This window comes from Anser cygnoides, chromosome 2 (assembly GCF_040182565.1).
Source record: "Anser cygnoides isolate HZ-2024a breed goose chromosome 2, Taihu_goose_T2T_genome, whole genome shotgun sequence".
Taxonomy (NCBI): Eukaryota; Metazoa; Chordata; class Aves; order Anseriformes; family Anatidae; genus Anser; species Anser cygnoides.
The window spans coordinates 27,726,278-27,784,211 of NC_089874.1; the positions used below are offsets into that span (position 1 = coordinate 27,726,278).

A 57,934-nucleotide genomic window follows, 5' to 3' on the forward strand; every position below is an offset into this window, starting at 1 on the left:
TAGATGCATTTTCCTAGAATACAGTTTCGCACTGGGGCTGTCGACTGGTGCCTGGGCTACCAGAGGATAAGGATAGGTACGGACAGCTTTGGAAGTAGAGAGTAGGCGTAGTAACCTTTAGTGCAGTAAAGACAATGATGAGTGTGTATCATATAATTGAAAAGAGTACATGGGATATCATTAATTCTGTGGCACTATTGCTTAATTAATGATTGACTCTAAAGCTGTATCAAATAGAGTAGAATATAACTTTTTAATCGTCACCCATTCTATTTCTACCTCTATTCTATGCCCTTTTTGTTCTCTTAAAGCCCTCATTTTAGATCTGAGAGGCCATCGCACTAGGCTGGCTTCTTCCAAGAAGCAAGATTCACTGCGTTTCCCTTCCATTAACATCCTATTCACATCAAATTCAACATAAATGCTGCTCTCTTGATGGACTCTACTCATCTTTCTGATCTTATAGCCATTTATTTTTTCCTAGCTATTAAGTTAATCATCTTAATCTTTATTTTCTTTCTGTCCCCTTGTTCTGTGTTACCAATTCATCTAGTGGGGGCTCTTTCTCCTGGAACAAAAGCTCTTTCCTGAATGCTGCCGTGGAACTTATTTTCCCCTTAATTCCCTGAAAAGTGCTTTTTGGTGTATGTTAGGGAAAAAAAAAAAAAAAAGATTTCATGTAAACATACATGGAATGAGACTACATTTAATTAGAACCTGAAGAACGTTTTCCAGCAGAAGCTGGCTGTGAGGGCTTGGCAGCCACACAGGCTCGATGTGAGCAAACTTTTTTGCAGGTAATTTAGGATTTGCTCCTGCAAGTGTGGGGAGCGGCGGAGCCCCCCGAGACGAAGGCTGCTCAGCGGCTCGGCTCGGCTCGGTTCCGCTCTCCACAGCTCGAATCAGGCCGGCTCCCCCAGGGCCCTGCCGAGCAGCCCACCGAGTGCTTCCCTCAGACGCCGCGGGGGCTGCCATCTTTGCCCCCCCACGGGTACGGCGGTGAAGGCGGCCCCCTCCCCTCCAGCCCCCGCCCCCCCCACCGCCCACTGCCGGCCTCCCCTCAGCGCCGCCACATCCCACTTCCCGCCGACCGCCTCCCCTCCACAGGCCCCGCCCCCCGCCCCGCTATTGGCTGAGAGGGAAGAGCGACGGCTCCGCCGGGCAATGGAGCCGGCGCTGTGGCGGCGGCGCCGGCCAATGGGCGCGCGAGCTGTCCGCCCCTGCCCGTGGCGGCCGTGCGGCGGGGCGGCGCGGTGCCATTGGGCGGCGGGGCGGCGCGGGGAGCGGATGGTGGTGGCTGTTGCTCCCGGGCGCCGGCGGGGGCAGGAGCTGGCCGCGGACGCGTCCCCACCCCCTCCCGCCCGGAGCCGTACGATGTGAGCGGCCGCGGGGCTCGGCAGCGCCCCCGGTGCCCACGACGCTGGGGCGGGCAGCGATGGCCGGAGCCCGGCGCGGGAGCAGCCGCCGTCGCCGATAGGAAGCGCCGGGGGCAGCCTGCGCGGAGCCTCCCTCGGGCCGCGGAGCGCTCGTCCCGTCCCGTGCAGCCCCGTCCCGTTCCCCCCCCCCCCCCCCTTCCCTCCTCCCCCACCCCGCGGCCGGTGCATGCGGGGCTCGGGGGGGCCCCCTCGGTCCCCCCCCGCCGCCGCCCCGCCATGTCCTCGTCGTCCAGCTCCTCGCAGACGCCCCCGTCCCACCACCAGCCCCCGGCGCAGAGGATGAGGCGCGGCGCCGCCGGCTCCCCCACCGCCGGCAGCGGCACGGCCGGGGGCGGCCCCGGTAACGGCGGCGGGGGGTGCGCGGCGGGGCCCGGCCGGCTGCTGCAGCCCATCCGAGCCACCGTGCCCTACCAGCTGCTGCGGGGCGGGCAGCGCAGCCCGACCCGCTCCCCCTCCGCCTCGGCGGGCAGCGGCACCGGGCCGGGGGGGCGCGGTGGAGGCGGTGGCGGCGGCAGCAGCAGCAGCAGCAGCCCCCCCCCGGCTCCCAGCGCCACGCCGCCGCTGGAGCCGGGCAGGGCGAAGGGCCGGCAGCGGCGCTCGCCCGACAGCGGCGGCAGCAGCAGCAGGAGGAGCAGCTCCCCGGAGAGGCGCAGCCCCAGCTCCCCGGTGTACCGAGGTAACGCGGGGGGGAGACAGGGAAAGAGCCTCGTCCCGCTGCCCCCCCCCACCCCCCTTCCCGTTGGAGGGGGGTGCGAGAGCCCAGATGTCACCCCACAACCCTAGGAGGGGGGGGACAGCCCCTGTCCCCACTGTCCCCCCCCCACCCAAGCGGGGCCGTGGGTGTGGGGGCACGGGCAGACCCCAGGTGTCGCGACCAGGGGCTCAGATGGGTGCCAAAGCAAACCCCGGGCGCTCTGTGCTGCTGCGGGGTTCGCTTTCTTAAGGACTTGCTTCCTCCTCCCCCCCTTTTTTTTTAAAAGTCTTAGGGTTAAAATTATGTAATGTTTTCAAACACAGCCTCCAAAACAAAAAAATCCCATCTTGAAGTGCTTAAAAGCAAATAACGCCGCCTGCCTCCGTGCGATATTTAATACCGAGCCCTTAGATGGAAAACCAAACAAACAACCCCCGTGGCCAAAAGGGGCCTACGGAGTTTAAAACATAAAATTGATCGCCGGTGGGTCTGACTTAACCTGTGTCAGGTTGTCTGCTAAATTATTGAACGTGTTGAAGTGGCAGTGGCCATCTTACCTCCCCCCTTCCCCCACCGCTTGGGCAGCTGAATGAATCGGGCTCAGTGCACTTTTTATGTTGCCCAGCTGTAGCTATCAGGTATCACGCATCAGCTCTTCCTGGGAGCGCTTTGCGTGCCCCAGGACCCCTCACTCCCTCTGTCCTCTCCCCAGGTCTGTCTCCTTCATTTCTGTGGCAGGTCGTGGTCTGTGTCCGTTGCCAGCCTGTTTGGTAGCGGTGGAATCTGTTACCTTCTCCCCAGCCCTCCCCCTTTCCAGTCTTAAACGTGTAGTAAATCCTTACACGCCGTAGTAGTTGTAACTTCAGCAAATCTGCGTAACCAGAATGGTCCTAGGACATGGGCAGCGTCTCACCAGTGAGCAAAATGTCACTGCCACCTATGCGTGGAGTTAATTTACGCTACACAGCGTAATGCAGATGACCGAATATGTTATGTTATAACCAGAACAGGGATACTTCATAACTTCTGTCTCAAAAAGATCACATGCTGAAGTTTTTGCATGCTTTAAAATGGAGCTGGTCTTCAGTGGGTTTGGTTCATTCAAGCTCTACTTAAAATTGTAAAGATATATTTTCCCCCCGCTGTGTGAAATATTAGATGTAGATTTCCTTTTTTCCTCCTTCTTCAACTTTTGGAAAATGCTAATGGAAAACTAGGCAAAATGTGTGTATACGTACATATATAAAATTCAGCGCATGTGGATAGCGCTACCGCTGAAGCTGCTGATGAATACTGTAAATGATTTCGTTATGGGAACCTGGCGCAAAACATTGTAGTGATGCGGTATATGAGGGTCTACGCTTAAAGGTGTATTGAGAGGGAGGAATGTGGGCAGTTACCTGCAAGCAAGGAAAAATACTGCAAAGCTGTGAAGCGTTTCATTAGTACACGTAAATATTTTTTTTGTTGTTTGAGGGGAAACTTTAATTTTAGAAAGTGGTTTTAGTCTTCTTCATCTGTGGGCTATTTTAGCCTTAATAAATCAGACTGTAAATTAGTACTGAATGTCTTTTCCGTCATTAAACTTGTTTGAGCTTGCCTCTTGGTGAACCACGTTAGCAGCATATACAGCCTGGTTTAGTTTAATGAGTGCAACGTATAAAATCATAAATGGTCCATCAACAAACCCACCCTGTAATCTGTATGCACTGAGAGGAATTTGGTTCCCCCCCCCTCCCAGGTCAAGCCAGCTGCTGCTGCAGAAGCTGACATCCTCCAGCAAATCCTGAATGAATGAATGAATGAAAACAACGTGATCGCCCTAATAATGACCACAATTGCACACATCAACAGCTTTATTTTACAGAAATACAGGCACCATTTTCTAGCAGGTTAGGGCGATAAGGTACCCTATTTCTTCAGCCGTGCAAATTAAAAAGAGGTTACAGACGCCCCCCCCTTGCCCCCCCATCTAGAGTAGTTTTACACAATTTGGAATATGGTTGCATGCCACGGGGCAGGATTTTGTCTTTGTTTCCCAGCTTGTTCCCATCATTTTAACACATGACGTGGAGGTGCTGAAAATGATGTTTGTAGCATATACGGTGGTAGTAGTATGTAGAAAACTGGTTGGGGAGCTGAAGGACTGCTGCAGTAATAATGGAGGACTTGAAAAAAAAAAAACTGTTTTCAAACACAGACGGTCTTGCTGCAGCTTGCTAAACAATGTGCTACTCCAGCTATTTATAGTTGTTATCAGCACGCGAGTCTTGGGGAAGCTACTTGATTAAGTTTTTTTGGTCAGTTTTTAAAAACAGTTCTCACTGCTGCAAAATGTAAGCCTATGCTCTAGGTATAATCCTGTTGTTTTTCTCACCAGTGCAAGAGATCTGTTTGTCTTTGGCTCTGCAGTCTGACTTAGATTGTTTCACGAATGTGCTTGTGCTGGAGGCTGCTTATGATTCTGATGGATAGATGTTTTTCTCGTCTCGAGACACCTGCCCCTTCCCCACCTCCTTTCAGCCTTTTCCACTGTAGATTCTTCAAATTGGATGTCCCACCAAGCTATTTTGTTGTGGATATTTTAGTGATTTGCCAGAGGTCCTTTTTCGAAATGAGATTCTGTGAAAACACTTGAGCTTTGAGCCTCTACAGGTCAGCGCAGCTACCATTGCAGACACTGACATCACTACTACATGAATGAAAGCAGCAGGCTGTTTCTTCTCCTATCAGCATCTTTTCTATTCCTACTTTCTAGGATGCTGTAGATGTTTCTGTTCTGCAGCAAAATACTGTATTTAGAACTGAAACCTGAATTTGATAATTTCTTTAAGAAAACTTGAGGATTTGTAATTCTTAAGAAACCATTGATGCCAGTGTTTGGTTAGTACTGATACTAGATGAGAAATCATGAATTTCAAGATGCTAATTTCAGGATGCTAAAGAAGTAGGAAAAGGAGGGTGGGGGGAGCGGATGGGGGACAACTTCTGCTCCCATAGGATAAACCTGCAATGTGCGAGTCTACTACTCCTTTCTTTTTTTAAATGTGTTATTCCTTACTCATAGATATGTTTTTATAGCCTGTATTCATATTTTAGGGAGCTGGCAACTTAAAAAGTGGTTGGATGTAACAACATATGGTTTCCTTTGAAGGAATAATATATGTACCTCTGATAGCATAAATGTCATGCCAACAGCACGTGAAGCAGCATGGTTTATGACAAAGGACAATTCAATAATAACAACGCAGAAAACCTACCACTTTGAAATTGTCAGATGAAAGGTATTACTTGTAAACGCTTGTGTTTTGCAAGTTGTTTTCTTCCTTGCGTTACCTGGATAAAATCAGTAGGTTCTGTTATGTAAAGCAGCTTGTATAAATATAAGAGTGGGTTTCCTGTTTAGTTTTTGTTTCACATTGTATGTGATGTTTTGTGTACAAGGAATGTGCAAATGTCGTCTGTATGATTCATGCTCAATGTAGCTTTCATCAAATGCTTTGATTTGTTTAGTGTTAACTGTGGTGGTACTTCAGTATTATGCTTCAGTATTTTCTTCACTATTTTGCTAACTTTCAATTACATAGCTTATATAAACTCTTTTCCACAGAAGGTTTAGAATGCAAAGGTTAGTTTTAAAGATGCGAAAAATATTGTAATCAACTTGGCTGTTAAGAGTTCCCAATATCTATTACTTATCAAAATAACTCCTGAAGTGTTGCCAACGCTAGTAAAAAAGAGGAGTTAAAGAAGATGCAAAACAACTGCATAACCCAGGTCTGAGTAATAAGTATGTATATCTGTTGTTATGCTAGTAGATTAAAGCCTGGTGGAGTGAGGAATAGGGGAGTACAAACAGTATTGCTTATCTGTAGACTTGTAAGGGATATCGGTATTTAAAAAATAAAAAAAACAGACTTCAAAAGGCAGAACTATTTTAACATCCTGGATTAAAGCCATCTAATATTTTGGCATTATAAGCATTTATACCAGAGATCAAGAAGATCTTTCCTTTATTTCTAACAAATGTAGGTAAGGAAGTAATTTTTGTGACGCTTCCTATTTCCTGATGCCTGAATAATAACAGTATTCCCATAATTGTATGGCCAAAACAGTTTTGCTCCAGCTTTGTCCCTCTCTCTTCCCAAAATAGCTTTAGCTGGAGTATAATATGGTGATATAAAAGACACTGGCTAAATTTGAACCAGTTGTTTTAAAGTCAGAGGCCTTTTAGTTAGATTTCTAACATCATCGCTTCAGATAAGAAGTTTATGAGATGTCCTTAAAAGTGCTTTACAAGACAAACGAACTATGCTCCTTTCAGGTGTTAACACAACTGTGGGAAAGAAAAATGGAAAGCACTGAACTTGCATGATACTGTAGCAAGGCATTAGTCATTAAGAAAGTAGTCCCTTGCCTTGCTGTATGCAAAAATGAACTTACAAAGTATATGTATATATCTATTTTAAATCACTACATGACCTTCAATTCTTATTCTTTGGGAGTATGTGAATACCACTATGCTACATAGGGTGAAACTGAAGATACTTGCCAACATCCTTGCATAGTAAAAGAGTACCTAATAATGACATTTGGTTTCTGCAATTCACGATTCCCATTTTTTGCCCTGTTCTCAGAGTAGCGGTGGGGTGAATGGAGGCCATGTCTTTAAATTCAGGTAGTGTAGATCAAGAGAATTCGTGGTAGAATCTTACGAAAAGTCAGTGTTTGCCAAATACAGGTTGACACATCATGAGTCGTTGAGCTTTGCTATATTGCTAAAATTGACAGTGGAAAGCTAGTTATTTTTAAAATGGGGCTTATGCTCCTACTCTAGATATGATCATGGAAAAAAAAAGATACAACTGATGCAGTAATTCTGAAATTTTGGTTCAAAGAAATAGCTGTAACGATGTGAGACCTATTGGAAATATATGCCCCTTAATATTTCAGTCTCTGAATATTTGAAAACCTTTTTTTATGGTTCTTCCTCTAAAGAAGGTAATGGCTTTTCTTCACGGTGGAAAATGAAAGTTCCTGTTTAAACCAGTTGGCACTGTCTTCTGTAGAGAAAAGTGTTGCCAACACTTGACACAATAGTAAGTGCACCATGGATTTAGCATATGTTCAACAAAAGTTGTTAATATAGTAGGGTTTAACACACTGAGTAGTACTTTTTTTAAAAATTTTTTATTGATTGAAAAAAGGTAGTAATAGATTGAAAAAAGCTTGTAGTAAAGATATGTAATGGAAAAATTTTCCTCTGGACTTAAGATGGTTAACTGTGTTAATGATGATTGTCTTGCTTTAATGTTAATATTTAAATACGTTGAGTTCTTTTGCTTTCAGCTCTGTCTCCTGTGTAAACCTGTAGTGCCTAAACAACGGCCTAAGGCATTTTTAGGCAAGTAAACTAATATTTGTATCTCATCATTAGAAGGGATATATCCCCAGCAACTTGTCAGCCGAAGATTATCCCCTTTTCCTTTGTGTCACCATTTTCAAGGTGTGGATGATTGCAAAACGAAGAGAATGAGACTGCAGTGGAGGAACATGAGTGTTTTTACTTAACAATCTCTTATACGTTTCAAGATCCATTCTTCCAAAAAATTCTTCCTCAGCTGTGCTTTATTTTTTTCCTTCCTGATTTAACTCTGAAGCTCACAACCAATGATTTGTGTTATGACTATTTTTGAATCAGAAATTAAATCCCGAAGCTTGAAAATGACTGACAGGTACTGAAAGGGATCACAGTGTGAGACTTCTGCAGTACAGGCATCACATGAAGTGTCATGATAGTGTGTAATATTAATCCTTTTGAGTAGCGAGTTAGTTTCTCCAGCTCTGTAGGTGGGATGCCATCCATGGAAGTACTCTCACCCATGGTCGAAATGGAAATACGTGTTCTCTTGGGAACTCTTTCCATCTCTCCCAGCTGTGTGAATACGGCCTTGGAACCAGAGCTGTTCCTTCATGCGTTCCCAATGACAAGTGGTGACTCTGCTCAGACTGCTGCCCTGGGTAAGACAGAAGAGGGCATCTGGCTACTGGAAGCCTGTCTCAGGGAAGGAAACCCTGCGGGGCCGTGCTGGGCAGTGCCCTTAGCACACTCTCTGGCCTTGCAGTACAGCCTCGGTCCAGTTCTGTGCGTTTCTCTCCTTCACCTTCACGTCTGCTTTGGTATCAGCACTGCTTCTTATTAGCCATTAGTCCTACCAAAATACTAACTATCATGTCACTAAAACCAGATTAGCTTTCTCTGGTCGGAAAAAAAAGTAGGTGTGGGTGTCTTGTCTCAAGCAATAGCTGTTTTCTGCGCAGATGATTTGTAAATAGGGATTAACTGAACCTGCTTGTCTTGGGTCAATGTAGGACAGTTGTGATGGAAAGTTTTCATTTTTTGTGGTAGTAGATCTCTTAAGTAGCTTTCTGTATGAGATATTGCTACTTTGGAGACAATAGACGCTTCCCAGTAGGTCATAAAATGTTACGACTTTGAGTTTTGAAACTTTAATGCCAGATTTTTATCTAAATGCTGTATTGGTTAGATCTTATTTAGTGTTGCATATGCCCTAACAATAAACGATGACACAGTTGTTTATAAGGGTTTAACTGTCACTGCTATTATTGTTAAATTGAGGAGTTGCTATTTAAAATGGATTTTATTCTCTGAATCAAGCACAAATGAGTGATTAACAGCACAGGTTTTTATGTGCAATTTGTTTTGCACAACCTGAAACTAGTTTTACCCAAACTACACGCTTTATTTCCCCTCTAGGAAGAACGTCTTGTATTTTGCTCAGAAAAGTGGTAACTAAGAACGGTATGATAGCAATTGTCGCAGCTTTCTAATTATCTAAAACCTACTGTAAACTATCCTCTTCTCACTCTGTCTTGCATCATGATTTCACTTTAGACTGTACTTCAGCTGTTCTGTTCCTTGAACTGTGTAAGTAACGTGTCTGAACAATGTTAGCTTCATCTTCTTTCCACATTCTCACACCAGGCATTAAGCAAGGAGATTATAATCGTAGACACATTTCTGAAATTTAAGAATTAATACTCAAGTCTGACTGGCTTGACTGATCATTGCAAGTTCATTGGTGTTCACACTATGAACTTGAAACTCATTTCTCCAACTATAGAAACTTACAAATTTCTCTTTTTTGTAAGTATAAATCTGTCTTCTGGATATGTTTTCAGTCATAGTAACCACTTGGTTCTGAAATAATTATTTCTGCCTTAGCATGTGAACAATGTACTAAGGCGTTTTCAGGTAATAACGACCAGGATGGTTTGATTCTACCAAGCTGTGTGCAGCCGCACAGTTCCTCTGCAGGTGAACACAAAGCCTTCCTGATAACGTGGTTATAGCACTTGGTGGTATTCCAAGTGGTAAGAAAGTCCAGTGTGGGCTTTGTTATGTGATGTTTGGGATGCCTGGAGTACACCATGCTCCTGCTGAGGACAGATAGCTCACGTGCAGTTGCATAGGACAAGTGGAGTGCTTGTATGACAAAATGGGTATCGTTATATCATGTGCTTTTTAATCTCTGGTGTTTTGGTGTATAGAGCCTGTTCTGGTATAAATAACTTGTGAAGTTTGGCTAGCTGCATACACAAGTTTTTTTAAAGGCTTTTTGATTAGACAAGCCTAAACATTTTAATGTAGGTGTTTAGGCTGCGGTACCAAAAATTCAGAACTCTGATTTCTGTTAACCTCTGTCAGCATTCGGAATCCAAACTGATTTGGAAATAACGTGTTCTTACTAGAAAACAAATTCTGGTTGTTAAATACTTGGCCACTAGCTGTTAACGCCAGTCTGCAGAAATTCACCCGTAAATCCAAACCCCCGTTTTCTCCAAGCGTGACATGTAGTCAGACATCGTATGTTTGGGAGTAGCTTGTGTCAATGTAGATATAAATGTCCAAGTCTGTGAACGCACAGCTTCCAGGGATAGTGGTACAGTTGCTTTCACTAGATGAAATGCTGTACTTCATAACCCATGCCAGATCAGAAATGTGGCTGGATAAACCTTTAAAATTTTGCTGTATTGCCAGAACTCAGGCCACCGAGATGTACAGCGTAGAGGAGCCCGTGAGGAGCTCTGCAAGATCTGTAGGTATTTAATGTAGCGTCACGCCTTCCATGCATGGTGGCAGAGCTCATTAGGCCGGTAGGACTGGAAGGCACTAATGAGCATAGCAGGTACCTGTGCGGTCTGTGCTCTGAAAGAGTTTGGTGTTCTCACACAGAGTCAGCTGAAGCTGAGTGCTGCCGATCAGTCTTGCTGGAGTGCCCAAGTGGCCGTGCAGCGTTGGCTCGATGCAGTTACGTGTATACCTCCATATCCAGCATGTCATATGTTATTCAAAGTCTGTTTGTTATGTAGGATATCTTAACTTTCTGTTTTTCAAAGTGATGGAGAGTTTGACTTGTTCACTAAAAATTAAACCCATATTTATGCCGAGTGTCCCGGAACAGACTTTGAACAGTGTGACTAAAAATATCAACTAACTGCTGAAGAATGCAGAAAAAAAGTTAGGTTTACACAGAAGTTGGGCAGCTGCCAGGTGAAGGGAGAAGTTGTTTTCACTGAAGTAAATTTCAGTTCAAGGACTTAAAATTTTTATTCTTAACTGATAGCGCTCCTTGCTTAATTGTGGTAGTTGGTAGTAAAATAGTCTTACACATCCTTTCTCTAACACTCTGATTCCTCTAGTATTTCACCCTCAGTGGCTCTTTGTTTAAAAAAAAAAGTCAACGTGCATGTTTGAAAGTATGTGTATTTGAGAAATATCAGTACAAAGAAGCTTCAGTAATCTTCATAGGTGAAGTGACAGGAGATAAATACCCATCTTAGGAGCTTGTCCACCCAGAAGATCCAGGTAATTTTGGGGCATTACTGTAGAAACAGAACAACTCATACTTTCAAACCAAGTAGTGTATTCAAGTATGCAGTCCACGTGGTGTTTAAAATAACTCATTGTAAAATTGTTTTATACATCAGGCTAATTCCTTCTTTAGAAGTAATTATGGTAATTACGGTTGTTTTATGGAATCTCATGATTTTATTTAGTTGTATGTTACCTTTAATATCGAGTTGGAGGATGTGGAACGATCTTCTGATCACAAGAATTAAAGCGGAAACCTAGTTTGACCAAATGGAAGGTAGAAATTACGGAGTCTGACAACTCAAAATGTGGGTGAACAGAAGAAATGAATGTACTGACACTGCGTGTATAGTAGATGGCTTGAGATGTTAGTTTTCTACAGCTAGGCCTGCTTCAGTTGTCCAAATTTATATGCATGTCCAGCAAAATAAAAAATCCTACAAAGAGGTAAATGACACATAAGGCTAGAGTAAAGTTTCAGATTTCAGAAGAAAATAGTATGATAAATTTGGTTAAACAAGATTGCTCTGACGAATGTGGAAAGAATCTGATTTAATGAAAAATAGACTATCGGAATCTTTCAAACATCAGTGAAACCTGATGATCTGATTACATGCACATTTATCTCAAAAAGGCTGCTAGGAATTAGAGGAGAGTCTGACGGAAACAGCATGAACTAAAAAGAGCAAGTCACATTATCAATCGAAAAAGTCTTAGCTGAGAATTGTTAAATCCCAAGCAGACTTTTGTCTTTGCATATTTCTGGTTTTGGTCTTAAAGTGTGCAAATAAAAGCATGGGGAAAAAGTAGTTGGGGCCATTCTGTAGCAAGAAAAAGAAAAATGTTAAGGATGATCCAGGGCTGACTTATTGGAACTTACTGTTTCAAAATTGACTCCAAAGAATAGTAGCAACAATCTCAGAGGAAATACCATGGATATTTATTCACTGCTTTGTCCTCACCAACGTGGAGTATAGGCAGTCAGTTTTAACTGACGGCGGTGACTTTTAATCCAAGAAGACACAAGGTAGAAGCCTGAGGGAGAGGATTGTCTGGACTTAGAAATTACCACAGCTGGGATAGATGCAGATTACAGATTTTAATCAAGTCAATTAAGTGCTTTCTTTTACAGGATTCCAGAAAAGCCTACTCAGAAATTCACTTGCTCTCAATTTTCTAAAGCAGTCTTCTGGATAGGAGGTGTTACTGTTTGAGTATAGATAGGAGAAGAGCAGTTATGGTCGTATTCTTAAAATTTGGAAATAGCTAAGACCAGTTCTGAAATGTAGAGATCTATCGGTCTAACTTCTGCTTTATGTAAAAGCTCGGAGCAAATTCTAAGGGACAGTGGAAAGTGGTGAGTGAGAAACATTGAATGCAGGATGAGAATTCCAAATTGTGTCATGCTAACCTGGTAGTTTTTGTAGGAGAAATAATTTCCTGTGCAGGAAGTAGATCTTATCTGCGTAGGCAAATTTCAAAATTAAGGTGATGAAACTTGATGAATTTTGGGAGGTTTAATTAGTATGCAGGAAGATTATGCAGCAAGAGTTGAAGGAGCTTGGGAATTTGAAATAACAGAAAATGTGAGATTTGAAAGTATAAAATGGATGCTCATGGATGTGAGGTTGCACTTGAGCAGAGTATCTTTTCCTCTAAGTGGGAGCTTGTCATTTGGAAATATTGAAGGGTGGACTTGAGTGATGTTGGGACTCCTGACTGTCAGCATGAAATGACTGCAAAAAACGCTGGGTGCAGGTCAGGTCTTGTGCGAATGGGCGACCTGCTGAGACATTGTCTGAGGTACTGCAGAGTTTTGGTCCTCCGTGTTCTAAGTAAGCAATTCTAATCTAGTTTAACATTTCTATTTTTCAGTATTTTCAGAAGAAAATACTATTTTTGTTTAGTATAATTAGTTCTAGCTAGGAGGATGCTTTTTATCCTTGCTCGCCCATGATCAGAATGGTGGCATCGTGTATATGGCCTGCCATGCGCTGATTGCAGTTTTTTCTGAATTTTGACTGTGAAAATGGTGAATTGTGCCTTCTAACTTTTTGAAGTCTTTTTTTGTTAATTCAGGATTGTCTGGCTCCATTTTGAAGGAAAGTGGAATTAAATTAAAGGTGTGCGAAAGCCTCGCTTTTCTAAAACATTTTATGAAATTATTATCATTAGAACAACAAAAAAATCCCTTCAGTCACCCAGTTTATTTGACAAAGGTAATATCTTTAGTAACTGAATTAATTGCATATGTTTACAATTTTGTTGAAGGTTTTAATTTGTAGTATGCTGGAAGTAGAAAAAACAGCTTTAGTGCACTTCTTGGTTTCTAGTTTATTTCTCAAGATCAGATGAATTTATCATTTGACTGATCTAAATTAACGAACTAAAATGAAGAAAATCTTCTCTTTACTTGCAGAAGTGTACAGCAGTTAATGGGTTGGTTTTATGTTTCCCAAGTGCTTAGCTACAGAGCTCCAGTCAGTTTTTTTAAAAGTAGGAATATATTTGAAATAGCATAATTTAATAAAATCATGTAAGTTTAGGTCTTTGCGTAGTGTTTACGTTTGAAGTGATAACCTGACAAAGAAAGATATGTTCTGAAAATCTGAAATACATAAAAATCTGAAAGGTTTTAAATTAGCGTTTTATCTACCTTCTAGCGTCCTGTTGAATTGTGAACACGTAGGTTACATCTGTTGAACAAAGCAGGCTTTTGTGATCTTAAATGCTTAGTCATTTTATACAGGTCCTATATGTGCCAGCTGTAATCTTTGTTAGAAGAATAACTTAGCTTTAAAGGGCAGAAACTTTCTTCCTTATAGTTTGTTTGCTTTTCTTACTCAGATTAGAGCTTTCTTTCTATGCTTGATCTCTAAAGATAATGTTGATTTTAAACGGGAGTTTTGCTTTGAACAAAATCTGACTTCCAAAAGGTGCAAGTAAGCCATGTTTCACTTGACCTGTCGCTAGGTAGAATGGGGACATGAGGCAGAGACCACGTTTCAACATGTGTAGACAACCAAGTTTTTAAGTCAGCTGTAGGTCCGAAGAAATTCATGTGCCTGCAGGTTCATTCATATCCGCCTCTTCCTCTAGTCTCTGAGCATGGTGCCTTGCTGTGCAGGTGTATGGAAGGACTTGTGCGTCCTTGCAGAGTCATGCATAAAGCCTCGGTGAAAGGAAATGCCTCGATCTGCCTGTTGGATTCAGTGACTGGTCAGAATCTATGTGGCTATAAAAGATAACTCAGTATAGTTGATTCTGAAGATCCTTACAGTGGGTGTCTACAGTTTTTTGTGTGCAGCCTCCTTTATCACCTGGGCACTCTAGCTTGTAGATTGTCTTGGATGACAAGTGTGGGGTTGGAGACCTCTGGACCACTTTATGGTTGTCCAATTTGGTTGTTGGAGCCTTGGTTCGATCACGATGCTGTTCTATGCCTGCTTTTTTTGGTCAATTCAATGTGAATTGTATCAGTCTATTTTGAGCAGTTACTTCAGGCCGTCATCCCCCTTCATTTTTAGTCATCTTCTGTGTCAGTTTCTGAAAATAGAAACTTCAGAATAGTTTCCGAAGTTGATAAAACTGAATCAAAAAACAATGTGCACATAATACAGAGAGACATTTTACGGAGCTGCAATTGCAGTATTTTTACTGATGCATCAGAAAGTAACTTGAAATGACTGCCTCTTACATCCTCATAGAAGCAAAATGCTAGTGTATTTTCAATGTTTGAACATACTGTTTTGCTTTGTTTTAAGCTATTGATGAGATTAAGCTGTTCTATTACAGGAGGAAGACTGCAGTAGCTTAAAATTCATATTTTTACGCATTTAGGGTGTTTTTTTGAGTTGCTGTTTGAAATCCTATTTTTGGTTATTTTTTACCAACAGCACGTGGCAAACAGTATGCCCATTGTTCTGGACTGTTAATACGGTAGTTCAGCAAGTTTGCAGGTTGGGTCAGAAACCAGTCTGTCAGTCAGTGGCAACTGGGAAATGTCTTTTGAGTTAATAGGTCTGTCCTGTGGAGTAAAACTTCTAGGGACCCCAAATCTCTCACTAATCATCTCCTTGAGAGATTTTTAGCTCTAGTTAGAGGAGAAAAGCCTTCTTGAGAATGAAGATTAATTTTTTTTTTCTGAGCAGCCTCTAAATCCTCATTATTCAGTCTTTTCTTTCACAGCGTCTTAGAGACAAGTTCTGAAAATAAACGTGTGTTGGTTTCTCCACCTACCTACATAATCAGAGTGGGAAATACCCATCAAATATAAATTCAGGAATCAGTATAGTATCAATATATGCTTAAAAAAAAAAACCAACCTTGAACAGATTCTTGCAAGACTGTTCCTCCTCTTCTATCTGAAAGTCTGTTAGTAGTACTCAAGGAATTGTGGTCTGAAATAAGTAAGAGCAGATGTATCCCTTTTCATGCTTCTAGAAGGTGTAACAGAAGAGGGGAATTTTGTCTAAAAATTTTTTAGGTAGTCATGAACAGCTGCTGCTGTGGTAACAGGGCCCCAGGCATTGGGCCATCATTCTCAGTGGTTGCTGTGGGTCACCATTCCTTAATATTCAGCTTTCTATCTTTACATTACAGCTTCTGTTCCTGTGCTGTGTTCCCACATGCTTCGTTATCCAAAAAGGATTTGCACGGGCACTTCTGAATCATTGGTATTTCAGATTGCTGTAAATTTATTGCAGTCTCTAGTAGAAATGTCCCAGACATACCTGATTCTTCTTTGTACTTATTTCTAGTCCTCTGCATCTCCTAGCCAGACTAATTGACCTATGCCTTTGGGACCTTTGAGAGGAGTCTTAAGCAGATGGATGTCCATCAAGTCACACCAGGCGAGTCCTGTCAAGAGTCTTGCAGGCCTCATGTTTTGAGTATTTTTGGACAAAATTCTTCAGAAGTGTTGACTTCCTAGGTAAAATCTGAAATTCTTGCCAGTGGGACACAAGCTTGGGTCTCAGTTCAGTAGTAGCTCTGAAGGTGAACCAGAAGGTTCTGCAGAGTACCAAGTAATTGAACCGAAGAGAAGCAACACCTCATGAAACTGTCTCACCTGTATTGTGGAAATCTGTACCGATATTTCATAGTGTCGTGACTTGGCTGTCTTAAGTAAAGTCATCTGTTACAGATGAGCTTTCAAGAAGAGATTGAGATATTAGTGTGAGAGTGTTACCTAGCCTTTGGGTAGAAGAGCGTTGCAGTTAGCTGATGTTGGTAAAGAGATGGCGATATTAATACTGCTAGTTTCAGGGAAGAATGAGCTTTATTTTTATTTCATGTTTTTGCTCTCAACTTGAGAGGAATCTGTCATCTGAGAAGTTCTTAGGATAATTTTAGTCTTTTGGAGCTGGATATATCTATGCAAAGATGTGAGTGGAAGAGCCTTGGCCAAATTTGAGCTGTGTCTGCTAGCTGTTGAAGGAGATGAGGGAAGAAAAGATGCTGATAAATGATCTCTGGTGGATTTAGCTGAAGCAGTTTTTTATCCTGGTACCAATGCTAGCTGTCAGTTTTGCTCCTCTTCTGCAGGTAACTTGCCTCATTGCGTGCATGGCAGAACACATTATTTAAGCTAAAATGGACTGTGATCATGGCTGTGAGATTAGGTGCAGGTTAGCTGCCTCTCTGCTGGGTGGGGAGGCAATCTCTTCGTTTCAGAGCTGTAGCAGATGGCTTTATTTGAGCCCTATGTCCTTTTCAAAAGAACTGTCATGTGTTAGTCGTACTGAATTACATTTTGCTGGCAGAGAAATGGAAACCTTTTTTTTCAGTCAGTCTAGGTGGTATAGCTAGAATTCTTTTGGCTGTCGATGCAGCATGCAGAACCATGATTTCATGCGGTTTATTTTAGCTGATTCCTGCTGGGAGGTAGGATCACTCTGAATTTTACCAGCTGTAGTATTCAGGTGGACCCTTGTGTCATTTTCTGTAAAAACATAACTAGAAAGGTCTAGCAATAGTCCTTATATACATACCATTAAAACTTGTGGTGTATTTTAAATAATGCGTGAAGTATTTTGTTTTCCTATGAGCATGTGTCTTGCTTCTGTAACTTACAGCTAACTTTTCCAAGTAACGTTATGCTTCTTAAGTACTGTGTTCCCAAGGTTACTTGTTCTGGAGGTAGAGCTGAGCTCCTTGTGAGATGGAGCATCTCATCACTGAAAAAGAAAAGAGTTGTTCTGACTTCTTACCGCTGCAGTAGAATCCATTCATGTTCTTTGAGTGTTGTCAGATGTGGTACAGTCCAAAACTTGAGTAATTTAAGAAACTTTTTTATATTGCTCGTGCTTTTCTCAGTGCTAAGGCCTGCTGGCTAACTTCAGGAATTGTTGAAGTGCTTCAGATTTTGGAAGGTACTTGCTGCACTTTTTTTTTCCTGTGCAGGAGAACCAGAGCATGAGGTTTCCATCAGGAGAAAGTGGTTGGGACTGGAGAAAAATATTGGTGATAGTAGCATTAAAATCCAGTTGGTAATGAAAGCTTGGGAAAAGTGAAAGTTCTGTAGTAGCTCCAGAGTAGCAAGAACTCAGACTTAAAATGAACCTGTAGTTGCTTGTGGCTCCACAACAGTTCAAAGCTGATCTGAACCAGCAGTGTTGTGGTCCAGTTCAAGCCTGCTCTCCACTACATCCAGTTACCTTTAAATTATTCCTGTACAAGACAGTTTGTCAAATACTAATTTGTAGAAGTTCCTTCAAACTTCATACTTGCAGATCCCTTGTCCTTTATTTTTTATGGTCTAAGGATGTATATAAATCATAAAAGGGTAAGGGATGAAGCATTTATTGACTAGAACACAACGCTGCTGCAGTCCTGGCTCTCCTGTGGTTGTTTCTGCACCATATGTGCTGCCAACTCTGCATCTAATGGTGAAAACTGCATATTTATGGCTTTTTTGGCATAGATTTTAGTTTTCTTTATATCTAACTCAGTGCATCACTGCACTCTGAGTTCACACTTCTGCTCATGCTGTCTCAAGGTAGATGGAAGGAACAGACAGCATTAACATTGGCATTACATTAGCGGTCTCTTTGATTTATTGGTTTATGCAGTTGAGAAATTGTCCTCGGTTTATTTTGTGTGATTCAAAGAAATACTGAAGAGTAATGGGGACTTACAAGACTGCGACTTGAACCTCTCCTTCTAGCTTTAGGGTTTGATAATGTCCTGCAGTTCACATCCAAGATTACTATATTTATATTTTTCCATAGTAGTTTTTGGTGGTGGTGGTTTCTGTCCCCCTTGCAGTGGAATTCTGTGAGTTATTAATGTTGGGACTGCTGTTGCCTTTCTTCTGGCTGTAGAACAAGACACGGACCTTAGTTCACTCTAGTTGCATGTGTTTTGTTCATGTGTTTTGGGCTTGCTTTCTTGTGGTCTTTCTTCATAATATTTTTAAAAGTGTAGCTTGCAAACGTAGACTCGGGTTATTTCTTATTTCACCATTATCAGACTTTATCCTGACAGTTTCTCTTTGCATGGTCTCTAACTTGCTTTGGAATTACTGTTTATTTTTAAGAACATACCTCACTGCTTACGTACTTAGCAACTTCCTTATAGTTTTGTGCTGTGTAATATATTGCTAGTGAACAGGATATTCAGAGGAATTTTCTATACTCAGACTATCTGGAGTAGCTTAGTGCCATAGTTTAACAGTGAAGGTTGGAAGAACGCTTTATAGGTATGCACCCTTGAGGTACTTTTGTGTTTCAGCACAAAGGTAAATGCTGGCTTCATGTTTAAAATGTCACCTTTATTTTGGATTTCAGCCTCCTTCACTTGTAGTAGTTCAAAAGTTTTTTTCTTAAAACGCAAAATTTTCAAGATTGGAATCCTATGAGGGTAGATCTGTTTGAAACTGTAGGGATTTGATTTGTAAGTAACAAAGCAATCAAAAAAAATTACATTACACAAAGGCAAAATATATATGTACACACCACTGCACTTCAATTCATGGCATTATTTAAAGTTTATCACCTAGAATGAGTTGTTAATAAGGTGTTTCAGCAGTGTAAGTTCATATATCATACTCCAAGCATGCTGTATTAGTGCAGGCTGTACCCTGATCATCATGTTAATGCTACGTAAAGCTTTGGTGGTGTCCGCCTTTTGAGATTCAGCAGTTCTATAAGATATACCAAGAGAAGATGCATTTGGAGGCACCGGCCATGTTTGGCCGCAAAAGCATGCTAGTAGGTCAATTCTCAAGTTCTGAGCAGTGAACAGGATTTTGGTGGGTTAGATCAGGGCATGGCATGTGACTGTTTTGAAAGTAATTTCACTTGCAAAATTTCACTTGCAAACTTACTTTAGTGGGGGTGAGCAAGATAGACAGTAGCTATAATATAGGGCTTAGACTGGCTTATGTAAAGCCTAGAAAATGAATATATGAAGTAATTTTGCCTAAAGGACAAAGCTAGACGATCCAGAGAGCATGCCATAAACTCTGATGTGGGAAAGAACGATCTCATGAATCACCCGCCTTTCTGCTTTCCAAATGCACGTAGAAGTGTTCCATGATCTAGGTGTATGGGGAGAGAAACGCAGGGAGGAGTCAAAGATTGCAGGTACTGTGATGAGCGAAGGCAAACACAGCAGCTGCCTTGACCTGAGCTGTGTCAGGGAGAAGTACACAGTCACACACTTCAGCTTGCTGAGGCCTGTATTGGGATACTGTAAACAACATGGAATGAGATACATGAGAGCAAGAAATTTTATGCGTGTTCTCTTAAGAATAATTTTTGCCAGGATTTGTTTTAGTATTTGTAAAGCTGAGCAAGCTGACTTCAAATATATAAATAAAACTAAATTGATACAGTGTTATGCTTTCTTATTCTAAATATCTGTCTTTCCTGAGTAGCTTCATCAACATGTTTAAATTTGCTTTATGTTCTTTGTTGATGAAAATGTATCACATAAGTAGCCTTGTTCCTTGCAGATATGGACACATGGAGTGTTGTTGGATTTTGTAGCTAAGTTTTAGCTTTTGTATATTTTTCTGTTGTCTGATGTTATCTGCTTTGATGTAATGACATTCTTTTCAGCTTAGCATTTAGACAAAGATTTCTGATATGTTCTAGCCATTGTCTGTCATAGCTAGCTTTTAACATTTCACGTCAAATGTAGCCTGACTCTTTTTTTTGTTGATTTTGCTCTGGTTTTCCACAGTGGACAGGCCAAAATCCCAGCAAATCAGAACTTCTGGTACCATAAGGCGAACTTCTTCTTTGGACACAATTACAGGACCTTACCTCACAGGACAGTGGCCACGTGATCCCCACGTACACTACCCTTCATGTATGAAAGATAAATCTACTCAGGTAAAAGTCATAAGACAACAACAGATGTTTCATATAATTGATGTCTTTCTGGTAATACTTTTATCACCTGATCTGGAATCTTAGCTCCACTCAATTCCAAAGAAATGTGGTTTCACTTTATTATAAATATGAAGCCCTAAAAATAGGGTACAGTAGTCTTTTCTTAATCAGTTAGCGTCAGTTCAGGAACGTTATGCAACTGATAGTTAATATTTTTAAGCTTTTATAAAGCGTTTGTTAAAAACATTCTCTGTGGGCCGGTCTGTTGAGGCTAAATAAACAGGTTTAAATCTCAGACTTGTATCTGGTCATTTTGAAGCTGCTATATGCAAAATTTTGCTGACTGTTATTTAAATACAACATAGTAGTGGCTGACAAACTAAAGATTTTATTAAATTGTAATAAATTCATGGGTCTTAAAAAGTTGGGGGGAGGGGTGGGGAGTGAGGTTACTGTTGAGAAGAATTGATGAGCTTGTCACTAGATGGAACTGAAGAAGAGACTGCATACAGTGCAGTCTTGATGTTCCTTCTGCTGCTTAGTAGCAAGAAGGGTGAATAAAAATGCTCTGTGGAAGATTTGCTTCTTGAAGCCAGTCATCAGAATGAGAGCCTTACACCAGCTACAAAGGGAAGGCTGCTGAGATTGTCCCAGTACTCCTGGATCCTCCTGAGGGCTCTGTCCTTAGTAGGATCCTCTGGCAGGTAGGCTGCTGTGGCATTCCTATTGCTCTAGCACTCTTTGGCTGGGAAAGTGAATGCTGTTGCTTGCCCAAGTCCTCCTTACATTGGGCTATTTGTCCACAGAGATGATCGTCAGACAGGTTAAAAAAAAGCCCATAAAACAAAGCACGTAATTCTGAAAAACCTCATTCCTAGCAAATAAGTCACGCTCTTGGTTTTCCAGTAATGTTGTTAGGGTATATGAAGTAAGTCATCTTAGTCTCAGTATTCTAAACTACAGTAGAAAAATAGAAGGAACAATGTCATTGGTTGTATTTTTAGTCTAGAGGCCCTGTAGCGCTGATTACGTCAGTTGTCTAGTCCTTGTGCTGTGATTCTGGTCCTTTGTTACCATGGGTGTCCTGCAAAGGAAAAACGATAGATACTTCTGCCACCCTGACTTTTGCTTGTAACTCTGTTGTGCCATGAATGTTTTTCTTCATGGAAGCTTACGTTGTAGCAATTTACATGACACCTTTTCGATATCAAAGATTTTTTCCTGTGGTAACTTTACCTGTAGATACATAGTTTTTGGTTAATTTTCTGTTTCCACAAATTTGCGACATTCTGCCCATTCTGGCACCACTGCTTAGAGCAAATGCAGCAGCTCTTTAAAATGATGGGAGGTTTTAGTCTTTTGTGTAATACTGAATTTCACACGACAAGTTAGAATGTATAAATAATTTTGCTCATCTTTGAAGTGTACTGTAACGCAGTGCAGAAAGTCTTCTGACAGAGGAAAAATAAGGGTAGAAAGCTTAGAAAAGAAAAAAGTCTGTGAATTCTCTAAAGCTTGTATTGTCTTTTGTAGGATGTGGAGAGCTATTAGTTGTATGTATTTCTTAGCTGTAGTATGATCCAGAAGTTCCGTGTAACAAATTTGGGAATCAAACGAGTAAAATTTGTCCCAAGAAAGTTAGGTTTTACAGGAAACTGATTGGACCCTTTAAGAAGATGCCATCTTCATATTCTACTCATTCATTTCGAAACCAGCCAGCCAATTTTAGCAAAGAATAAGCAATCATCTATGTCATGAAGGATTTACCGGAAAAGCTATTAATTGTGGATTTTTTCCAAGGTGCCTTCATTTCACTACATACCGATTTTTTTAAACTAATTTCAAGTTCTATTCAGGAGACTTTCTATGGCACGCTTCATAGATACTATATTTCTTAACCCCTCTCTCATAGAATATCAGACTTTACAAATACTGTTATGAATGGAATATTTGGAATATTTAAGCATTCACAAACCTTTTCAGTAGTTAGGGAAAACAGAAACAAACTTTTTCTATAAATACTTGAGCTCTGCACATTTGGCAGTAAAATTGCTTTCCCATTGAGCTGAAAGTAAGTGTTTGGGTTATTTGACCTATTGGCTGCCACCCTTGGCCTCTTTCAGAAACAAAGCTGAGGAAAGGACAATGTTTTACCTTTTCAACATAATCAAATGAAAAAGAGAGGAAAGGCAATATAGTAATCATTAAAAGGTGAAGGATAATTTCAAATAAAGGTCTCCACCTTTATTCTTAGTTTGGATTTGTGTGGATGTCTTCTAATGAGGAAATAATTGTTCACTGTCTGTTTATTCAAATTATGCATATATAAAAAACCAAGCATTTAGCAGTTCAAGTTGGGTTGAAAGATGTGTATTTATATATCCATGCAGTCCTGTGTCGTTAAAATGTAACAAGCATTGTGATGGGCTTGGCAACTTCCAGGTTTTTATAAGTAAAATGTTCGATGCGAAGGCTTATAATGGAACTTACTCATAAACCATTACTGAGTTTTGGTTATGTTTTTGTTTGGGTTAGTTTCAAGAACCAAGGATGAGGTCCCAGTTGTTGATAGTGCATGCATGGCAAAATAAATTAAAACCTTGCTCTCTATGTGAGTACCAGCACAAGTACTTTTACTGCTTCATGTTTCTTGACTAAGTAACACTTTAGCTCAAGGGAGTTCATATAGTTTTCAGCAGCTAAAAATAACACTTGGTAGTTTAGCAGAGTGGAAGATGGTAACAAACAATCAATAAAAAACAAGATAATGAAAATCAATAAAACCCATTTTTTGTATGAGCATATTTCATTGGAGAATAAATTCTAGATTCACTTCTAAACCCATGAACAAAACTTTCAGTATAACTTATGTTGTAGGTGGAATAATTATTCCTCTTTCAAGGGTACTTATTTTCCCTAATCAAACCTTAATTTTAAATCCAGATTTTGTGCAGTTTTGTGAAGGTGGTGATTATGGCTGTTCCAAGTTCCTTAGAATTTTTCTAGTTAAAATAATAATAATAAAAAGGTCATATTCTGGTCGTCACTGTGATTAGATGAACCATTAATGAGTTTTATTGCAAGTTCTTTAAACCTGCATATGCTCATGAATAAAAGATTTCTTCTTTCTCTAAAATTAAGCCAGTGTTCTAAAGAGTTCTCAGTAACACCTTATTTAAACAGAGAAACAATTTTATTGTTTTAATTTCAGTTGCATTTTGGAGAATAGTAACTATAGTTCATATTGCTCCTACCTCAAGTGTTTTGACAGAAAGCACTGAAGAGGAGTGAGGTTTGTATTTGTTTTTGGAAAAATATGCTACAACTTAATATATTTGTGATATTTATGCAATTACAAATGTCTCAGAATTCCTGTACATTTGTGTGTATATGTATACATGCATACAACTAGCTGATCTTCAAGGAGCAGTATGTTTTTAGATAATCAGCTATTATTTAGTACTATTACAAATATTTAAATGTTATTTATTATAAATAAATAGTACTAAATAAAAAACCATTTTAGTACTTTAAAAAAATCAGAAATGCAAATAAATTTACTGCTGTAGAATGTTATTGCACATGTTGATACACCTTGTGATGACTTTCCCAAATTCTTCTGCTGTCCTACTTCCCTCTCCTTTTTGGTTAAGTTAAAATTTCCATTTAAAACTATTTAAAATTCAGTATAGCTTCATTCCATGTTTCTTCTGTCAGGGCTGGGAGCATTGATTGAGCAACTTTGTATAATTCTCCCTTGAGCTATAGATGTAAGAAATTTCCCCACCACCACCTTTGAGGAATAATTCTGTGTTGAAATGGGTATGCCTAACCACAGAATCCCCAGAAACAGTTGGGTAATTGTCATAGTTTATTAATGTAATTATTTGGCAGTAGTTAAATCATTGAAAACATTTTTAGAAAAATAAAAAAGGGAGGTTAGGGGTAAACATATGATGCTGTAAACATATGATGCTGATGTCATAACATATATTGCCAGTTAAAATGAATCAATCTGAATAATACAACAAAAATAACAAAGGTCCAAGTGGTATACGATTCAGTGATTCCTCCCCCTTTTTTAACTGGATTCCAAGATGCTTGGATATGCCTTTTTCATTCTGCATGACAATTATGTATTATGCAAACAGCAATGAAGAAAGTTTGAAAAACATGTTTCAGAATTTTTACTGAACTACTCTCTAATCTAAAGAGTTAAACTGGAATGCTGGGCTAAAATGTTTTTTCTTCTTCCATGTAGGTCAAGGCTTTAAGGTAATTAGTTACCTGTCATTAGTAACCTGGATAAAGTTTGTTTTCTTTTGGGTAGAGATTGTTTGTTAAAAATTGGCGACATAAACCGTGAAGCTGAATTACATGGAGCTTTTCTTAATTGGTTTATCAGTTATCATTATTCTCATATGTTATTTAACAAAATACTTTGGGGGGAGGGAAAAAGGAGAAGGATACTTGTTACATAGCTATGAATTTATCCTTCTGACTTTTCCTTAACCTCTCAAATATTTAAGAGGAGTCACCTGTAATTGACTTAATTTCTAACTCTTTAGGACACTTCTTCTTGTAAATATCTAGATTTGAATGCTTTAGAAACACGTAAACACTGATTTGACTTTATCTTCTAGTGCTGTTGTTACATTTCGAGCACGGAAATTCTTCAAAAACTCCATTGTAGAACGGAGACTTGTGTTCTTAATCTTAGCATGCATCCCCCAAAACTAGTTCATCTGGGATGCAAGCTAGATATAGTAATTAAAACCAGGGGGTGGCAATAAAATGAGATATTTAGAGTAATTCAGTCTTATTTTAGGTTTAGGTAGGTTGGTACTCCATGCGGTTATTCTGATCTAAATGAAGTGGAAAGAATGTAGGTGTATATCCTTGATATGGATGGAAAATCAAGGCAGAATTACCAAACGCTTTGGAAGAAATGCTAATCTCTGCAAGGCTGGATGAGTTAGAACAATGGTAATTGTGATTTACGTTAGGACTGAGGAGAGCAACCAGATGTGGTGTTCTCAGTGCGCCCTATCCCGTGCACATGCTTTAAGCATTGTGTCAACAGACTGGGACCGTAAACCCCTGCGTTTCAAAATATAAGTGATCGTCCTCTTGAACTTGAAACATGCATTGCTTAATGCTTTCTAGATTCATGTCCTAAAATGTTTTAAATCTTATTTTTGTCACACAAACTTGTAGGAAAAATCCTACTTAGTTCATAATTAATACAATAAATTTATTTCAGCTCTGAAATAGCATTGCCAGATTAAGAGACAGTACTCGTGACCTCTTATTTTGTTTCTGACTTGAGGTGCAGCAATTTTGCTTTCATCTGTTCTGATTCAGAAATTTATCTTCAAATTCTCTTTTGAGTTTTTTCTTTTACTCTGTTTTGGTTTGGATGTTTAACACATGGGGAGTACACTTTACAGCAGCTTATAATAAAATAGAAGCTTCCATGGATAAACATAGTTCGCAGAAACGGTAAATTAAGATGGGAGAACAACTTTCAGGAAATGTGGCATATCAAGGGTTCTATACAACCCCATCTTATTTGTGATGTAAATTGCAACATTCAAATGAAATATGAGGTGCTTCGTTATCAACTAAGCTTACAAAAAAGAATTCCTGTTTACATGTGACAAGGGTTTTTTATTTTTTCCATTTTTGATTGAATATAAACCTTTGAATATAAGGCTTTGGGGTTACAAAAGTAGAACTTATTTTCACATAGTGTAGGTTACAATGTATTAGATGCAGCAATTTATAAAGTTTAAAGAAGAGGCTGGCTTGCTATAATAGTCTAGCAACTCCTTATGTTATTTTTTAACTATTTTTCTTTTTTTCCACCTGATTATAAATAGAGCATTAATACAACATTGCTTGAGTTCAGTACTACGCTAGGAACATCATACAGTATGTGTAAACCAATTCTGCAAATAGATGTGAGGGGCACAAACAGTCTGCCCCCTGTATCCTGATACTTGTATGTATATTTTGAAAGGTTGTGACTTGACTCAATTTTCCAGAGATTGAAATCAACTATGTGTGATCCTTGTCTCAAGGGACAGTATCTGAGTGGAAGAGTCTGTCAAAGGATATTTGAGGCAGTACAAAATCTAGTATTAAGTGAATGGATGTTATATATTTGTTATTCAGAATTCCAATTAAATAGGCTGCAATATAAACATTCCCACTTCTTTAGTAACAGTCACCAGTGTTGTTGATGAAATTTTTTCACTGTTGCTATTAGTTTTTGTCCTTCCTATTTGGATCAATATCTGTGCTTAAAAAAATTCTAGCATGTTCTCACTACATATGTTTTTGTTTTAAGTCTTTCTGTTTGTTGAGAAACTTGCACTCTTTAGGTACTCAGTGTCTTTTCTGTTCTATTTATTATGCTGTAGCTGATGGGTTGTGAGCTTGTAGTGATCCCTGGTAACATCCATCTTTCTGGATGTTTCTGCTTTGTCCTGGAATTGTCCACCAAACTGTGGAGTAATGTGTTCAGAAAGCATTCTTGGAACATGAATTTCAAAGAATTCTTTTTGCATTGGAGTTCGTCTGTTTTTGTAGTATGAGGATATGTCTACATCTGCACTCAGAATACAGTAAAAATACTTTCAGAAAAGAATAAACTGAAAATAAATTGCGAAAGCCCATGATTTTAAAAAGGCAATAATTTCCCCCCCATCTTCTTTAGTGCTTTAGAAATCTTCAAGCCACTTAAATACTGGTGACGCTTTAAGAAACATTAGAAGGTAGTAAAATCTGTTCTACTGAGAAATTTCAGGAAGGTGGTAAGCACCTAATCTGCAAGAACAAGTAATTATTTAGAGCATGGCTTCATTAAGATGCAGAGCAAGTAAATGTACACATAGGTAGCATGTGTGTGGCACTGAGGCTCTGCTTTTAGGGAGAAGAGTAGTGGATTGCTTGGCTGAGTGACTCATGTATTTTTATGGTAGTTTTAAATAGCTGCTTTAACTTGTTTCTCTTGGGTTTTGTTTTGTTTTTTAATAACCACATTATGGCTTCTTCCCTAGACCTACAGAGTCATATAATCAATACACAGAACCCTAACTTTTTATAAAGACTGTTTTTTTTCTTTCTTGGGAACACGCAGGAAAAAGATCAGTAAAAGCTGATTTTCAAAATGGTTGTCATTTTGTTTTCTAGTCGCCCACACAGCCTTGATGGAAATATTCTTGGTGACATAAAAATAACAGAAGAAGATGCAGAAAGTGCAGGGCTGGCAGAAAAGAGCAACGGGATACGTGGGCCTGTGCACGTGACTTAGCACATTAAACATTGGCACTGGTGCCAGGCTGTAGGCCATATAATACCACAGCAGCCCTGTGATCCTAACGGTACAACCTATGACCTGAGACTAAAATTCAGTGCTTAATGGCACGTGGGGTTCAACTCTCCAGTCCCCAGGGAGCTGCTTCTGCCCCTCTTCCCTGAGCAGCAAGAATGAGGAGCTCTAGGCATTGCTTGTTGTGGTGTTTTCCAAGGCTATGCCAAGCCTCCTTACTTACCAGACAAGTGCCACCTCCATGTGCAGGTGCTGTAGAGATTTCTAGATGCTGGAGAGGAAGCGATAGAGAAAAGCTGTGGAGGACCTAGGCGTCCATGTGTGGAGGGGGATGAAGGCTAAAGAGTACGGATGCCTGTGGAGAGGTGGATCGCTGATGCTGTCTGACTGCTGGGGTGGGCTGCCACTGCCCCTGGGAAAGTGTCTGCCATGATCCTCTGGTGTTGCCATGATCCCGTAGCCCTGAAAACCACCTCTCACAGTTTTCAGTGGTATGGTTTTATTTCTTGCAGTCAGTATTGTTGTTAAGGGTTCAGCTAGTACCAGTGGGAAATGTTGAAAACATCTTGTTTTCATGGATTTCTGTGTTTTTAGCCCTTTTATGTTGTTCATACCCCAAACTCACTCTGGATTTCAACTGTCCTCATTGGTACTCTGACAGACAGTGACTCTCATCTTTAGAAGTACTGGTGAATGCCCACAATTTTGTAAGTCTTGTGGTGAATGAATCCAGGAGGTGCAGATCTGGCTTCTAGACCCTTCTCAGTCAGGGTTTAATTTTATAGCTCCGGCATCCAAGGATTGTTACCAACCTTCTGGGCTTGCAGACAAGGCTGGAAAAGGCATGGTCTTCTGCCTGTTTAGGTCAGTGTCAGAAGTAATAAATGGTGTACTGAGTCAGTTAGCAATAAGGAATTGATTATATGGCACAGTGACTAAGGAACACAGGTGAGAGAAGTTAATACTGGCTTTTGGTCTCTGAGGTTGCATTTATGTACTTCATTCTTGTGGTTTTCTAAAGTGTTCACTGAGTGAAAACTAGAAATGGATGCTGAAGCAGAGATGGAACTAGTCAGGTAAGGGTTTTTTGTGATCATCAGGCAGCTGTTTTCTTCAATAATGTTCATTGTCTTCATCCTTTGTAAATGCAAGTTTACAAAGCCTTAAACTGAGTTGCTTGTATTCTTTTTTTATTACTATAGACACTATTATTGTGGTATATCAGATTCTGAAATTTATTCTTTATGTATGATGCCTGGACACCGACATGGCAGAAAGATTAAACCAATAATTTGTGCCAAAAATATTCTTACCTGGGGAGTTTAGTACAATACGTATTTCATTTTTTTTCTCTCCAGACACCTAGCTGTTGGGCTGAAGAAGGAGCAGAAAAGAGATCTCATCAGCGCTCGGCATCGTGGGGAAGTGCTGATCAACTAAAAGAGGTGAGAAGTTTTGTACAGTGGAGCCTTTCAAGTCTTGATATGCCCAAGACATATTTTTTTAATCCCTATCTGGAGTCCAGGAAACTGCACCCTTTCCCTCCCCTCTGTTGCTTTTGAAACAGGTTTTATGTCCAACATAAGAGTTGTTTCAAGACTGGTTGTTTTTATGCCTGTTGGATTTCCTCCCCTCCTACTACACAGTGTTGTCAGCAGAGGAGTGGCCAGAGTGAGTGCTGAGGAACCAGCTTGTTGCTGTTATTGTTTGTTCAGAGTTACCTTAGCTAGCTTTCTGTTCTTTAATGCTGAAAGAGACAAAGTGTTTGTCAGGATGTTACCATATTCTTGTTTAGAAATTTCGGTCAAGTTTAAGGGTGAAGATAGAGAGGATGTCAGTTTCACAAATGAAATAGAGTAAGTGTTGATACAGTAGTGGTATGATTACTTGAAATGCTCTTTAATCATATGTTTTTCTTGTAGACTACAATAGCAACTAGAAAGAACCCATCAGAAATGAAGCAGATTTGCATAATGAGAAATTAGATACAGGAAAATGGTTTCCATCTCTCAGCTGAATATGCACTATTTCAGCCTTATGCACCAGTAAACTACATTCTGTCCCAAGTTCATGCAACTCTGGCTGTGGTCAGTAGCACACACTTGGCCTATAGTAAGCCTCATGTCCCCACAGGAAGGGTATAGCCTCTCTTCTAGAGCTACACCTTTCTTTTTAAGAAACGAATCTTGTGGCATATTCTGGTGGTTCCTCCCCCATAGGATGGGACTTTGCCCTGATTCTTCATTTTTTTGTGTACTCTCTCCTGGCTCCGTGTTTAATAGAGCATTCAAAAATGAGGAGAAATATATAGGCTGGCTAAGGAGGGATTGTTATTGGCAGTAGATAGTCCTTTTCCTGATAGCTGTTGATAGGAAGAATAGCTATCAAAAGGAGTGATGTAAGTTTGATTCCTCAAATACTGAAATCAACTTTGAATATGGAGTAATCATTCATTCTGGTAGTAGCAATATCCTCATTTTTAAAGACAAGGATTCTGAGCTGAAGAGAGGTAAGGATTGTCTATTCCTGTCTCATCGAGTACCCAATATGAAGCCTGTCTTAACTGATTTATTATACATGGGCTTTCCAAATGCCTGTGTGACTTCATTTGCAGCTGGTAAGCAAATACTCAAAATCACAAATTGTGCCCTGGAATTAGTGCAGAACGAGTCTTGTATCTGAAAAGTTTTTTGGCTTAAACATTAGCTACCAGCACAAAGGAATTGTACCAGAGGCAGGAATAACATCTGTATATCCAGGATAACACTTGCTTTTACTGAGACCATCCTTCATCATCTGGTGGTTCCCTATCAAGTGTTGCAGCAAGCAGCTGTTCTTTACCACATGGCTGTGACTGTCAGTGATAGGGAAACCTTCAGTATGTAAGTGAGTCTCTGCCACTTGATAGCAGTGATCCATTGTGCTAGGTTACTGTCCTCTATGGGCTGAGCTCAAGAGAAAGATAAACATGTTGTGGCTGGTGGGTTTCGTGGTGCCTTTCAGATAGAACACAGTAATAAAAAAAGGTAAAAAATTGGGATGTGTGGAAGGGAATTATTTCTATTCAGACTTTGTAAGGGTTATTCACCCTAAGACCTGTCTTACCTCTTCCAGCTTGCAGTTCTTTCCCTTCCTCTGTTTTCCTCTCTCTCTCTCCAGCTTTTCTACACTGTTTTGTTGCCTTTTCCAGTTCCCCAGGTTTATAATTCCAATGTCATTCTGTGTATGTTATCCAACCAGCTCTAGTTTACCTTCCCTTACTTGAGCTCTTTCTCAGTTCTGTTTGGCTTCTGTTTTTGTCCCTGAATTTTTCCATCCCCTCACCTGTAAGGCCTGGTTCCAGCCTGTCTGTGCAGCCATTCCATGTGTGTGTGATGTTTGTTCTCCTGGATATGCAAACCTGTCCCCTTCCTCCACCGAGCTACTTAATGCCTGTGTGGTGGATGGTAAGAGTTTGATCAATACCAATAGTATTTGTGCATTCAGTTTCTTTGTGTCTCAGCAATCTGCGGTTTCTGGAAGGAAAAATTCTCTGAGACAGTTCTGTTCAAATCTAAAGCTCAGTAGAAAAAGCTGCTGATACTCGCAAATGTAGCTGCCAGTTCCAAACATCTTTCATAAACAAATGCAAACTGAAATTTTGCTAAAACTTAACCAGACTTAAAGGCTTTTCCAGGGAAATAGGTGCATTCCCAACATAAAGGACTCCCAATCAAATGTTTGTCTTTTCCTTCAAAGGCATTGAACATCTGAAAACTATGCTAATGTGTCTTAGCATAGATAAAATTATTTTTCTCCCCTTCACTTTAATCTCAGTCTTAAAACAACTTTAATACTTGTGCTGAAATTTCTGATGGGAAGGTGATAGGAGAGCTGAATAGAGCATTGGAAGAAGTCAAAAAATTGACAAAGCTGTAGGTACCTGTAAGTAAGAGCTTAAATAATAGAAATAAAACTATCACCTTTACTGGACAACTGTATTTGTTACGAGTAACATTAGGTAACAGTACTTCTGCTCAACATTTAGGATTGTTTTCCCTAAGCATTTGGCGGTAAATAAGCAGATAGCTATTTACAGTTTCCTTGGTTTGTCTCAGTTTAGATTCGTGTTTTCTTGTTCCAACAACTAATGGAATGATTTCTAGCATTTTTTATTGTTTTGATACTGTAAACTAACCAAATATTTGTATATGTGGCTTTAATTAATTGTGATAAAAAGATTGGATGTCCTTCAAATTTAAAAAAAGGCTTTATTATTGGTTTGAGAACTATTTCAATCAAATGTATTTGTTTACCACAACAGGAAACTCTTCTACAAATATGCAAATTTATAAACCCTAAAAATGTGTACGTTTCTTATCACTTCCTAACAAGAAGCCTCTTTCTTGATTCTGAGGGGGATCTACTGCTTTTTTTTAAACTAAGTCTTGAATATAACTTCTCGTAAGCTAATGCCAGGCTTCTTTAAAATTATTTTAATAGATATACCTCTTGAGTGAGAGGTGAAGATTGTGTCAAATACAACAACTCTGATCAGAAAATAGAGGTTTGAACCACCAGTATTTTTTCCTCTTTGAACCTGAATAGATAGTTTAAAATTCTGTTGAATTTGAATGAAGACTGTTCTAGTTAAACCTCACCCTGGATTTTACACTCAGCTGGAAAAAAAGCAGGGTCTGAGGCAAATAGTTTTCAGTATATTAAGACTTTACTATTTCAGACATCTGATTTCCACTTACCTTAAATACCTCTATATGTTGTATTTGTTACACTGACATCAGCAAACTCCTGTTGGAAGGGTCCTCCTTTTTCGTATTAACAGAACACTTGAAAAAGACTTTGGAATAAAAGAGAATCAGATCTGAAGGATTGATCTTTTTATATGCTTTCATATATGTATTGAATGATTGTATGCAAAGGTTTAAGTTGAATTTCTAATGCTTGTTTTACTCTTTGACCTGTTTGTTAACTTGTTTAACAAGTGGTTCACAGATGAGTTAAAGCTTTCTATCATTAATGATGAGTTTGCGGCTTGTTCAGCAATGGGAAGTTACTGTATTGTGTACTTGATTTGTAGAAGTACAATCTATTAGCTGATAAATATTAATGAACAATTAGGAGTGGTGAGATGTGACATGTTCTTTCATATTTGTACTGTGTTTGTGTCTCTTCAAATGAAAAATTATCAGGATACTCAGATTATTGCAATGCTGTGAAGAGCAAATGGAATTTGCTTATTTATCAGATTTGTGCCATTAGCTATATTAAATTACATGCATATTACAAGTGATATAGACAAGATTTGTATTTATTGCAAATATACTTCTCGTTATAAAAATACTAAGCAAGCAGAAAATACAGACTTTTCCTAACTTTATTGAATAATCCTTGCTTCAGTTCAGCATGTGTGGTCATCTTATAATTGGCTGCATGACAATAACCCATGCACCGATCTTTTTTGATTCTTTTGTATAAATAACTTTAAAGTATGTCAAGAAAAAAAGTCTTTCCAATACATCAAGAATATTGAAGGCAATGGTCACTGGAGAGAAAAGGCTGAAACTTTTCTTAATTCTTCTGAAAAGTGCACAGATATGTTTGTTCTCCCTCTCCAGTACAGTCACACTAGAGTATTTGCAAAATGTGAATTTAAAAATGCCTTTTGAAACTTACCAGCTTATGCTTGCATCTTGTAAAGTAGTGTAATTTTTAAGTGTCTGAACATTGGAGGTAGGGTTCAAGTTGCTTTTATTCCCCGAGGAATAAAAGGAAGCTTAGGTCCTTAGAGCTCAGATTTTGAAAATGTTCACAAAAAGTCTGCACGCCTGTCAGTAATCTTTCTTCTGTAATGGGAATAATGACTGATAAAAAGGCAGTTTATTTTTTTCTGGGACAGATCTTGTAAAGATCTTCTAACTATCATTACTGCAATTTGCAGGTATTACTTTCTATATGTAGTCTCTTTTTGTTGGTGTTCTGTGCAATGATTTTTTGCACATCAGTGAAAGCACCAGTTTGATTTCTCTTTGGAAAAAAAAATCGGCTGCATCCTCTAAATCTCGTTTTAAGACCTATTTTTTTAAGAAAGTAATGCATGAAATGAATTTTCTGTGCCTTCTCCCTCAAGTTGGTAGAAAGGGAGAGCATTTGAGTTGGTACGCTAAAATCATGTTCGCATTTTTTGGGTCTAAGTACACATGTGCAAAGCTAAGGCTTTAATGTCTTCAACAACTGGATGCTTTAAACGATACATGTTAGATCTTTAATTGATGATTTACATGTGTGCTTTTATTAAGGTTGTGTATGTGTTGGTCACCTTCATGCTCCTTACTTGGGAATGTAAGGAAAATGGTGCCCCAGACCCTTTCAGTTCTTTGTATCTGCCCTGTTAAGATGGAGTGTTTCACTGCTGTTCCTTTTTTTTTTTCCCCCCAGCATAGCACTTTATTCTCTTTCTGCCTAATCTTTCTCACCATATTGGTCATCTCTGCTCTCAGAACAGGAAGAGTTGAGTGTTTTTTGTGCTTCTGGTATACTCTGGCACTGTCAGCTGCCCTGACTGAAGTTCACTGTCAGGGTGTGTTTACACCAGAGTAGTAGTTGCATCTTCAAGTGCAGGTTCTACCCGGTTCTACCCAGTACCAATCATCTGGGAGGTGCTGTTTACTTCCCTGAAGGGAAGAGAGGCCTTACAGAGGGATTTAGATAGATTGGAGCACTGGGCAGTCATCGGTGGCACGGAACTCAACAAGGGCAAATGCCGGGTGCTGCAGCTGGGATGGAGCGATGCCAGGCCCAGGCCCAGGCTGGGCGACGAGTGGCTGGGGAGCAGCTCAGCAGAAAGGGACCTGGGGGTGCCGGTGACAGCAAGCACAGCGCGAGCCAGCAGCGTGCCCTGGCAGCCAGGAGGGCAAACCCCATTTTGGGGTGCCCTGAGCACAGCACAGCCAGCCGGCCAGAAGAGGTGATCCTCCCTCCTGCTGCACTGAGTGTGGTGCGGCCCCACCTCGACTGCAGTGTGGGGGTATGGGCTCCACCACAGATAAGGATGTTCAGGGCCCTGACAGATGGGGGGCATCACAGCATCAAGATTTTGGACAGTCTAGAGGTGTATTGGCCCAATACAGCCTCTCTCACTGTCCAAATATTATAGTGAGAGGCTATGTTCTCTTAAAGATTTGCAAGCTGCTTGTATCAAAAATCTGAGTCAGAGCTCTGATGTGGATTTGTATAGATCTTTTTTATAGCATGGTCCTGAGGAAAGCTCAGAAAGCTAGATTTCATTTAAATAAAAAATAGGGTAATTAACTTTTTAAACAGGAGGAAGCCCACAGGATCAGGCAGCAGAAATGAAAGATTATATAAAGTACTCTCCTTGCCTCTAGTGTCTTTGCTTTTTGGTTATTCTTGTAGCCATCCATTTCAGTCCACAGCTGTCTTCTAGTCTGGACCTCTTTTTTTTCTCATTCTTACTTTTAAAGAAGATAATTTCCCTATTCTTCACCTTCTTCAGCATTCTAGATGTAAACCATCATAGATTTATTTTCACATTCCCTTATCGAACTGGTTACTTTCTTGCTGCTTCATCTCTCTGAGCTGAGTTTCCTAACTTCCATTACTCTTACAGGCAGAATGGGAAAGTTCTGGACAAATATTTTTTGTAGAGGTGAAGTATCTCTTCAAACTCCTTTGAAGTTTCTTCTATCATGGTGCCCAAGTGGCACCTTTCATCAAGAGATTAGTCTTGTTCTCTAAATCTAGCCTGTCTGTGTTAGAAACTTGGTCGTGCTAGGGCTATATCTTTCTGTGTGTATTCGACACAGACCCTTTTGGAAATCTAAACTGTTTGTCTGTCATTGAAGATTAAGAGTAGTCAACCATTTCTGAGTAGCAGTTCTCTGAATGTGGATAATGAGGTGTGGCAAGACTTGATATGAAGCATTAAAGATGGATCTGTCTTTTGTGAGTGATATTAGAAATACCAAGAAAATTGCAAAGCCTGGAGCAAGGCTCCATTGAAACCTTCACCAAGCACTGTCATTGCTGACACTGTGAAGAGTGAAGTGTTGCTCTACCACAAAGCTGCTTTGAAAGGGCAATAGTGATATATTTAGCTACTTGGAGTTGACCACAGAGTGAATGTGCTTGTAGTCTGTCAGTCAAAAAGAGGAGATACTTCCAGCTGATGAAGTTCTTTGAAACATGATTTCTGTGTGAATTCATATCTCCTTATTTGCACTTCAGGTTTTTAAATTTTTTATCTATAGCTGAGTTAAAAATGAAATAGGGCCATGCATGCTTTACCTTATATACTAGCATGCTGATCGTGAAAGATAGTGAGACGTGAGCGCAAAGAGGGGGGGGGAAGGCAGTTTTAAAGAAGTATCTCTACCTGTTGTATAAATTTGCATGTGGTATGAACTTCTCAGGCAACGCTTATAGAGGGTAAATACTCTTTCATGTAGAAACTATTCAGGAGGATTAAATAAATGGAGGAATTCATGAATGAAATTCTTTAGCTTCTGTTAAAGAACATGTCAAATGAATAATGACTGTAGTTGCATTTGACCTTTAAAATATGTATCATTTGATTACCCATCTTTACAGCAGACAGTAGAAAAGATAATTTTGTCTGCCTGAAGGAATCGGAATCTGTGATAATGTAGCCTGTGGGGAAATACTGTTAAACGTATTAAATAAGTTCTCCAAGATGGAGCAATACATACTGATTGATTTTGTTTGTAGAGGCTCTTTTATTTTTCAGTTGAATTATTGGAAAACTTTGGTTTGGCTTAAGGTAAAACAAATTAAGCTATAGGCTTTGCAGTCCCTCAGTTTAAGCCAATTACAGTCTAGAAATTGTTACAAATTGTCAGGAGGACTACTTTTGTTTGCATCAGTTATTACAGTGCTTGTTTGTAAGTGAGGAAGTTTAGTAGTAAGCTAAGCCTGCTGACATGTTCAGGTCTGTAAATAGGGCGGCAGATACTTTGCAGAAAGTGTCTAGAGGCAGGAGATAACCATAACAGAATGGTTATGCTTAGAGGGAAGAAAATCCATTGTGCATGTATAATTCTTTAAAGAGGACTTAAAGATGTCTGTGATTCACTTCATAAAGGAAGAAATGAGCAGATATTAATTTGATAACTCATTATCACTTCACCTGAACTTCTTTCCAGCAGATTGCCAAACTGAGGCAGCAGCTTCAGCGCAGTAAGCAGAGTAGTCGTCACAGTAAAGACAAAGAACGTCAGTCACCTCTCCATGGCAACCACATAGCAATCAGTCAGACTCAGGTAAGCAGATAGTTGCTTATATTAACAGCCTCCTATCTTATCTGTGTTGGGTGAATAGTCTGCTGTTTCTTCCCATCTTTCTCCTGTTTGGTTTCTTACGTGGTACATTGAAGTGCTCTAACACCCTGCTACCATTGCACCTACACTGAATTTTATCTGATAGCCGTTAATATAATAAAAAAAAAATTGAGGGGTTGCAGCAAGATAGCGACTAAAATATATTAAGATGCTGTAAAAATTTTAAGCATGGCCAGATAAGGCTGTCTTTCCACGAATGCATACTTGCTTCCAAGACTAATTTTTGTGATATACTTTCAAAAGTCTGTGTTCCTCTGGAGGGTATTTTCTTATTGGTTTTACGACACAGCTTCATCTAAGCTTGTTTTATAAATAAACAAAATGCACTAAAAGTAAGTGGACTGGATTGGAAGCCCAATAATTGATAAGTCTTTGAGCAGCAGGCAGAACTTCGAATGGGACCCGTTAGACAGTATTTGCATTGAGATTACAGAACCTAGTTTTCTGCTTCTCTGAAACTAATTGGTTAGTTACGCAGAGGCTTGTAATTCACCCTACTATATATTCATCAGTAAAAGACAGTAGTGTTGCATCATCAGATATTTGAGGGAAGACCTCATTTTCTTGTCCTGTTTCAGGAGTTTTTGTGATACTTTGCTTATTGGTCATTTCCTGGCCAGAGAGGCCAGATCAGAGTGTCCCTATGAAATTGAGTAAAACAATATTGTGTTTTGTCTGCTTTATAAAAAGATAATTCACCTCAAATATAAACCTAGCTGAAATCAAGGTGGTGCTAGCCATAATTAACCACATGCCTGGAATTAGAGGACTGGTCATCATCTCTCATGCTACAGGATACAAACCTTTTTCTTCATGGCTTTGTCTAAGACAAAGGTCGTCTATAACAACCTTTTGGTTGTTATGGTACTTTAGAATCACTGTCAATACAGGATTCTGTCTTCCATGATGAGAGCCTTCACATACTCCTTTGTGGTAGCGGTGGCTTACTTGTGGCAGAACAACGTTGGTATGTTACAGCTTATGTTGAGAATTTCCATCGTATTAAATGGAAAAATTGCCATCATTGTTAGCCTGTTCCTGTTCCAGACACTGTGACTTGCAGGAAAAACTTAATCAGAGAGGATGCAAGACTGAGGTTTTAGGATGCAAACTCTTCTGTTCAGATTGTGTTGATGACCATTCTCGTGTTCTTTATCAATGGGCAATGTGATGACAGAACTCTTTCCCAGCAGTAAGTCTGATATCAACTACTTTTTTTTTCCTTTCTTATTTCCTCTGTTTCCTATCTCAGGTCTTATATACCTGAGCAAATGTTATCAGGAAGCACATCTTTGTGAATCAGGAATAGGACATCATAATCTCTTAATCTCTCTGATAGGTAAAGCTCAGGCTCCTAGCCTGACATCTTCTGTTTTCTCTTATTACTTAACTACTTTTCAAAATTATTTGTGAATTTATGCAAACCTTAATATAGCTGATCATTTTCACACTAGCCGGGCCAACGTTTGTTTTCAGGTCATTTTTGTGTATCATGAAGTTGTTTAAAAAAAAATCTATCTCCTATTAGAAAGGTGCTGACACTATGAAGAATAGCTTTGGCAAATTACATGGACAAGTTACGTGAGCATGAACCAGACTCTCAGCAGGGTGCAATGGAGGATGCTTCACACAGTGTCTGTCCTTTAGATACCACAAACTGCCAGTGAAACCGAAACCAAATGGATTTTAAAACTCAGGCAAGGTTCAGTGAATAACTTCGTGAACCTTAAGCCATTTGTAGAAAGCAGTTAATCTTTTCTCATTTGACAGTACAGACGTTTGAATCCTGATTAAATTTCATCTACAGTGGAACCTTAACTTGGTCTCCATGTTACTAACAAGCCACCGTTTGATCTCCTTAAATGCTTGCTCTGTCATCGGATTTTCTGCAGGCCTGTTTAAATAAGTAGTGTTTTAGAAAGAAGCTGTGATGGCTGATCTTTTGTGTTGGCCAGTCCTTTCATGTTCATTCAGTTTACATAAAATCTCATGTTTAAAACCTGATCTTGTGATGAAGATGTATAAGGAATTAATGTTCTTCGTGAAACTTTTATGCCTCTATAACGAAGGATTCACTGCATTTGTGTAGGAAAGTATTTTGCTTTACATCTCAAAGTAAGCTTTTGCAGGTATCAATGCCACTACTTGTACTAAAAACAGTCTTTGTCACAGGCTGAAATCCACTTAAGGCGTATACTTTGCAGTAACATTCTTTAGCACTTGGAACTCACTCATGCAACGTTTTTGATTTCTCAGAAAGGTGTTCTATAACAAGACTAGTGAAGTGTTCAGTTCTGGTACCACTGTGGGAAGGTATCCTGCAGGCAGTGGTTTTTTACGTTCATTTTGCATGAACTCCTCCAAAAAAGAAGGGAGGAAGGGGGAATCCCCCCACCCTAGGCCAATTAATTCAGTAATCTCTTGGAGATGTCCACAGGTATGTTTTACGTTTTGTCTTACCATGTTGCTGTGGATGAGAGGAAAATGCATATTAGGAAGTGAACACTGATGGCTATCAGTGTAGGTGCTAAGCTAAAGCTTTTGGGGTTGACAGTGAAAGACATGCTTTCTTGAGAATGGCTTCTGTTGGTAACAGAACTCCATTCCAACGTGTTTTTTTCCAAAAACCATACTTGCATTTTTTAGGTGCTTGATTCTTAAACTCCAATTATTTTATTTTAAGACTTTTGACATAAAGTTCTGAAATGTTAGAAGCTAATGAAATTAGAGGTTGAGAATGAATACTTTATTTTTCATTCACTAAAGCCAACGAAAAGAGGGTAGAAGTGCATTAAGTGAATATTCCAGTTGAGTGGTTAAGCTTCAGGAATGTTGGGAAATGCCTTTTGGATCACAGTTAAAATCATCCACATCAGCACACTGTGTGCACCCCATCTCCCTATTGTGTATTCTGTAGTCTATACATCTGAAAAGTACATATACTTGCCTACCTACTGGTAAGTAATGAAGTAGATTTTATTATAGAACTATATTGAGTTTAAGTAGAGGTGTTTTTAGTGGCTTTTGATTTATGCAGGCATTTTTTTAGTTAAATTTGACAGATAAAGATGATCTACATGGCAAATAATACATGGCTTCTTACTTTACCTTCTTTAGTGCTGATCTCAGACTTCTGTTTTATTCCGTTTTCCAACCTCAAATCATGTGGCTCTCTACCTTCTAGGCTTCTATTTCCAGATCAGTCCCTATGCCACTGTCAAACATTTCAGTGCCAAAATCAACTGTTTCACGTGTGCCGTGTAATGTAGAAGGAATAAGCCCTGAACTGGAAAAAGTATTCATTAAGGAAAACAGTGGAAAAGAAGAGGTATCCAAGGTAAGCTTATATTAATATGCTTATAGTTGTTTTTTCTTTGTAACCTATAAACACGTGAGAAAACTTCCTCATGGCTGAAACTACAAATAATTTTCTTCAAAGACATTGTTTGAAAACCGTTTAAATGTTTTAGGGTTGTTTGCTTTTTTGTCAGTTTTTTAACGGGCTTCTGGCTAAACACAGGTTATTTAGGATGCCCTTCCTGTGAAGAACTTGAAAGTTTTTGTGAGAAATGTAAGTGCTCAAAAACTTAGATACTTTAGGCTACAGTAGTAAGTAGGGACAGAGATTAATTTATTTGCTTCTATTTATTTGTTTTGTTTTTTAAGCAAGACTTAAGTTTCCTGTGCTCTGCTCAGCTTTTTGGTTTTAATACTTTTCTTCCATAAACCAAATGTGAACTGTTTTTACTTCCTTAAAAGACTGTGATCTGTTGTGGGAGATCTCTGTATGGGAAATACATACAATCTAAGGAGCATTGGAATTCTCATTGAAGAGCATTGCAGTGCTTAGATGACACTTAAAATGTGAAATTTAGTTTTACAGCCACTCTTTCCTAAATAACCAATGAAACTTTTCTGCTGTGGGATCAACAACTGCTCTGCTGTTTTTTCTAATCTTCTCTAAATTGTAGGTTCTCTTCTTGTGAATGGTCCTCTAATAGCAATTCAGTGCACAAATCAAGCTATAAAACTTTAATTAGAGGGTTAAGATTCCAAAATCTGGTATTTGTATTTCTTTATTATGGCAGTAAACTTTAAACGCTTTGGAATATTCTTGGCTTCTCCAGAGACTTAGGTGTGTTCTGTTATTAAGAATAAAATACTGTAGTAGTAAATGTTTTATGCTAGGTTGCCTTTCCCAAAGCTGTCTCATCCCAGTTAGAAGGGTCTGTGTTGGAACAGGGAATAAAGGGGAAAAAAGAAATAACTGAAACCAAAACAAAAAGCCCAAATCAAACCTTGTTGCCATCTCCGAAGAGAGTATAAAAAGGTGTATTATAGTGCCACTACTGATGTTGCTATGGCTAGGGTAGTTATCTCTTATGGTTAGAGGACGTTTCATTTATTTATCAGACAAATCATCTTCGTAAATGTTGTCCTTGGGCTTTAACAGCTTATTACTTTGGATGCAGAACTGTCTCGTAAGTTACTGAATGTACTGGCTCTGGTCCAGCCAAACAGTTAAGCACATACTTAAGTGCATTGTTGGATTGAGGCCAGAGGTGCTCAGCAGTTTACGCAACCAAGGCAATAGTGAACCCTTCGTCCAAACATCTAGTTGGGGAGAGTCTTCAGGCACAAAAGAAAGTCATAAATTAAACATTGCCCTTGAAGTCAAGTCCATCTATGTGGGCAGAGGGCTGTTTCCTGTTATATAACTGTTAATTTCTGTCAGATCTATTCTGGTGGGACCTAAAGAGGGACTACTAGTACTGTCTTTGAGCTTATTAGATTTCATTGCTTACTTATGGAAGATCATAATAAGAGTAATTTACTAAATCTTACTGCTGGTGAACTTTCTCCTAATGCAGCAATTTAGCTTCTTTTTTAGCCTGGGGGAGTTGGGGCAGCTGGGTTAAAGGTTAGGAATTACTGAACAAAAGATAAACCATAGGACAACCAAACTTCATTAGTTTCACTGCTGATGAAACAATTTGTTTTTCTTTCAATTTTCTGCCATTCTTTCTAGTTGTAACATTCTATTTTTAAAAAGTGTAACAATCAAAAGCAATTGGTTGCTTTGGGTGATGTGGGAACGATAAACTTTTTAACAGGCTTGTTTTTAAGATTGGTGGGCATCTAGACCTTTTCTGGTTTCTTTTAACCTGTTTCCAAGCTTACTTCCTGTTTCATCAGTGCATGTTTAAAACTTAATTTTAATATGTCAGGAAAGAATTCTTTTTTTGTGGGAAAAGGTACAATTTACTAAAAACATAGAGAAGAATGATTACCTTTATTTTTTAAATGCAGTTCCTTATCTAAAGTTTTATTCAGATTTATATGGTATATGAATAGCTTTCTGATTTCTTCCATTTCTTTTCAATAAACACACTTGGACTTAACAAAACTAAAATGCATTTTGTTTTTAACTTAACTTTTAAAATTTTAGTTTAGTGTTCTTGAACTTTTTTTGTTCACTTATCTATTCAGTATAAATGTGTGAATTTTGGAGCAAACTGTTTCTTAGTTCACCATCTCAAAATGGGACTAGGTGATGCATAGGACAAAAATAAGCTTGTGGTTAAAGTAAACTTAGTTTTATGGACATTACTTGAATTATTTAATTTAGGGCCTAGTTAAAATTGGAAAATAGTGAAACTTTCCTTTCATGTTCACACTTTCCTGCTTAGTCTTTGGATACACAAATTGATTTCATTTATTTTTAGATTTTTTTTATTTTGTAGGGTATGATGTTCCATACTTTGTCTTCCTTTTTGCTGACTTCAATTTTTGTCATCCTACTTCATAAAAAAGTATAAATTGATCTGGAATATATTCTGTCATATCTTTTGCTGACTTAGTTATATTAATTCTTTGGAAACTTCTTTGCCTTTTTTCCTACAGTCTTTTAGTGATAAAAATAATTTTACTTCTAGAAGGGTAATTGTAGAGAGACTAGCCATGTTGTTTTTGTGCTTCACAAAGGTAATGGATGATGCAGTAATGTCATTAGCTTTTTCTTTTAATAATCTAATTGACTATGAAGTTTAGTAATACATGGTCAAAACATTCCAAGCATTTCTTCCTTTTCAGTTTGGCCATATATGTATATATTTTTTCAGATCATCCCGCTTGCTTAGTTAGCTGCAGGCATTTTCATTTTTCTTTCATAAAAACAGAGTTAGAGCCGACATTTTTTTAGTCCCTTTTTAATAGCATCTTTCTCCTCAGGTTTACTAATAAATGTTATTTCATCTTCTAATGCATTTATTCAAAGATCTGGGATATATTTTCCTTCCTGCTTTATAATTTAGTGACTAGCTTTCCAGGAAATTGTAGTTGTGTCCCATTACAAATTGTAAGAGGGAATCAGCTTTCTTGTGTAGTTGTGACTGGTTTTTATTCTTTGTTCTATGGTGATTCCACAATGCAAATGTTGGAGACTTTGGAACAGTAAGATGATGAACTTGTTGTATTTAGAAGCTCCCTGTTACAGAATACATTGTGAAACTAGTGAAACATGCCCTGCGGTTGGAGGCGTACATGTTCATAGGTCTCTTATTAGGAAAAATATTACCTGACCTATCTTTCAAATATACAAAAGAAATTAGAAATGAAGCAGTTCTGACCAAATGTCATGCAATAAATGTTAAACTGATTCATGTGTTTCTTGCTTAATCTCTAATGCCTCTGGAAGTAGGTAGTGAAATGCTTTTTATATACCTATCAGAAAGCTCGGTCCTGTAATAAAGTGATTGTTTCTCTAATTTGAGCAGGTGCAGAGGATCTTTACCTTAATCTTCATATCCTTCATCTGAAAGGTCTTTTCTCCTGTCTCCACGTGTTCCTTGCCAGGAGCAGTCTCTTCAAGATATGTGATGTCTCTTTTGCATTTGCACCTTGTCTAATGCACTGACTGCATTTACGCTAGAAGGCAGAACCACTTTCCCATTTCTCCCTTTGTTCCAGTTTAGAGAATAATTTCTATATCAGAAGCATAGAATACTCTGCTCTGAAGAAGTTGCCTCCCAAATAGATGAAAGGCTTGTGAAGAACAGATTATTTTTAAGGCTCCCACTGGTATATTATATCATAGTAGCATTCCTGATGCTACTATGGAGGGTGGCTTTAAATTTTTCAAGCAGAAATATTGCTGCTGGAAAGAAAAAAGTGATTTTTAACAGTGTATTAAGAAATGCTTGCTGTTGTCAAATCGACAGTTTCCATACCTTTGCAGGGAGTTACGAGGGTAGTATATAGTGATGTCCAAGAACATACTGTCCCATAGTGGTTGACTGGTGTCTTGTCGGAATGCATTTGGCATAAAGTTAGTACATGACTGGACTCTTGCAAAAAAAAACAGTATACAGAATGCAGTAATTTCCAGTTATTTTCCATGCATTGAGCATTATGAAAACTAATAGCAGCTGTACTGAATTAGCTACTCTATTTCTTGTGCTTTAATGTTGTGAGAGCTTCAGTTTTTAGAATAGTTTAGGCATGACTCATGGAAAGTAACTTCAGTATTTTTTATGTTGATCAGGTTTGATTCATAAGTTTTAAAAAGTGGAATAGTATCTAGCTGATATTTTCATGAAGGGTTTTGCTCTCGTCAAAACCTGGATTCAGTATGAAGGGGAAGAAATATACAGAAGCACGATAATCTGAAATACTTGCAGGTGCTTTCTACATGTTAAAAGTTATTCTACTTGGAAAGAGTGATAAATATTTAGCTTTTTCCACTTGTGTGTATTTCTAGAGGCATACTTGAAAATATAGATGACTTTCTATACCTTAAGTTCTAATTCAGTGGAGGCTGAAGTAAGTGACTTGGGATATACTTCCTGACTACATAAGACTATACTGTTTCTACAGGTGTGGAAGAACATCTGTGTTATACTGAAGTCCTTAATTATGTGCTTACTGTTTTTTTCCTGCCTGGAATCCTTGCTTTACCTGTTACGTATAGTGTGTGCACTTAATGAGTAGCTGTTCAATGTTTTTTTCTCCCTGTTAGATGTGTGTCCTAATGATCACTATTAAACCTTGCTTTGAAGTCAGAAATATGAATTTGTTCTTGGGTTTTTGCTTCTATGTAATAGGAGTGTTTCTGAAATGTTGTTCTCTTTTTATCTCACCTGTGTGAGAAGAAAGATGATATCTGCACTTCATGGATGGAGAAACACAAATCTATCAGGCTTCTATAATGCGATTCTTCAGGTAACTCAGGGTACTGCGTATCATTTTAAGACTTTAAAGTGCAGCTCCCGTGGTTTCCTTCTGCATCTGTGAATGAAGACTTTTGCAGACCTGGTCCTATACAGACTGGGCTTCCAGAAAAGATGCCATAAAAGAGAAGGGTAGCTTCAGATGACTTCCTGACATCTCAAAATTTTTGTGGGAGACAGAGATAGAATGCTGTTCTGCATGGCAGTTACCTTTTGGTTATGTTAATTACCAGACTGTTTCCTTTCTACAGCTTCAGTCTTGTTTTCTGCCTCTCTTCTGTGTAACAAATGATAAAATGCTTTAGGTCTATCTTCTGCATTGAATGAGTCATGGCCTGTTGGGGGTGATGGGAAGAGCAACACATAGTCATGTTGTAACGCATATGCAATGTGAGCTGAACTGTTGGAACAGACTACGCAGCCGTGTCCAAACTTCCGAGCACTTGATGTAGCAACTGTAATGTTCTCTTTATAGTGTGTTACTTTGCTTTTAAATGAAATGTGAAATGCTGTTAACTGGAAGGCTCATAAGAAGGAAAGGCTCCTCTGACTTTACTGTGTCTGCCTCTTTGTGTAGTATGTGGTGGTTTTCTGGACAGACTATTGCTGAAGAGAGGAGAATGTGATACTTGGACAATGTACTCTTGTAAAATATTTGGGTTGAATTTTAAGCTCTAGAATGGGCTGTTTCATTTTGGCATGAATGGAGAAGAGGAAAACAAATATTCACTCGACGTGAAAAGGAAAAAGGATTCTTGTAGCTAGAACATTTAATCCGTTCTCTATGGCTTGAATACAGTCCTCACTGAAGTGAAGATAAAACCATTATTTTAAATCTTGGAGGCATTTTTACCCCTTCACTTTTAACTAGAACTCTCATTCTCATTTGATTTTTTTGTTGTTTTTAAAGTAGTTCTATCTTCATGATAAAACTAATTTTCCCACAGGGAGCAAGAATTAGGGTGTACCAACTTACTACAATGAACATGTCTGTGCAGTATGTTGCAGACTAGGACGCAAGATCTCTCTTGCCAGTGCCAACTAGACTGCTGTGAGCAGGCACTGCTTTTGGTTCAAAACAAAGCTGGTGAACCTTATATAAGCTTGAACGTCTTCTGCTTAGTTCTCAATTTATCAGAGGTTGCCTACAAAAGTAAAGGATGAAAAGTACAGGCGTGCTAGAGAATTACTGCCTGCTAGCAAAACTTGGACAGTTTAATTTGTAACAGTAATTCAGTTTGTTATGGGAATAATATGCTGTTGTGTTTGATGTTTTCTGCTTTTTGTTTTATCCAAATGTGGTATCAGGGTACTTTGTTTTTGCTTTATAATAAGTGACCTGTATTGAAAATTGTACTGCTAAGTACAATTAAGTACAAGGTCTATTTGTCGAGCGTGTGCGATGCAAGTTGCTTTCTAAAATATCAGAAAAATGCTAAAAACACTAGCGCGTGTAGATAAATGTTGAAGTGCATTCTATTGTTAACCTCACGTAAGAGGACATAGTTGGCTGGGAACATCTGCATATTATCCCAGCATTGAGCATAATTTATGTAAGTTGTGTCCATTTTACATTGCATTATTTTCTTGCATAAAATTTCTTTCAAACCTGACTTGTTTGCTGTTCTTAAGGCCTTGTCTTGTTGCTTCAGCTGTGAGTGCTGCAGGCTGACGTTGCTTGGGAGTTGGATCTTTTCCCTATAACCTGAATTGCTTGTTTTTCTTGCAGCCTTTGGATATTCCCGATGGTCGAAGGGCCCCGTTACCTGCTCACTATCGTAGTAGTAGTACACGAAGCATTGACACTCAGACTCCATCTGTCCAGGAGCGCAGCAGCAGCTGCAGCAGTCATTCACCATGTGTCTCTCCCTTTTGCCCTCCTGAATCTCAGGATGGGAGTCCTTGCTCAACAGAAGACTTACTCTATGACCGTGATAAAGGTGAGAGTAGAATGGCCTGCCTTTACCTATGGGAGGCATGTGATGTCCTGCTTTTACAACTACCTTCATTTTACTCATTACATCAGTTTTTGTTTTGTTTGATTGTTGTGGAGGGACTGAAGATTTATCTTAAAATTGGTTTTGTTTGTTTACATATCTTTTTCCCTCTTGTTTGTGAAACTTCACAAACATCTTCCATAAATATGTCAGAGGAGCACAGCAAACAGCCTTAACTATTTATGAAGATTCTAATGTGAAGAATTCAGACTGTAACATGCTTCTGTTTAAAAAAGGTTTCAAGAAGGTTTGTGTATGTAGGATTGTGATGTATGCTCATCATGGGTGAGTTACTTGCTGATCAAAACAGTGATGAATTTTTGGACTGCTTTAAAAGTACTCTGCTTCTGAACTCATCCCACTTGAAGCTATTTGGTGAAGAACTCGAATACGAGTTTGAATAATCTGATGGAGAGTGATTATCTGTCATAACCCAAAATTTCTGAATAATTTGTGTTTATATGTCAATATTCTGCATTTTTTCTAAGTCTGTAGAAAGTAGTTTAGTATTGTAGAGGGAGTAAATTGGAGTTCCAGTAATTAAGGGTTAATTTACAGGCAGGACACAGTATGAAAATAGAAGCACTAGTGTGAAAAGACTGATTTTGGACAATTCTGTTTACTAATGAAATGACTGGGCTTCTGGTTGGCTGGACTTGAATCTTTTATCAACTACAAATATGGCCCTCTGTTTGGAGGGATGCATTTGGAAGAAATGTGGAAGCTAAGAGTATATTTCACATGAGATGAAAACTAAGATTTTGATTTGGCAAAGATTTCCTAATGAGCTAAAGGCAGCAGTGTTTTGATCTTATGAGTAAGATTGAAGCTTTACTTGTAAATATTCTGTTTTAATCATTCTTCAAGTAATTTTAATTCTATGTGATCTAAAAGCAATAAGGTTGGGGCAGGAGAAAATACACTTTTTCTTTGTTTCCGAAAAGTATTGCTTTCCTCTCTTAGATTTAAAAGTAAATAGTAGAAAGCAAATCCACCAGCCCAAATCCTGCACTGGGGGTGTGTGTGTGTAAGTTAACCACATGAAAGTAAAAGTCTTAGCACAGCATAATAGGTGGCCATGTTCCAAAAATAACATGGATATCATCTCCCCCCACCACATACTACTTTCTTTTCTTAGAGTATTTGTGTGAGTTGCAATTTGTCAAGACTGAATCACGATATAGATATCCACTAAAGTACTGGCAGACAAGGAAATGTCTTGACAGGTAATTTGTTCGTATATGTTCTGAAAACATGTATGCTAAAAAGCAAGGAAATGGAAAGAATCATTCCTTTTACAGTTAGTACTTAATTTCGTTATCACAGTAACTGGAAACTTTTGGTGATTTTTATTGGTAGTAGGAAGTAAAGACAGTTTGAAATATTGCATTTAACTTAATGATTTTCAAGGGTTTTATCTTCCATCTAGGATGTTCTGAACAACTCATTGGAGTAAAATTTATTGTTGAACTTCACAAGGAGAAGATATTTGTGGGTTTCGATCTTGAGACTGGCTTTAATGTTCGGTTTGTATTAAAAGGCTGTTTTAGTAGTGGTATATAGGTGATTGTGATAAACGAGCAGTTTTGTAGACTTTTACATAATTGCATTTTTAAATTAAAGATTTAAGATACCACATTCATGAAAAATAAAATCTTGAGTTGCTCATTGCAACTTTGTTCTTTATGGGCAAGATAGAAACTAGAAAAACATGTAGCAATTTCTCAAGAAAATGTAACTTGTTCAGAGGTGGTAAAAGTGCATTGGTAACCAGATAGGTGCCATTTACGCTCAGATCATTGAGGTCACACAGGCTGGTGGTTCTGAATAGGAATGTTATCAAAATAGAATAAAATACAAATGACAGATATAAATTATCAAATTATAAATGAGGAGTATAGGTAGAAATTATAAAGAAATTGTGAAATTTGAGAGAAAGTTTCTTAACATCTGTTACTGATGTGAACTAATTTTTTAAAAACTCAATTTTTTTGCACATTCATTTTAAAGTGATGCTGGAATACAACTTCTGTAAGTTTTCTACAAGACCTTTCAAGTTTTGAAAAATGTATTTCTACATATAACCGAGCGTAGACATTTTAAACCCAATGTTTTCTGTTACTTTTCTCAAGTTGGAGTTTTATGTTCCTTTTCTACTGGAATAACTTAGATTTACCATTAAAATTACCAGTTTTATAAATGCTCCTGAGTGTTTCTGAATAGGAAATGAAGGTTAGTAGTTTGAGACACATAAGCAGTGCAAGGAGCCAGCACTCGTACAGACACAGCACTGCTTTACATTTCTAAAGCATCTTTTATTTCTTGTGCAAAGCTGTGCTTTGGCCTGAGGCCCTCACAGCTGCTCTTTGGACTGTATCAGCTGTTTGGTTTACTTTTCTGCAAGGATCTGCTAAATCTATTGAATTTTTCAAAGGAATGTGAATGCTAAATTTCAGAAAAGGATCACAACCCTGGTCCAAATAAGAGTAGTGGTACTAAATAGTATAAATCGAGCAGAGAAGGAAGGGTGGGAAGGTATTTTCATGGCACTTGACTTTTATGATTTTGTTTTTGAATATCAGCCTACTGCAAGGTAAGTGTAATGCCTTGCTGCATTAAAGCTACCAGTTTCAGTAGATCTGTTTTATGGTACTCTGCTCCTTGAGACTAAAATTTTAGAGTGCCATGTAGCATACTTAGTAACTGTGACAGAGGTGAAGTTCAAAGCCATCCTAACATACAAGATGAAATGATTTTTTTGTATGAGAATAGTGTAACCTGTTTTTCAGGGATTTTGATTTAGGTGCTTCTGCGTAGGATTGTGTATACCTGCTATTGCTAGCGGGCTGTAACAAGCAATGTGCTCATGAAGATGCTATCTTTTGGACTGGAGATATTTTTTTTAACTTCTGGGCATCTGATTCATAGTTTTTAAAATGAAAATTGTATGAGAAGTCTTTGGGCAGTCTTTAAAAAAAAAAAGCCATTTTTGAGCTGGAAAATCCTTTTGAACCTATCAGACCAAATCCCAAGGTTCACTGACAGTTCCTTGTTTCATTTGTGTCACTCAAAATAAATTGTTCCACGGGTTCTCTTAATCTTTCTTTTTTGTTATTATAATATATGCAAGCTAAAGTTGTGGTGTTAAATATTTTGGTTAAAATATTTAGTGTTTGCAATCTTAAACATTTTCTAGATAATAACCTGTCCATTTTAAATACTTATATTCAGAAATTTTGTATAATAAGGCTCCATATTGTCTTCAGCATGGTTATGGTAACAAAGCTTGCTTTAAAGGTTACATCTGTTAATCTTCAATCATTGTCATCATAATGAAATTTGATTAGTTTGTTGAAATATGCCAGCAGAGCACACCCTACTGGTGGGAGCCTGGAAGATGCAGATGACAGTTTGTGCATTACAGCTGCTGAGAAAGTAAAAAAATAAAACCATGTGTAAATAGAATTGTTTGAGAATTGCATTCGCAGTGTCGTTAAGGATTAATGATGTTACAGTTCAGCACTTAAGACCTTACAGGATACACACCTACGGACTGGCTTAAGCCTCAGACTTCCTCTTATCTCTTCAGCTAATGATCTGTTCTTCTCAGGACCCTTCCATTCTAACTCTGTTGCTGTACATGTAGAGCTAACACTAAGCTTATATGTTTTGGCCTCCTAGTAACCGCATGTATTTATCAAATGTTAGTGTGATGTGTTTGGTCGAAATTAAAAGCTAAGAATTCAGTAAGCTTTAGAAGCTCAGGGAGGCAAAGGGAGGAACAGATGAGTTAAATTATATTGTATATTTTTTCCATGTTTAACAGCTGTCCTGTATAGAAAGTTTCAGCCAAACAGGGCTAAATAAACCAAAAACATTATTGAAAACTGTACTGGCTAGACAACACACTGAATCTTCCAAGAACTGACTTAACTTTGAATGCAGTTTGATTCTTTCCTTGGATGTACTTCCACAGTTTTCCAGTATTCACTGTAATGAACAGTAGCTCATTTTACATTTCAGAGTTCTTAAATAGAAACTTGGATCTTCAAATTTAAATATTAGAAAAAGGAAACAAACTGTCTGGGTTCTGTTAATGATTTCTGTGTTTGCAGTGAGCTGTGTGGGCCAACAGTGGATAGATTCCAAAAGACCATCGTGTGCTCAGCTTGACAAATATCTTTATTGTCTCTAGGCTTTTTCTGCCTTCATACAGTTAACACCTAAAATTCTGTAAATAACAAGTCTGTGTTCACTATACAGCAGGAAAGAGCAGAATAATCAATATACTACAGAGGTCCACTTCAACCATTTTCTCATACCTTTTGTAGTAAAAAAAAAAAAAAAGGATGTGGGACATCTGAGTTGATTTGTCTTGTAAAGGAAGGTAAAGGAAGCACTGGTATTTCAAAACCTCTAATGATAAACCTCTGATGATCAGCCTCTATATTTGAGTCATGCTTATACAAGTGTTTATGTAGTTACTGTTTACAGGCTCTTAAATAAAACCTTAAAATGCTTCAGTGAATCTGGATTATAATGCTTGAAGCTTTGGTTGGTTTTCCACTCTTGCCAGAAAGGCACACGTGAACAGCAGCAGAATAAACAAAGGTATCTGAGATAAAAATGCTAGGGTACCCCAGTCTGGTGGAAAGACTTGAAAGGAGCTAAAGCAGGAGCTGTTAGCTCTCTCCAAGTTACATTTACTTGTAAGTTGGTGGTTCCTTTCCAATCTTGCCTTTTCAACTCATTTTAATTGTAAACCCAAGCACAGAATATGGAGCTACTAATATTAGCCTGAGATAGCTGTTGCTTTTTTAAATATGTAGAAGCCACTGCAGAAAGCTAAGTTTCTGTAATTATTTTTGTACATACTTTGCCTTAATGCATTGAATGTTCTGTTTTCAAGATGAAGGGAAGGGTGGTTCACTTTCTGTTTAAAGTGAACCCTTTTGTGGTCTTAGTTTGTCAAACTTTTGTTCTTCTGACACTAACAGAGTTGAGTCTTATCTCAGATTTGCCAAGAAATACAACAAAGTCTGCCTGCTGTGGAGCCTGTCTTGTGTCCTAGATGCTCGTGTCTTCAGTTTGAAGTGTGTCTAGTAATCATCTGTAAAACATACACAGGCAGCTAGAGTCATGAAGAATACCTAGATCATATAGTTAGTAGTGATGAGAGAATTGAATTATGAAAGTTTTTACTTTGGATACTAAAACAACTAAATTGTGAACCCAATAAGGTAGAACATTGTAATGATGAGATATCAGTACCTGTATTTCAAATGTGCTTTGTTTCTTTGCAAATTCTGAGCTGTTCATGAGACTGAGGTCAATGTTCCCGTGAAGAATTGTTTTAACATAAGATATGCTGTATACACACGCTTTCAATAACTTTGTTTATACAGTGAGAAGGCATATTATCATTACCACTCATAATTCTTCTGCATGTATTATGCATATTACCTTGTTCATTTGTTTTTTGAATTACATAATAAAGAGTTTGTTTCCAGGATCACAGCTCTGCTTTGTTCCAGTTGCAGAGTTCTGGATGAAAATACTCTCCTGTTATGTGTTGTTTGTTATATGATAGATTATTGCTGCACTGAAACTTTTATTCAGAAGAAATGTGCTATACAAGGGTGTTAGAAGTAGTCTGCAATAAAGGAAGCATTGTGGTAGAAGCAAACCAGCATAGTGGCTAAATTGTGAAAAAAGGCATCTTGTTTGGAAATCGAATTTAATTAAAAAGCACTCTCAATCTCTAGTAATATAACTGCTTTAAATTTTCAGACAGTGGGAGTAGCTCACCGTTGCCCAAGTATGCCTCATCTCCCAAACCAAACAACAGCTACATGTTCAAACGAGAGCCCCCAGAGGGATGTGAGCGAGTGAAGGTCTTTGAGGAAATGTCGTAAGTAATGCCTTTTATATCAGCTGGTATCTGCAAAGCAGTAAACCTGTTTACTGAGCCTATTCAACTGCAGATGAATAAACTATTCCAGCTGATGGGTTTTTCAGGAGCAAACTATTCTTAGAGTTTATACAGAAGAGAAGTTGAAGTGTTCACGTTGGTTTGAAGAAGAAATGGAGTCTTTTATGCTTAAACTCTTTTTGTGCATTTATAAAAGGCAGCAAAAATCCAAGCAGAAAAGATAAGGTACATTTAATTTCCTAAGCATTTATAAACCTCTTTCCATATATTTTTATGAACTTTGTAAATATTTGTGGCTTAAAACAACAACTCTCCTTATTTTTTATCAATTCAAACATAGGTTACATTTTGATATGTATAAAACACACAAAATGGAGTGAAACCTATGTGAAGTGTTGGTAGGCGGTATATTTAATGGCATAGACTTTGCTCAACAGCAAAACTATTGAGCAAGAAGTCAAATTAAACTCTTGGATATCATGTCTTTTTCCCTAGACTCAGCAGTATTTGAGCACATGCTGTTGAGCTTGCATGCGTAGCTCCTGTGGATGAAAGCATTAAGGAAGGGATAGTTCTTGCTCTTAATAGCATTCATTGCCTGCTGGATGGTGAAGGAGCAATGTTGGGTTGTGGAGGAAGCCTCCAAAGAAATCACAGAATGTGGGAGAGGAGAGGTCTATTTCATGGAGTTTCTCAAAGGGCTTTAACATGGCTACGTGTGTGGTTGCTGCAGTGTTATTATTAAAGAAGGATTTGTGTCATTCTAAATTACTGTGGCATTTTTTTCATGTGCATATGTAGTGCAGATTTTTTTTCTTGCTGGAAGTTGCATGTTTATCCAGTAATGTTCAAGTCATTTTTGTGACGGCACTATTTTTCATGCTGTGGATCAGTTAGCTGACTACCAATATGGAAGATGTTTGCCCCTCTGTCCAATTAATCCCATTCCTTGTCATTCACATTTTAGCAACTTGTAGAACCACAAAGTTTGTGACACACAAAACCGCCTTCGTTGGCCAGGTATATAATCTTTTTTCTTGTTGTAGGTCTCGTCAGCCTGTCTCAACCCCTCTCTTTTCATGTCCTGACAAAAACAAGGTTAACTTCATCCCAACCGGATCAGCTTTCTGTCCTGTAAAACTTCTGGGCCCCCTACTTCCAGCTTCAGACCTGACGCTGAAGAACTCTCCTAACTCCGGTCAAAGCACAGCTTTGAGTACCCTGACTGTTGAGCAGCTTTCGTCTCGGGTCTCTTTCTCATCTCTGTCAGATGACACCAGCACAATGGACTCTACAGAGGTCTCGGTACAGCAACCATCCCAGCAGCAGCAGCCGCTTTTGCAAGAAATTCAGACTGAAGAGCATTCCTCTCCTCAGAGCTACGCATTAATCTAGACCAAGGTGGAGCAGGCCTCTGCCCCAAAGCAAGGATTGAGGAGATAACAGTTCAGATACGTCTGCATGAGGTGGCAACCTTTCAGAACAAAACAGAATACTTAGCAGCATTTGAAAAAATATCTCAACGCTGTTCTTGGCAGGGACAGAATTCATATTCAGCATTTTTTGTGAGAAAGCAGTAATGCCTGCAAAATCCATATATCATTAAGCGTTTTAAGTGGAGACTATGCATTTCATAGTATGTTTGACCAGATTAGTACTGTGTCCTGTGTTCTGTTTCAAATTCTACAGTATAAATAAGCTCTATATATATAAAAAAAAGTTGCCTGTCTGAATAGAAAATGTCTTGCTGTGTTGTGTCCTATGGAAAATACTGTACTTCAGGATTATGTTTACAATTGATCCAGGTGTTTGTTTCTAACTTCTGTAATACACACAATGCAAAAAAAAAATGGCCACAACAGTTGCACAGTGCCCACCCTATGGCCTAGCTTCAGGTACTTCTCTCGAAGTGTAAACTCAGGTAACTTGGAATGTATATCATATTGGGATATAAAATATTTTACAGCTACAAAGCTAAAGAGGGAACATCACTCTTTTGCCTTTCCTTATTTTATGCATTAATATTTCCTCATTACATTCCACTTTCTTGGAATAAGTGCATTCAGCTCCAGGTGAATGATGACCCTGGACATGGGTGAACATGAGGAGAACCAGCAAATCTGTGATGTATATCACTTTGTCATGTGCTTACAAGTAAAAACAACTGTTGCATTTACCGTCATTTCAATATATGTAAAATGTGGCATTTAAAGGTTTCAGGTGTTGCTCAGTTAATGACTGTTAAACTGTTGCAAATAAAGTGTTCAGTACTAGGCTGTACATGAGAAACATTCCACATTATGTGTGAGAGGATTTTGAAAGACAAGAATGTTTTTGTTCAAGGATAGAAATTCTTTCAGGTTTCACAGGGGGGCGATGGGGATTTCCTCTCATGTTTTTGTTGGCAGTTAAGGATGTGAAATGCTACTGTTACCGTCTAAAAGTCAAATTAATGTTTAGTTTCTCTTTTGGAAATGTTCATTCATTTGCTGGTTGGAACTAGGTTTTCAGATTTTTGTCAAGCAGTGTTAGATGAGCAGCATTTTATTTATATAGTGAGTAATTGTGTTTGGATTGAAGTCCAAAAGTAGCAAGTGGGTGTTTTAAGAGGGGTGGGGAAAACAATAGTTTTAAGTTTGTGTTACGTAATCAAAGCTTCTCCCATAACTTTTGCTTACTTAAGTTGTGTGTGTAAAAGTGTGTTTTTCTCCCCTCAAGTATGAATAAAAAAATCCTGGTGAAATAATCCTGGTTTTGCAGGCTGGACGCTTTCTCAAAATAGTACATGGCAAGAACAGTTTAGTAGTGCTCTTCTGTTGTACCAGAACAAGAGCACTGCTTTCAGAGATAATTTCCTGTGATACAAAGAGGACCCCAAAGGCAAAATAAACTTGATGTTCTTGCTCCATTGCTTTCAGCTCAGTGGAACTACATTTATGCTGTCTGCTCCTAAGAGAATAAGGCTCACCTTTTCCAGGAATTGAGGAGATTAGTAGCCTGCAGCTACCAAGCATTTAAACTTGCTCCATTATTCTTTTTTTTCCTCTTTTGAAGGTGAGATTGGAGGGGGTGAGAGTGAACCACCAATAAGTGCTCACTAAATACATGCTTTCTTTGGAGATAATGCATGGTTTCCTTTTTATTACAGAGGTTTTGTTAATGCTATCTTACAAGGTGGAATTTGCAGCCTGTAAAAGTCACTTTTTTTGGCTCCCCTTGCAGAAAACATAAGGAGAGAGAGGTCTGTCTCTAACCATTTTCATGTGAAAAACCTGCTTGAAACACAACAGCCATCTTTTAAACCCTACTAATCTCAGGCCTAGGTGAAAACACTATATTTTATAGATTGAAGATAAAGGGGAGAAAATACTCATGATGTAAGTATCAATTCCTTTTAATATTTTTCCTTCTAGATTAACATTGCAGTATGATGACCTTATGCTCAATCGTAGTCTCAGTTGTTGGTGTTAGGTTACCAGGGGATACGATGATGAGTTTTTAGATCAGTGATGAACTCTGTACAATAATTGCAATGCCATTACGTGTTCTTTTTATTTTTTTCCATGAGAAACTAAATATTAATTAAATTGCACATTTGTTCTTAGCAGATTTGAAGGTTTTGAACCAAATGTGTTAAAGCTAATGCTTTGCCATGTAAATTTCCCAGCAGTTGTTTATCTCAATTGTATTCTACATCCAGCTGTAGAAATTTGTCAAATATTGTTTAAAGTTTTGTACATAGTTGTACTGTTATTTCTAGCCACTGTGCTGAACAGTATTCAAGTTATCACACAATATTGCTTTACACAAGGAAGTGTGTGGCTTTTGTTTTGTATTTTTTTGGTATAGAAGTTCCTGTGTCTTATTTAAATAAAAATTATAGTTAAAAAACAAACGTGTGGGGGGGGAGACACAAAAGCAGTGGTTCATTTATTTGTTTTGGAAACTATGTATGAAACCCCATAGAATGAGATTAAAGTTTAATATCGTTCCAAATTTGCATCTAGAATAGTGTCAACTATCTATCTTTATGACCAGTGTGCCATGTCTTACCTATTTTTTCCAAAAACATTACATTCTAAGGAGGAAAGAATATCTAAAAAAAAAAATCTAAATAGTTAAATATGCTAAAAATAGCATATTTGATAATGAGCTTTTTCTTTCCTCAGAACATGGAAAAAACCAGGCATTATTGGAAACTGCATCCACTGCTGTGTTTGTGGTAGGGCTAATTTCAAGTTATCTGTTAACTTATGAAAGCCATTAGATGTTTCACTATGTGAAACTAAACTAAAACCTTAAAGGATGTGGTATAAATCTACTGACAGTCTTGGTTTCATGTTGTTTTGTATGAGTCAAATGATTGTCATTTGACTTGCAAAATAATTCTTTCCAGATGAGGAGGGGGGAGGAGGGAGGAAAAAAAAGAATAGTATTTAAATACATGTAAATCCTCCAGAGTTGGTGTTTACTGAAAAGCACTATGGCAATAACCAGTAAGCATGGTTTAATGCTTGTTATCAGAGTCAAAATTTAGGTTTTCAGCATCCCAGTGATTACAAGGTTTATGTATGACTGTGTTAAAAACATTAACTGAAACTTAAGTGCTGAAAGGCTGGAGCTTCAAAGGCTGTAGTATCCTACCCTGCTCTGAAAATGGTTGATGCACATCACTCATTTTATCATAAGCTTATATGGCT

General features: G+C 38.6%; 1 protein-coding gene across 4 annotated transcripts; it reads left to right on the top strand.

The window, feature by feature from the left end:
• The first annotated feature begins 1,248 nt into the window (after nucleotides 1–1,248).
• On the top strand, nucleotides 1,249–57,234 carry GLCCI1 (glucocorticoid induced 1). Of its 4 annotated transcripts, none has more exons than XM_066991759.1 (8): nucleotides 1,253–2,112; nucleotides 20,216–20,367; nucleotides 29,062–29,148; nucleotides 36,883–36,999; nucleotides 40,262–40,414; nucleotides 47,035–47,245; nucleotides 53,093–53,213; nucleotides 54,281–57,234. In XM_066991759.1, exons 1-8 carry the CDS (start codon nucleotides 1,653–1,655, stop codon nucleotides 54,627–54,629), a joined length of 1,650 nt encoding a protein of 549 aa, XP_066847860.1. In that variant the 5' UTR covers nucleotides 1,253–1,652; the 3' UTR covers nucleotides 54,630–57,234. The 4 variants fall into 4 exon arrangements, with proteins under 4 accessions (XP_066847861.1, XP_066847862.1, XP_066847860.1 ...); XM_048075433.2 differs by having other exon boundaries at nucleotides 1,254–2,112; nucleotides 36,886–36,999; XM_066991760.1 differs by lacking the exon at nucleotides 53,093–53,213 and having other exon boundaries at nucleotides 1,249–2,112; nucleotides 54,281–54,609.
• The last annotated feature ends 700 nt before the right edge of the window (nucleotides 57,235–57,934 follow it).

Bases quoted from the DNA above. Each gene is read 5' to 3' on its own strand.
- GLCCI1 (XM_066991759.1), top strand. From the start codon at position 1,653: ATGTCCTCGTCGTCCAGCTCCTCGCAGACGCCCCCGTCCCACCACCAG. The intron at 20,368-29,061 runs GTAAAAGTCATA...TTTTCTCTCCAG, and splicing joins TGAAAGATAAATCTACTCAG to ACACCTAGCTGTTGGGCTGA. The intron at 37,000-40,261 runs GTAAGCAGATAG...TCTACCTTCTAG, and splicing joins TAGCAATCAGTCAGACTCAG to GCTTCTATTTCCAGATCAGT.